We start from the raw sequence: 70,150 nt of genomic DNA, 5'->3' as shown, positions 1-70,150 counted from the left end.
TGAATTATTTCACTGATGTCCTTTCCAGGGTGAACCCCCCTCCCCCCGGCGATTCCAGGATAGACTCCGAACCGCCCCGACCCTGACCAAAAGAAGAGGCTCACGAAAGTGAGTTGGTGAGTGAGTGACGGGGACAAATTGTACTGCAGGGTGCAAAGCTGTGAAACTTGGGCTTTTAACAATTGTCATTCTTCTCACTACCCAGGTTATCAAATTTAAACAGACTGCACAAGTGGAGGCGCCAGAGTGTGAAAATCACACAAATCCTGCAAGGGTGTGATGATATTTTGGAGTGGAGTTTGCATGTCTGCGTGGGTTTCCTCCAGGTGCTCTGGTTTCCTCGCACACTCCAAAGACATGCTGTTCAGGTTCCCCCATAGTGTGCGAGTCACAGGGAGAGTGTGTGTGTTCCACTGATGTATGGATGAGTGACCCAGTGTAAGTTGTGTATCTAGCAGTGTAAGTCACCGTGGTGAATAAGGTGTGTGGGCTGATAAACACTACATAGAGTTCATTGGAAGTCGTTTTGGAGAAAAGCATCTGCTAAATAAATTAATGTAAATGTAATATTTAACCAAAAACATTTTTTCTCCCACTTTCTTGGCTCCAGTTCAATGATTTACTATGTTTATTTTAGCTTTTACTGTGTTGGATTTGTAGGGGGCGCGGTGGCGCAGTGGGTTGGACCGTAGTCCTGCTCTCTGGTGGGTCTGCGGTTCGAGTCCCGCTTGGGGTGCCTTGCGGCGGACTGGCGTCCCATCCTGGGTGTGTCCCCTCCCCCTCCAGCCTTATGCCCTGAGTTGCCGGGTTAGGCTCCGGTTCCCCGTGACCCCGTATGGGACAAGCGGTTCCGAAAATGTGTGTGTGTGTGTGTGTGTGTGTGTTGGATTTTCTCCCATCTGGACCGATTTAGCTAAGCAGCAGGAGTTGGAACGGCCTTTATTGAAAAACTTCAACCTCTCGACACTTTATTCCCACGTACGCACGTGTTGCTTTACCTCCAGGTTCCAGGATTACACTGCAAAGTGTTCACCTCCATCTAATTTTGTCGCTCTTTATCATAATGCTCCCGACATCTTGATGCCTGTTTGGTTCAGCCAAGTTTGCACACCATTTTTGGAAGTGCCAAACAGTGTAAGCGTGGGGGAAAAGATTGCTTTACAAACACGGCCACAATTGCGCCTGTAAATATGTGTAACAACACCCACTAGGCAGAAATTTCCAGCGGCTTCGCTCTGTAGGTGGTATAACAAGGTAATGGCTGGAACTGTCAGCAGCTCCTCAATGGAATTTCTCCAAATAGAGGAAAAACCTTTATACTCATTGCAACAGAGTCAACAAGTTTCTATGACATTATTGCTGCATTTTCTGTTTGTGCGATGATGATGATGATGATGAAAATTATTTTGTTTGTGTGTTTAGCGGAGGCCATTGTCCAAGGTGACTGACAGCGATCGAGCAACTTCAACAGTTACGGGTAGTGATGAAAATGGTGTTGATTTAATATCTGAGGGAAAAAAATGCTTTGGCTCTTTGTGCAAGCACACAAAACACATCCACACACACACACACACTATACACAAATAGAGGGGGTGAACTCTTAAAGGTTAGGCTATTTATTTATACACACACACACACACACACACATTTTCTGTATAACAAAATAAATTAAGATACTTGTAGGCAAAATGGACATTTGGCCTGAAACTCTATGTAACAAATTTAGAAAACAGATACATTTACTTTGATTTATTTGGCAGACAGTATCTGTAATAGTATTATTTGGTATCCAAAAATTACTTAATTGCAGTGAAAATGATAATATTTTAAACATGCTACTTTGTAATGTGTTGCACCCAACATTGAAAATAATTGTTTAGAAATTTCTGAATTGTTTTCTGTTTAACGGCTTAATAACCGTTATGTACAACTGACCTTTTGAAATCCATTTTTAATTACTGCAAATTTCTTTTGCTTTGGTAACTGTTTTTTTTGCGTGCATTTGTACTTTTTGGTGTTGTGCAAAACTCAGTTTGAAGGTTGTCTTTTTTGGTTCCCCAGCCCACGACTCAAATTGCAGGCTACTGTACTGGTCCACTGCACTAATGTACATTGTTGGAAAAATCTGAATATTAAAAATGGTAATAAATGAAGTGAGTAAAAGTGGAGTCATGTACATTTACTCGTACATTTCATTTAGAATGAATAAAAATTGTAGATTGTGATTACCAGTTTAATAAACAGAATATTTCATCCCATTCTTGGTCCCTATTTTAATCAATGATTTTATTTATTTTAAAGAATTTGATACTATAAGTCTCTGAATTTTGATTTTTGTCTCCTTTGTTAAAATGTATGGAATTGCAGAACATCAGACAAGTAGGTAGAAAAAAAGGAAGAATGACAACACAGAGTTTGAAGGTTGTCTTTTTTCTTTGCATTAACAAACCATGTTAAAATGAATTAATGCATTATAATATAGATATGCATTTGGTATTCTTTACTAAATACTTTACTAAATACCACACTTTTCCAGTGAGTGCTGATCGTGGTGCCACGACAACAATCTCTCGCTCAATGTCAACAAAACAAAGGAGTTGATAATAGATCCACGGAGAAGGAGGGAGCAACACTCATCACTGCATATTGGTGAGACAGCGGTGGAGAAGGTGAGCAGCTTCAGATCCCTGGGGGTTCACATTACTGAAGATCTCACCTGGACTCACAATACAACACATCTGGTCAAGAAATCACGTCAGCGTCTGCATTTCTTGAGAAGGCTGAGGAAATTTGGCATGCCGAGCCGAATCCTCAGAAGCTTCTATAGGCGTGCGATCGAGAGCGTCCTCACCAGCTCTATCACGGTGCGGTTTGGAAGCAGCACGGTACAGGATCGTAAGGCGCTACGGCGAGTGGTGAAAGCTGCTCGAACCATCTCTGGAACGTCCTTACCATCACTGGAGAGCCTATACCAGGCCAGAACCATTAGGAGAGCCACTAACATCATCAAGGACAACAGTCATCCCCAGCACAGCCTTTTCACACCCTTACCATCAGGCAGACACTACAGGAGAGTAAGAGCCAGAACCTCAAGGTTGAAGAATAGTTTTTACCCACAGGCCATCAGGCTTGTGAACAACACCCATCCACTGCCTCTCCACCCATCACACCAGACATAGTTCACCCTCTGAGCCTGGAAGGTGTCAACTACCCCCATCCCTCCACACACACACACACATCCACAACGCCAATATCATCAGAGACCAGAGACTACCTCCGCATACCTTGCGTACGCAAAGACACCCCCCAAACTGCGAATAGACCAAATCTACCTCTGCAGGACATTGCACATGTACAACTTCCATGTTTACATTGCGCACTGCAGACTTTATACACATATAAGGCTTGTTTCTTGGATTTCTGCACTAGTAATAGTAATTTTAGTAATTTTTGTAATTTGTGACCTTGCGCTAATAGTAATTTTTGTAAATTTGTGATTTACGCCCTCTGTTCTCCTTGTGTTTTTTTTCTCGTGTTTTTCTTTCCTTACGTCCTTATAATTTATGTCGTAGGCTGCTGAGAGAGGATTCACAGAGTAAGAATCTCATTCATTGTGACAATGTAGGGTGTAACAAACTATTTACTGCACACATGACAATAAACTCTTGAATCTCTACAGAGAATTGCAAGACATCAGGTAATTAAGAGAAATATACAACAAAAATGTGAAAAATTACATCACAATAAATAAATATGATAGACTCAGACTCGCTGGCACTATACTAAATATTATACCATGTGTTTCCTTTGAGTGCTGGGGGGTGGTGGGGTGAGGGGGTGGGCTGTGACGTCACACAATCGCCTGTTTAACCAGGAAGCGGCGGCGCGCGCGGAGTGTGGAAGGCAGGCTAGAAGGGAGGGGGGGGAATGACCGACAGTGACCTCATCGGAGCCTCCTCGCTGCCTTGTTTCCGTCTTTTTCTTTAAACTGACTTATTGAGGGGAAGAAAATATATTATAACATATATATATATATATATATATATATCACACTTTCTCCGGAAACACAGAGACACGCGTCACGGCCGAAGTCTCCCGTCGTCGTCTCGCGCTCACAGGCGCAGAGCAGCAAACGCAGAAAGCGGCCGGTTCCCGCTTCTTTCTCCTCTCGCGACGCCTCGGTTGGTTCGCCGGGTCCGCGCGGTGCGGTAATGGATAAAGGGAAATGTGCGCTCGAGCCGAAATCGGCGGCGGTCCATTACGCCAACGGGCTGCAGAACGGCTTCTGTTCGCCGCAGCGGAGCAGCGGGAGCTCCGGCGGCAGCGCCGCCGCCGGCCCCTCCGTCGCCGGCCTCGGCTGCTCAAGCCCCGGCTCGTCCTGCTCCTGCTCGGGCTCCTCCGGTGGCGGTGGCCATGGTTGCTTCGAAAGCCTCCACCACCATGTTCTTCAGGAGCAGCAGCACAACGGCTCTCCGGCCAAGAGGAGCAGGCTCCGGCGGAGGACCGAGTCGGTCCGGAAGAACAGACCCCGTGAGTATAATAATACATATGGTGGTGGAGAAACATGGTTTCTTCCCCTATGAACCGTCCGTGAAGGCAGCACAGCAACCCGGTCGGTCCCGTCGTCGGTGAGAGTACAGTACAGTACTGTACAGTAGTACACTACACTGTACACTACTACACACTAGACTAGTACTAACTAGTACTCAGTCTTACACACTGTCACTGTGTGTGTGTCCCACAGTTTCCTCAAGTCACCTTAAATCATTAATGCACTGACACCGTAATTTAAAGACCTTTAAGGGAAAATATTAACATACGTGTAAAATGATACTAGTGCCGATTTTATTTACATTTCAAATTCCCATTTGGTGTGAATAACAAAAAAAAATTATCCGTCCCACATCCGAGGTTTTACTTAGGCTCAGTCCATTAATTATATGAATTGGTTCGTGCTACGAAATTGTGAATGTGGTGGGTTTTTTATTTTCCTTTTTTCCCCGTCCCTGGGTGTTTGACTTATGACATTGTGATGAATGTTAAAGGCCCACTCGCGCGAGCTCCGCCCCCCGTTCCAGGTGGGAAGTGTGGCGCGCGGGACTGTATTGGTGTCCTCTGCGCTTCGTGAGCGGGGCGAGCCGAAGGCGCCTCCTCCCGCGCCAGTGTTGTGACGAGACGCGCGAGGCCATTGGGCAGCGCCGAGTCAGGAGGTGCGCGCGGATCGCTCCTCGCGCGCGGCCCCGCGAGCGCGCAGCCAACGAGGGCTCGCGCCCTGGCGAATGGGGGGGGCTCGCCTTAAAGAACCCGCAGCCTGAGACCAAAGAGGAGGCGGCGGCGGCGGCCCGCGATGCACCCGCAACACTCTGATTCGCACCGCCGGGGCACAGAGGCAGAAACTTCCCACAAAGAGAAAAAAAGGGTGTGAGGTTCAGTACAGGTGCTGGATGCTGCTCCTGCAGTTGCACAACACACAGAGACCCAGGAATAAATAGTGCGACTGCCTGGCACTTGTGTCTTTGGCAGCCAGTTTGTGGTGTGTTTGCATGCGTCTGGACCTCACAACTATGAAGCTGAAAGATGTTAAAAAGCCAGGTAAGGGGTGGCAACAATTATTTTAAAGTATGAATGGCGCTGCATGTTTGTTACCATGACCTGCTTTAAGGAAATCTCTCAAAGCAGGTTATCAAAAAGCTGTAGTGGCAGATGCAGCGTAGGCATTTTTCTGCCCTGTGTTGTTGCATCCTGGTATACAGGGTACATTAGTGCTGTTCTACTTGTGCCACTGTTACATTATTAGTGTCCCAATTGATGTTTGAAAGGGTGTTTCAATCTTTGCGGTTAAAAAAAAAAAAAAAAAAAAAACTATTTTTGTAATCTGTTTTAGTCCAGTTTTCCATTGTGCCCTAAGCTTATTTACCCACTACTTAAATATGTTGAGAAATAGGTTACTTGTTTCCCATATTCCTTTGTTGTGGAGCATTTCATTTTAGTTGGGAGGGATAAATAACTAATTCTTAATTATTGCATGTAATTCATGAATAAGACCTGCAGTCCAGCAAGTACACTTGCACTGCCCAAACCAAAGTAATACAGCCTTTAAATGGGACACAGGTCAGATATTGTTTCTTGACCTCTAGCCTGCAAAAGGTACAAAAATCTAAAGATGCTTATCTGATGAGGGATTGTTTTATTTTTTTTTTAATTAAAAAAAACCACACCCAAGCACAATATTTTTATCGGGAGTTATCTGGGATACTGCATCTTCAACTGGTAGTTCATGATTTTTGATTTATAATAAAAGTTCACAGAGCAATTAGTTTACCTTTCTGTTGTTCATATTTTCCACCTTTTTTCCAAGAAAACATACTTTTAGTTCCTCTTGATACTCAAACTACTCTTACATTATTACGCCCTGCTGTTCCTTGGCTTGGGGGGTGCGGTGTCACAGCAGGTCAGGTCTTGCTCTCTGGTGGGTCTGGGGTTTGAGTCCTGCTTGGGGTGCCTTGCAGTAGACTGACATCCCGTCCTGGGTGTGTCTCCTCCCCCTCCAGCCTTGCACCCTGTGTTGCTGGGTTAGGCTCCGGCTCACCGTAACCGTGCTTGGGGCGAGTGGTTTCAGACTGTGTGTGTGCTATTCCTTAGGTCCTGTGGCCTCTTGCACTGCAACTGTGGTAAGTCGGGGGTTAATACTAGAGGCCTGTGTGTTGGTGGGGGGTTGGGGGGTGGCGGAGGGCGGTGGGATGGCTCACCCACTCCCCTTGTGGCCATAGTACTTTGCTCGCTAAACACCATGGTGGAGGAATTAAAGACCTTTCACCTACATGTGGTGTGTGTCACTGTGACTCCGGCAGGACAGCGCAAGGCCTTATTCACACCGGGACAATTTGCTGCCGGTGTTGCTTATCAGCGAGATTAATTTTGTCCTCCCCATTTTCACTTAGTCCTTAACACGTAATAGAGGGATTTTACTCCAGAGACTATGAACATGAATGTAGAGTAATAACAAATGATAAATACATTTATACACTTATGTTAATGTTTTACCGCTGTGTGCTGGCTGTCACCACACAGATTAAAGGTGAATGCTGGGTTCAAAGGCCAGGCAAATTTCTTCAAGCTTGTTGTTTGAGCTGTAAAGAGGTTGAGCTGTATGTCTGGAATTGGTCAAGGTTGGAAAAATTTCATGTAGAATTATGCTCTTCTTACAGTTTTGCACAGCAGTGTCTCCTTTATGTTCCATCTTTTTTTGTTTCTTGTGGATTTGTGCAAATCTGGACTGTTCTCACTATATTGTGCTTTATTGTAATACAAGCTGAATGGCTAATACAAAGGAAATTGACACCACATCTAGTTCCCTTTAGAATAGAAGAAAGATATATTTTAGACTTACCTATAGACTGCAGGGCTGTATAATTTTGTACTTGTGGGTAAATGACTGCTTAGTGGCCCCCCCCATATTGACAGCAGGTGTCAACACACAGCCTAGTTGCCGAATGACTACGTTTGTATGTGTACAGAATGGAGGCCTCTTGCAGCCCTAGAGTAGAGGGCAGCTAGGTTCATTCACTCTGCCTCAGTTCATTCAGTCTGTTTGCCAGCTCTTCTGTGACACACGTTGACAAGCGAGGCTGTTGCATTTCCATCCTGGATATGAAGGACCTCAACCTGTCAGGAGTGTTTCTGGTCATTGGGGAAGCTGAGTCCAAAGCACGTGTCTACTGCGTTGTCAGAGGCTTGAAGTTCTGATCCGCTGGTGCTCGAGTTGTTCTCGGTAGCAAGGGTGTGTGTGGGTATGAATTTCCTGGAATGCCTTCGCTTCCAGGTGTAGATAATTTTTTTTTTTTTTTTTTTTTTTGGTCATATGAACTTCTAAATGTGACATGCTTTTCTGCATGTGTGCATCGTAAAACAAGGATTGCCCTGTTCCAGTGCATTCTGAGTCATCTCTTATGGTACCCAGAATGCTGTGTGGGTAAAGGGGCCCTGGTTTTGGGAAACAAGGCATCTTTCGCTGTTTTAAGTCAGCAGTCCGCTGTGGGAGGACAGGCCTGCAGGACGCGCTTATTTAGCGGCAGGCTGAGTGACCTGGCCGACTTAATCCCTGGTCGCTCCCTGTGAAATCGGGCCAGTTATATTCCATTGCTTCTAGAACTCTTGGTGGCAGCTGAAGGATAGAGCGTGTCACATCCAGACTGCTTGAATTTGAGGTGATGGTGGTTTAAAAAAGGTGGTAAAAAACTGGCTGACTGACTAAGGAAATTCTGATTTTAAGCTCGTTTGTTTTATTTATAAAATTTGAAACATTAAATCAGAATGAGCGTTTGTGCTCTTCTGCTGTCTCCATGGCAACCTGAGGCATCTGATGCAGCTGAAGTGTCAGTTATGGGAGATGATGCCACACCACCCTCACTGCTTGATCTGCAAATGGAAAAAGTGCTGAGTGTAAAATAATGGTTCACACCATTTCTGTTCTCAAAGAGACAGAGAGCTTTTTCTGCAGGTTAAGATGCCCAGCAGTTTCAGGTGAGGAACACTAACCGTTCATATATTTTCGACACTGTTCTAAAGGGTTACGCTCAACATCTGACTGAGTAAATTATGGTATTTTGAGTCCTTGTACAAAAAATAAATAGGTCATTGCTAAATGATTGCAAAATAAAGTCTTTAGTACAATGTTGTTGAGAGGCGGTGCAGTAGATAGAATTGGTGCTTCACAGGTTCGTCTATGCTTCTAGATGTGAGGTTGACCTCGTCTTACTTTTTGCAGAGTTTGCACGTTCTTAGCATGTTCACATGGGTTTCCTTCAGGTACTCTGGTTTTCTCTCACAGTCCAAAGATGTGTGTTTCTGGTGGATTGGTAACTGAATTGCCCTTACAGTGTGTAAGGGTGAGTAAATGAGTGTGTATGATTGACCAGTGGTGGACTGGTGTCTCATCCAGGGTGTGTGGTGCTCCATGCAATGTTTCCAGAATAGGGTCTAGACCACCACAACCCCGCACTGGACAAGTGTTTATCGGTAATAAATGAATTCTCTAAGAATTTTCTTTACAGTACTTTTGAAAACCATGTGAAAAATTTTATGTATATAAAAAAATTGTGTCTACAAAAGACACCCCTCCCATGTAAAGTGTAAACACTATGCTCAGCATTACTGATGTCTTTCAGCCTTCCCCTGGTTTGGCATGGACATTGGTGGGACTCTGGTGAAGCTAGTCTACTTTGAGCCCAAGGACACCCCAGCAGAGGAGGAACAGGAGGAGGTGGAGAACCTCAAGAGCATCCGCAAGTACCTGACATCCAACGTGGCCTATGGCAACACAGGCGTCCGCGATGTGCACCTGGAACTCAAGGAGCTGAGCATCTGTGGACGCCGCGGCAGCCTGCACTTTATCCGCTTCCCCACGCAAGCCATGCACAGCTTCATCCAGATGGGTCGCGACAAGAATTTCTCGAGCCTGCACACAACGCTCTGTGCCACTGGCGGTGGGGCCTACAAGTTTGAGGAGGACTTCAGAACGGTGCGTGTATCTCAATCTTTGAAGAGCAGTGGTGCCCTGCTTCAGAATCGGGGCTCAGAAACCCCATGCGCGCCATCGTTCCTTCCAGCTTTGGCAAATCAAGCTTTCAAATTAATGTTGTGAACATGTTAATGCAAATTGTATGTCATCTTGATGGCACATAGGGGAAGTTTCACAGCAGCCTGCTGGAGGATCCCCATTGTCTTATGATAGCCATCACTGGTGAGAAGACCCAGGGAAAACACTCTTCTGTAGCGAGAGAGTCATATTCTGGGCCAAAACTGGGGGAAGTTAGGGGTAAAATATTGGGGGGGGGGCCTTAAAAATTCAACTTCAGTGGGCAGGTCTTGCGAATTGTGTTCTTGTATCCCGTGGTTTACAAAGCATTCAGGTTAATGTGCCGCTTGTGTGACTCTAACCCCACTCTCCTCACCCTCTGGTCCTGTGTCTCCAGATGGCCGACCTGCAGCTGCTGAAACTGGATGAGCTGGACTGCCTCATCCAGGGCCTCCTATACGTGGACTCAGTCGGGTTCAACGGCCACCCGGAGTGCTACTTCTTTGAAAACCCCTCAGACCCAGAAAGCTGCGTGAAGTGGCCCTGTTGCCTCGACAACCCCTTCCCCATGCTGCTGGTCAACATCGGCTCTGGAGTCAGCATACTGGCCGTGTACTCCAAGGACGATTACAAACGGGTCACCGGCACCAGGTACATTCAGCATGCATCGTTTTTGATGTCAGATTTCCTTCTTTCTGATTTTTAACATTCCATGCCCCCTTTTTCAGAGCTTTGAGTATAACAGTGTGCATAATAAAGTTACTAATTTTATATTTTCTTCTGTTTGGTTTTTGTGTTTTTATTCCAAAGAATATACCAAATTTAAAAAGTATATTTGAAAGCCCTGCTGCTCATTTAAGTTAGTGTATTGATTTTGTTTATTATTTGACCTCATGTTCAGTATTCATTACGTGACAGATTTGCAGTTGTTCCATCTAAACCAATGTTTCCTGCTTTCACTTGCCGGATCCGGTTTTTCTTCATTAAGATGTGTGTGGGGTTTTTTTTTTTGTCTATGGAATCCTTTTTCTTGTATCCCCAGTGTTTTCTTGCACAACTTGAGACCAAAAGCCCTCCCCGTTCCTTCTCTGTCTGCATGTTGGTCATGTTCCCCATGGTCTCACGTTCTCTTGTCTCCCACCATAGCCTGGGAGGAGGTACCTTCCTCGGTCTGTGCTGCTTGCTGACCGGCTGCGAAACTTTTGAGGAGGCCTTGGAAATGGCTGCCAAGGGAGACAGTACAAATGTGGACAAGCTGGTGAAAGACATCTACGGAGGTGACTACGAGCGCTTTGGTCTGCAGGGATCTGCTGTAGCTTCCAGGTAAAGGCGAGCTTTGGTTTTAGTGCCTGAACAGTTTCCCACCTCCATTAAGTTGACTCTAGCTGCTGTTTTGCCCAGTTAATGTCTGCATCCAGGTGGCTGTAACACTTGTGGCACCAATTTATCTTTTTTTAATACATATTTGAGATTGGTGGCGCAATGAGTATTAGCCACTATTTTTGATTATAGAACAGCTGCATTACCAAAGGGTGGCATAGTGGTGCAGTGGGGAATGCTGGTGCCTTATTGCTCCTGGGCTGTTAATTCAGATGTGGATTTGATCCTCGCTCAGTTTCTACATATAGTGTGTTTCCCTGTGTTTTGTGTGGGTTTCCTTCAGGTGTTCTGGTTTCCTCCCACAGTCAAAAGACATGTTTCAGGTGAATTGGTGACTAGATTGCCCATATTATGTGTGTATATGTATCAGTGAATAAGTGTGAGTTTGCCCTTTGATAGGCCGGTGTCCTATCCAGGGTGTATCTTGCATCATGCCTTATGCCTCTGGGATAGGCTTCAGACCACCATGATCTTGCATTGGACAAGCGGTTGATGGTAACGGGTCAGTGATGTATGACCTTAATTTCCCCCAGAATTATTCCTTTTGTTTTTTCTCCCCCATTTTCAAGCTTTGGCCACATGATGAGCAAGGAGAAACGAGACTCTATCAGCAAAGAGGACCTTGCCAGAGCCACGCTGGTCACAATCACCAACAACATCGGCTCCATTGCTCGCATGTGTGCAGTTAACGAGGTAGAAGACCACGGTGCATAATATGATGCTTTATCGGTTTACTGTGGAAGGACTGTCTTTACGCATATTCGCAAGAGTAGACTTTGTTTTCGCTTAAGGAGAAAAAAGTAGAAGACACTTTATATAGCCAGCTTCATCCAGAGCATTGTCTAGATTGCAAACAAAGCTAAATTCAGATTTCACGTTTGTAGCTGTAGTTTGTGAACATTTTTTACGTACAGAGTGCAAACGTTATAGCCATACTTTGGGCGCACTTCAATCAGGGGCTTGTTAATCATCACTGATGATGGAATTTGTGAATTCTGTGCGCTCTGGGCTTCTCTACAGTGTTGCCTTGTGGCATGGGGATCAAGCAGCATTGTACAGGGCTATCACAGCGTGCAGAGCAGCTACGGGTCTCCCTTTATGTGTCGCTTCGCAAATTTATTTATTTTTTTTTTTTTTGGTTTGTGTTCAGTGGAGACAAGAAGACCTTGAACATACAGCTTGCCTCATTGTTTGCCCAAGTACACTTTGGAACTTCAAAATACAGAATGTTTTAGGAATAAGCTTGGCCATAAGTCCGCTTGGATCTTCTTATCTGACACAGAGCTCAGGTTTTTCAGTGATATGTTTTTTACTTTTATGTTACTTTTGCTTGAAGAAAATTCTAAAATTAATTTCTCCCAAGTAAATTATAATGTATTCCTATTTCATTTTTATTTGTCTGAAATATTTCAAAGTTCTTTAAAACTTTGTCCAGTGTAATGGGTAACTTGGCTAATTAGCATACTGTTACTTGTTTCCAATTTGCAAACCTTAGCCCCATCCTAATTTAATTGATGTATTCGCTCCCATCCTAATTTAAGGTTGATATTGTTTGCGTTAAGCAGACAAACATGACTGACTCTGTGCCGTCATGGAGAATTTCACATTTAGGTGGCAGCAAAGCTGCCGAGTGTGTGATGAAGAAATCTGCTGGTAAGGAGTGCTCAGGTGGTGAATGTGCTTTTTCAGAAAATTGACAGGGTGGTGTTTGTCGGGAACTTCTTGCGAATAAACACAATATCAACGAAGCTGCTCGCGTATGCCATGGACTTCTGGTCAAAGGGGCAGCTGAAGGCTCTGTTCTTAGAACATGAGGTACAAACACACGTCTTACACCACTGACTTTTTTTTTTTTCTTTTTTCCTTCCATTGTTAAACCTGATTACTATCGTATTACACTTCCACATATCTTTGATAAAAATGTGAAAACTCTTTAATACCAGTAAATTTCCTTGGGTTATTGGCTGGCTTTGGTCTCTTGATCTTCTCCAGCAGCAGGCTGTCTTTCTAGGCAATTGTTCCAGTGTGCTGATGCTAATGTCTGTGGTCACAACACTGAACTGAGCAGCATATAAGTAAACTTGCATTTGTGAAAGACACCCAATCAGAACCATGCATGTCTCGCTGTTGGCAGGGTTATTTTGGAGCCGTCGGTGCGTTCCTGGAGCTGTTGAAGTCGAGTGACGACCCGCGAGACGACCCATGAATGACCTTCTAGATGGACCTCACGCTGAATTGAGGAGCTGCTGCAGGGCTGCAACGAAGCCAGTATGAGAAATACGGAAAAGCCATTTTAATAATTTAATGACTGTAAATAGCGCTGACCCCCTTTCTCCCGTTTCCTTTGGCCTGTAAGGTTTTTATCGACTAATTTAAACACCCAATGCAGTCAGGAGATAAGGTGGATATTGGGAATCCAAATTTTCCTGGTACTGTGTGTAAATATACATGTATTTTTAGAAGGTGCGCCAAAGCCAAAATCTGACCTTTTTGGTTTTATGCCTTTTTCTGTCGATTTTAAATCATAAGGACCTTTCAAGAAAATGGACCTCAATAATATATTGTTCATCCTGCTCTTCCCCCTAATGTGATGAGACTAACCGCATTGTCTGTCGTTAAAGTACATTGTACATTGTATTTAACGTAGCTTACACAAATAGCAATAATTTCCTGTGCCGTAGGAGCCCAAATTTTCGTAATGCTGTCCTGTATCGTCGTTCTTATGTCCCATATGTGAAGCCATTTTGAACTGGTTAGCAAGTAGGGACCAAATTCAGCTCTTAATGGCCAATGTTGGACCCTTCTCAACATCCATGTTTTTCCCTAAACTGTAATCCCACAAGTGAATGCCAGCAGGGTTAAGACCCTGGTGCAAAGGTCGCGTCCACAGAAAATCTCAGACTTTGCCAAAAAGGGGTCCGTTTTCTTCCTTCTGAGGTGTACTTTTAATCAAAGTAAATTTAAAAAAAAAAAAAAAAAAAAAAAAAAGTGTTATGATGAGTACCCCAGGAGATTTTACTCTTTGACCTTTTGGTTAATTTTCATGACATTTCATGATGGTATGTTGGTTTCAAGTGAAACTACAAAGCTGGCCTGTGAACTGCTATACGTTGCACACTCTCCTGCCTTTTTCAAAGGGTTTTTTGGGTAGTTTGACCTCTCTTGCATCACCTAAACTAGTGACTGATTTCACCTTGTTACGTGCCCATATAAGGCTGCCTTCTTTGCATAGCTCTGTATAGCTTTCCAGCAAGAAAAGTGTGTAGGTGCTTTTAGTGAAATGGCTGTTTAGACAGTTCCCATGAAGAAGAAGAAAAAAAACACTGGGAGGGGTGGACTTCTCATTTGTGAAAAGTGGGAAGCGTGTCGTTTTGTCTGGGCTTTAGTGAAGTTCAGGTTGAAAAATGAGACGAAACGGGTAAGAAAAGTGCAAAATATTGAAATTGCCTAAATTGTCACTGGGATTAACCTATTAGGAAATTTCATTAGCAATTAATGTAAGATTATGTAGAGTTTAAGTGTGACCTTTACTCAGTGCAACTTATTTTTGCCTCTATTGCCTTTCTGTTGACTTCCTACAATTTGCCTCTTTCTTTTTTTTAACCATACCGTTACATTGGGCACAACCTTGCTCATGCCAGTAATGAATGCTGCAGGTTGCCTTTTCCACTTCAAGACAAATTGCATCTTTTTCCAAGACTTGAGATGCACCTTTATAGCATTAGTCAGTGTCATCATAGTGCAATTTACTGTAATAACCTTTTTCGGTGTTTTAGTTTTTTTTTTGTCTACATTTCCATCTTTCGCACCACCATGTTGTCATTTTTCAAGCAGTAGATGTAGGTAATTTTACTTTAGCCCCATTGGTAAGTGTAACATCTGAGATTATTTACATGTTGGTAAACATGATGTTCGTTTCTGAAGGCTAACTTTAATCATTTTGGAAAATGAATTGTACAGCATTAATGGTTTAAAAACACTCTGTAACCTGTTACTAGAGAACTTTCACATGTAAAACTGTAGCAGATGAAAAAACTAGCTTCTTACAAGGACGAATCAGTCATTTTTGAGAACGCTTAAATGTTTTGTGGAAAAATGATTATCTCAAAAATTAAGCCCAGACAAAACAATTTTTAGTATGCATGTACTTGTTAGTTTTTTTTTTAACCTTTATTTGCTGCTTTGTTCTTCTAACTGCTCAAGAAAAGCTGATTTATATTTCAGGTTTAATATTTCTTTCAGCTAGACAAACTCCCAGAATGCATTTGTGAAGCAGGTGGGCTTTACATGCAGCCCAGTACAGTTGTAAAGTCAATTTTGTGAATGTGTGTGAGAGAAACACAAGGAAACGTGTATTCAACAGGGAGGTACGCACTGTGACCTTGCATCTGTGAGATCCTTTGTCATTTGTCCTGCAGTTGAGCACTAGTGAGTCATTTTATGGTTTTTTTTTTTTTTAAAAAAACATTATGGAGCATTTCCTGCTTTAAGATTCTGCGTTTAGTGAAAACCGCATTGGGTGGTGTGTGTGTGTGTGTGTGTGTGTGTGTGTGTGTGTGTGCCTGCACTTTTTCCTTGACAGTGTGTGTGCATGTGGCACTACTTCAAAAAAGGAAACTGTACACTATAAAGCCACAGGAATCCTAAAAGTCGCCTTTCTTTACAGAAACATTATGTTATGGTAACAAGTTGTTTTTCCTGCTCTAACATTTGCAGTCCGTGTGTGTTGTTCCAGGGCAAGAACACGCACTACGGTGCACTCAAACATTGCTTAAGGGACTGGATTGCATCACCACTGTAATTTCATGACTGATTAGCATTTAAACCTTTAAATGTGATTTGTGGGTGGATTAAATCACTCTCAGATTCTGTATTTTTTTTTTTTTGCTGTGCGGGTTTTGTTTTTAATCCTTGGTGTTTTATGGTGATGAGTTTGTTGTGAACGGTTGTTTTTGCTCTTGGGCTTCGTGGAGACTTCTAAAAACAATAGGAGTAGCTTTCGAATTCTGAAACGATGCTAATATATTTTTTGTGGTGATCTCCTTAATAGTTACTTTAGAAACTTTCTTTTCAGGAGGTTTTCTTTTTTTTTTTTTTTATGCCCCCCCGAATTTTTATCCCTTGGTGCTCTAATTCTGCTGTTGGTTATCTGGCCCCTGCCCTTTGCATACAGGATATGAATGTCAGAGCTTCTGTGCTTCATGAATGGGTGTAAGTAAAGCAAAAGAAACTTCTTGTAAAAACACCCCCACTAGCACCTATCTGACATGACTTTACATTTGTCCATGTGGTGTGTAATTAAGCTTTTGAGCTAATGATGGTATGTGCTTCTGATTGTTTTGTGTGGGTTTGCATACCTGTCTTTTTTTTTTTTTTTTAACCCATTCGTCAATTCTCTTATTCTCGTTCCATCTTTTAGACTCATTACCTCTGCAAAAAGCTGTGCATGCGGCCATATTTGATGGTTTGTTCACAAAAGAAGGAATGAAACCACCCAGTAAGTGTTCAGTTGCTGTATTTTAAGGCCTACTTTATGCAATATGCTATCTTATGGATCATTACTGATTTGGGTAGCTAAATACACTGTTGACGCTTTGTCTTTTCCGCGTAGCATTGTAATAACAAGATGTGTTAAATTTAACAAGGGACTTTCTGTATTCATGTAATTATCACGGCTGTACTTTGGAAAATGCCTGGTGGGCTGGCTTCAAGTATTGTTGTGTTGGAGTCTGTTTTTGAGATTTGCCTTCAGATTTTTCCTCTGTGTTCCTGAAACCACTGCTGAATTTAAAGGCAGCCCCCCTTCTGTACTCAGAACTACCGCTGCGATTTCCTCTGTTGTTTCCTGCCTGTCAGGACTTCAGCAGAGTTTTTTGTTGAGGGGACAAACAGGAATGTAATCTAACAACACAACTGAAGCGATTCTTGCTATGCAGATGTTTCTAATGATCCCTTTTCAGTGTTTTCCTATGCTGGAAATGTGCTTTCTTCTGTATCAATTCACTAAACTTTGTAAATATTAAATGTGGAAAAACATGCAACTCTTGAATGCTTGGCGATGTGTGGTTTTTTTTTTTCTTCTTCTCCCAACATCGAACTATTAGAATGTGACACCTATGTTTAAGACTGACTCAGACACCATCCCACTGCTGGATCAGGAAATAAGGGTTTCTGAGCTACTGAAAAATGATTCAGAGAAAAGGATTGCTGGTCTGAACTGCTAGTTTTGGGCCAAGAAATCCAGGTAAAATAAACAAGAACAGTAGATGGAAACAGTAGAGGTTAAATGCGTGGACTTGTGACCGGCTGGTTCCAGTCCCCCCCATAAATGGACACAGCCTGCGATTTCACATGGCTGTCAGGAGAGTGTACTGAAGAGCTACTCAGCAAACAGCTCAGGCATTCAAATATAATAAATAATGTGGCAGCAATCATGTCTATAATACTTTTTCTTAATATATTCCTGCTCCATGACCGATGTAGGTGATGTGAAAGAAAGCAATTTACATTTGTGTTTTTATGGTTTTATAAATCGGACTCTGTTACATGAGGACGAGCTATCATGGACTCAAATGTATCGTACATGTCTATCTAGGTCTCAGTGCACCAAGGTACAAGCCTGGTTTACTCGGCTGGGACAGTAAAACAAAAATATGAGAGCCCTAATTTATGGATCTGATAAATCCTGAAAAAGGACAGATGGACTGGAATGGAATGGAATGGTATGGAGTAAGTGGACATTTAGCGCAGAAAGTTTGACAACACAACTACCTTGACTCAGTACACGGCATCTGTCGTCAGTTTTACCACCTCTAGAAACGGGATACATTAAATGAGTATGATTTTGGTTCACGTTTAAAGAAATTTGAGAGCTGAATTCAGAAAAAGGGACGTTCCATTGGGTGTGAGGCTAAGAGGGGGGCTACACCCTGGATGGGATGCCAGTCCATTGCAGAAAGGGATGAGCCGTTGAGATAATTTAGCTTCCTTTGGTATTAACTATTCTTTCCTTTATGCAGCAAGTGAAATTCTATGAAATTGAGATCTCGAAGGTGCACGAGTGACAGTTGTTGAGAAAGCAGGTTTTTAGCTTTGCTTGGTCGTGTTAATTTTACTCAGTTTGTACGTAATTTGTGAACAGTTTCATTCCTAATGATTGTTAGGGATACGTTCTTGGCTAAGATTCTAGTCCCATTTCTGGTGGTGAAGTTCCAGCCATGAGACTGGGGTCGTTCAGCAGTCGGAGCAGCTGTGACTGCTGGGGACTTAATGCTTCCTTCCTGTGACTGTCGCCTAATCCAGTCGCCACCTAATGAGCGAGGCGAGTTTTTGTCATTTGTCATCATAAAACCAGGATAAGTAGAACTTAATTATTTTCAGATCTTCAGCTGACCTCTCACCCTCCCAAAGCAACTCGTTAACCAGAAGGACAACCACCCTCTTAGGGACATCCACAAGTTAATTACACCGCGTAACACGCGGTCACATGCACTGCACTTCGCACGTCAGATCTCCCATCAATTAGTTACGATGTCCGACGAAAAGTTTAGGGTCCATCTGGACTCTGACCGAAATCCCATCATCTGTTGACATTAATAGATTTTACCTCACTGGTTAAGAGAAGAACCAGTGAAGCAAAGAATTGAGAATCTGCCTTGAAATTTTCATGGCTCTTAATTTGCTCATAGTTTCCACCTTGACGTTTTTAGTCTAAATATGAAGTATTGTGTTCAAGGGTCCTACAAGGGGGGCTCCACCAGACCTTGATCCCAGTGAATTGCTCACACGCACTAATAGGACTCTGGAAGAGAAATGCTTGCAAATCTAGTGGAAATTTCCAGGATTGAGTAGGATTCTTCTTTTTTGCCTCCTAATTGGGACACCAGGGTGCCATCTGATGGTCTTCTTGTTAGTGGCCTTTGCGTGAGTTGGGTAGGAGCGAGATGTTCCTCAGCACTGTCTAGAGTACAGGCTCTGTGCGCAGTGCGTTTCCGGACCACTGAACAGGTCACACGCGCAAGGTTTAAATGTCCTCTCTCTAGATTTTACTGCTGTTGCAGAGCGCCTGGGTGGTGCGAGAGGACGTGGGTTCGATCCCCGCTCAGTCTGTGTGGAGTTTGCATGTTCTCTGGATGCTCTGGTTTCCTCCCACAGTCCGAAGACACGCTGTTCAGGTTCCCCCATAGTGCGTGAGTCACACAGAGAGAGTGTGTTCCACTCATGTATGGATGAGTGGCCCAGTGTAAGTAGTGTATCTAGCAGTGTAAGTCACCATGGTGAATAAGGTGTTCATTGGAAGTCGCTTTGGAGAAAAGCATCTGATAAATAAATGTAAATGTAGATTGTGTGTGATTACTAATGAAAATCTCATTGCTCTAGAAATAAAAGTACATGAAAGGTGGCCTTTCTGGCTGTTACATGAGTCTCAGGCAGGACTCCGTATCGCTGGGGAAACACCCGAAGAACGATGCAAAGTGAATTCAGGGTTTTGCGTAGTTGACAAACGTACTAATTCTGCTGTTTTTCGATATCGAATGAAACCTACAGTTCAGAACGGTTCTCACCATTCCTCTAATATCTACTAAAGCAAGAAAAATGGAATAAATCTGTGCTTTCTCAACTGTGCTGAACAAAAAGTAACTTGCAACCAAGCACCACCCCCCCAAAGTGTATAGCTGTTTTCTTTGTTTTCTACACATTAAGAACCTGTTAGACAAGATTTCGACTGAGCTTTAAACGCTCCGGGCAAAATTGCGTGACACAAATGCATGGTTGACACACCATGAGGAACAAGCCCCCTTAGATCCTCATACCGTTTTCTTAACAACTTCAGTTCGGAGGCTGATCCGCGGCCCGAGCTGCCGACACGGGCAACGTCATGTCATTTTTACACTGCTGGGTGCGGTTCTTACTGCAAAACAGTAGACGCTCAACATCACGAAGAGCTGCGAGAGCCACGTGACCTGGACCTCCTCCTCCTCGTCCTCCTCCTCATCCTGCTTTCATGTACCACTCGTCAGGCCTTAAAGGGACATGTCACATATTTCACTTATGAAAGCCCCAACACACTTATAACAACACTTCTGTAGTCGGGGTGGCAAAGCCATGACTGGAGGTGCCACCTTGAGGTATCCTTCTAGCCACTCTGCTGACCACAGGTAAGTCTGCACCATTTTCTTGAGTATAATTGTTGCTATTGAAGGCGTTTTGCTACAACGTTTCTAAGAATTCACACGTAGGCAACAGTTGTGGTTGTGTTTTCACAAACACAAAGGGCACGGCATGGCGGTTTTTCATTATGCAATCATCACGTCCCAGGGTGAAGTCTGTGGGTTCGGATCCTATCCTGCGGGGTTTTCAGGAGCCTGGACGTTCTTCCGTGGTCCTTTGGGTTCCTCCCACATTCCACCGACATGCTGTTCAGATGAACTGGTGTCTCCAAACTGCCCTTAGTGTGTGTGTGTGTGTGTGTGTGTGTGTGTGTGTGTGTGTGTGCATGTGTGTGTGTGTGTGCGCGTGCGGATTGCCCTGCCATAGACTGGTGTCCCATCCTGAGAGGTCCCAGGGATTGGATCTGCACCCCCACCACCCAGTCAAGGAAACCGGTCAGTAACCATTAAATACTTTGAACAGCAGTGTGTGTTCTGTGCTCCCCGGAGCTCTAGGTTGCTTATGTTCAATGCTGAGGAAGTAAAGAAAAAAAAAAGATTGTATCACAAAAACAATAATTAACTAATTAAGAAAGTTTGTATTTTTACGTTATATTATGCAGGAGATGCTCACACATTTTGTTGCCTTGTCTAATACCTGCGGTGTTTGTCCTGCTTTAGTCGAACACGGTACAAACTTGGTATCTTAGTTCAGATGAAACTGAACAAACACTCATTTGTCTTTCATAACTTTTTTTTTTTTTTTTTTTGCATAATTAAATTACTGACCGTTTCAGCTGATATATCTAGTGTCGTAAGAAGTTTTGCCACTTTTTGCACTTTTTCTTTTAACATTAAAATACAAATCATACTTTTCCCAGTGTTCATAATGGTTCACGTGTCTTCATGCAGAATTTTTCCTTTAAATTTCTTAGGAAGTTTTAACTTTGGCTGAAGTATTAATGGACACTGCAGGAAAAAATGAGCTCGATCATGAAACTTTTACAACAAGCTTAAAAATAAGTGAATTAAGCTCAATAAGCAAAGTCCAAATGGGAAAACAGCAGTTCTCTGCAGCAAAAACAAGATTCCGAATTTCTTCAGGGCGTCGAAGGGCTTTCGGTTCGTATTTGTTGGGACGCGTACCCGAAAAGAGGGATTAATGAGCACGTGCCATTGCTCCTGCACCAAAAACACGAATGAAAAAATCACACTTAATCAGGAGGTGTTGTTTTTTGTGAACGACATCACAGCCCAGCTACCCAAACGTTAACTACAAATCCTCGTGACTTGTGTAATACATCAAAACTAAAACAAAGTTAAATAAAGTACCAAATTTGGGATTTTCTCGCATCTTTGAAAATAAGTCAGTAAATTAACTTGCCTGCCTGCAAATAGTCTAATGTGACACGTTCATGTTACATGGTATTCATGTTTATATTTATACTCAGGATTTCGGATGTCGTATTTGCATGAGCATTAAGTTATGACATTTGTTTGCTTTCGTGTATTTTTCTTTCCTGCGATGACTAACATTCTAGAGCTAAAGAATTAACCCAAATCTGCAATCCTAAGCATGTCATAAATCAGTGGATATAAATCAAAATGCTTATTTTCAAAAAATGAAAAACAAGCAGGTATTATAATAATAACGTATCTATATTTTCGATAATAGCAACTTGCCCCCTTTGGCCGTACCTCTAAGATTGCTCTTCACACTACGGTACTACAGGTGTGGAGAAGACATCATCTGTCATAATCATTTACATTTATTTATTTGGCAGACACTTTTCTCCAAAATAACTTCCACTGAACTCCATGTAGTGTTATCAGCCCACACACCTTATTCACCGTGGTGACTTACACTGCTAGATACACTACTTACACTGGGTCACTCATCCATAAAGCAGTGGAACACACACACTCTCACTGCCACACGCTATGGGGGAACCTGAACAGTATGTCTTTGGAGTGTGGGAGGAAACCAGAGCACCCAGAGGAAACCCACACAGACTCCACATAGACCAAGCAGGGTTCAAACCGATATCCTCTTGGAACGCCCAGGTGCTGTGAGAGAGCAGCACTACTTGCTGTGCCACCCCGTCAGTCACCATTACCTGCTGTTTCCAAATCTGAGTCCAGCTTTCAGTAATAGTGTGCTTGCATTAATGCCACGTAACAATAACGAAAATAGTTCTGTTGTGGGGGCGTGGGGGCAACTGGTTTGGCCAGGTCCCGCTCTCTGGTGGGTCTGGGGTTCGATTCCTGCTTGGGGTGCCTTGTGATGGACTGGTGTCCCGTCCTCCGTGTAACTTACCACATAAATACACATCACGTACAACAAAATGCTTATTTTCTAACCACTCCCCCCCCAAACCCTACAACCTGTTCTGGTTTAGGCTCCAGTTCACCGTGACCTTCTCTGGGACAAGCGGTTCCAGCCAGTGTGTGAGAGTTCTGTTGTGTCCACATTTTTAAGAGCTGAGTGTTCTTATTTAGGGCTTTTTAAAAGCCCGTTAATTATCTGCTACGTGTTTCCACTTGTCAATAATTTCACTGAACGGAATTTTCTGTTTGGAAAAAAAAAAAAAAAAAATCACAGTATGTTCTCAAAGTAAAGTCTAATATTTGTAGTTTCTCCCTAGAAAATAAATTACGTTAACACAATAATTCATATCAGTATCTAAATCACATGCACTTATTTTGAAAACGCCCGAACTGAAATCAGATGCATTTGCAACATTTATAGATGGTGTCTTTTTTTTTTTTTTCTTTTGGAGCTGGAACAGCAGAATTATGTAATTCTGTTTTTTTTTTTTTTAAAAAAAAAAAAGCACAGCATCAAAGGAAATTCTTGTGATCCTCATTTCAAGTACCCAGAGAGCTCCGACAAAACCAGACATCTGGTTGCCAGAGGTGCAACAGCTGGAGCAAAGGAACACAGTAATGCCTTGTAAAGATGACTGAAGTTGACGAACGGCCTTGCGTAGACCAGTTCCATTCGGTAAACCGTGGCAAAGTCTCACTTGTTGTACGTGTACGTGATGTGTATTTACGGGGTAAGTTACCCCGTATGTCACAGATCATCTCGGCACGCGTGTGAGGCACACACCTGGTGGATGGGACTCCGCATGTCCGGGTCAGTCAAGGGTCTTCGAGAGACCCGTCAACAGTGACGCAGAGGGTGTCGTTGGGAAAAGAGCACATAACGTCCATCTACTCCGATTTCCTCCAACGGGAGGTCTGCTGGAAACACAAGTCTGTTTTTTACAAAGTCGTCTGTTCGGCAGTAGGTTCATTTTTGGTTTTTCTGTCCGTCATTCCAGATCTCCCGCTCACTTTCAGTAAGCGCTCATCTTGGTCAGGGTCGTGGCAGTCCAGAGCCTATCCCGGAATCACTGGTCATGAGGCTGGGGGGTTATGTCCTGGACAGGGCACTAGTCCATAGCAGGGTGGCCACACATACTACAGACACGTTATTGTCACCAGTTCTCCTGAGTTGTATCTGTTTGGGGAAGCTGGTGTACTGGTTCAAGCTGCTGCCTTTGGATCCGAAGGTTGCGGGTGCGATCTCCAGCCGTACAACACCTGAGCAAGGTGCTTACCCTAAATTGCTCCGATGAAATTACCCAGCTTCGGCGAAAAGTGTCCGCTAAACGAACAAATGTAAAACAATTGGCCTGCGAGAGGAAACCAGAGCACCTGGAGGAAACAGAGGCAGGGGAACATGTGAGGGGAGGCAGCATTGCTACCTGCTGTGCCTCCTTATCCCAAATCAGTACAATTCATCGCAGAAACCTGCACTTTCAAACATTTGATGGAGCTGGAAGCTTGTTCTTGCTCCACCGGCTTTGGCAATATCGCGCTGACCGCCCGCTCGTCTCGGCGGTTCCCCCCCTCTGAGGACTGATGCTGCCGCACGTGTCTGAACGCACATATACACACGTGACCCGGTTGTCCAGCACAGCTGCAGAAGTCAAAGGTGCAAGTCACCATGACTCAAGTTAAAGTCTAACACTCACCTGACTCAGCTTTGTTACAGTAAACTCCTCCTGTGCAATATTAACTAACCGCTATGTCACCTAATACATCCGTGTATAATAAAGAGGAGAGTGTAAACACAGCAAGCTTCAGGTCGAGAAATGTGCTGCACGTAGATCACGAGAGAAGCTTTTCAGGGTCTGCATGCACGATGTTTTGAATACTCCTCAGCACTGAGCCACGGCGTATTTGTGTTCTGCGCTTGTGTGGAGCACAGTGATTGACAGCACGCGCCCAGCGTAGGGGTCCCACGTCCGGCGAGCGGGTGCGAGAGAGTCGGCGCAGCGGCGGGAGCGGAGCGCTCCCTCAGGGCAGCACACGCCAACCGCCCGACCATGACCCCGGAGAAGAAGAGGAACGAGGCGGGCCTTCCTGATGGTGGCTGGGGCTGGATGATCGTGGCCAGTTGCTTCTTGGTCACCATCTGCACCAGGGCCGTCACCAGGTAAGTCGCACAATTGGCAGCGGCGACGGCAGGAGAAGTTCAGGCGGCGCAGGCTGGATGGGGCTGTGGAGATGCTCTCCAAAACCCCGCATCCCGGTGGCACAGAGAGCAGTGCTGCTGTCTCACAATCCCCCACTCAGCCTGTGTGGTGTTTGCATGTTCTCTCTGGGTGCTCTGGTTTCTTCCCACAGTCCAAAGATGTGCTCTTCAGGTTTCCCCATACTGTATGAGTCTCAGCGAGAGGGTGTGTGCACTCCACCGATGTATCTAGCAGTGTAAGTCACCGCGGTGAATAAGGTGTGTGGGCTGATAACACTGCATAGAGTTCATTGGAAGTCGCTTTGGAGAAAAGCGTCTGATAGATAAATAAATGTAAACTGAACCAGTTCTGGGCTTCTTTGGTCCTATTCCCCAGAGATGATGTTACACTCTGTCTTTCTTTATTTTAATTTAGATAAATAACAGACTTGTACCACTTAGTATTAATGCACCACCTCATTTATATTTAACTTTTTTGCAATGCAGCTATGTTAAGGTTATGATTATTACAGTTATAAGCTCATAGTTACACTATCTACCCATTTATAGAGCTGGGTAATTTTTACTGGAGCAATTTAGGGTAAGTACCTTGCTCAAGTGTACTATAGCCAGAAGGGAGATTTGAACCTCTCACCTTTGGATCCCCAGGCAGCAGCTCTAACCACTATACTCCCCACTGTCCTCACAGGAACTGGCTGTTTCAGCACAGTTTATAGCACTTTGTGTGAACATTCACATTCCCACCCCCTCCCCCATGCTTTTTGTTAAGCCAGCCTACAATTTACCATTTTAACCCAGCTGGGTAATTTTACATTTATTCATTTAGCTGATGCATTTCTCCAAAGTGACTTACACTGTTAAGGTCACAATTATTACATGCTTACAATCATTTACCCATTTATACAGCTGGGTAATTTTAGGGTAAGTACCTTGCTCAAGCGTACTGCAACCAGAGGTGGGGGTTGAATCCACAACCTTTGGGGCTAAAGGCAGTAGCTCCAACCACTAAGCTACCAGCTGTCCCTACTGCCACCTTCTATTGTAAGTATCTTGCTCAAGGACACTAGAGCTGGAGGCGAGAGTCAAAGTCGAACCTCTGACCTTCGGGTCTAAAGGCAGCAGCGCTAACCGCCAGGCTGCCAGCTGTCCCGCATTACTCTTAGGATTTAACGAAAACACAGCGCTTCCTGGAACGATTCTGCTTTTCTACATGCAGCGATGCGCAATGGTCTTGACTGCGTGCGAGGCTCCAATTAGCAGTGACACGTCCCGCTCTTTGAGTTCGAGCGCTTCCGAGTTCAGGATACCGTGGCGGCCCTGGTAAACAGGCCGTGACACCGGATTGGGGCCATTCTCTCCTGTCAATGGACTGAGAGTCAGTAAAAATGTAACTCATCTGAACAGCATTTGGTGACGGTCAGCAGCTCTCGTCACCGACGTCCAGCTAAGGGACCGAGACGACACCTGCGGTCTGGAGGCCTGTGAATAGCGGGACGTTTCCGTTCGGTTCCTCAAGCTGGGAACGTTGACGTTCCTGCAAATTTCCTCCTTCTTCGGTACGGAAACCTCGGTCCTTTCGTCTTTAATAATGCATCTAAAAATGGGAACAATGTTGTGATTTAATCGATCGATCGATCAGTTAATCAAACAATGAATTAATAATCATAAATTTGAATATAATATAATAAATAAATGATTGTAATAATATAGTAGTAAATGTAATATAATATAATAATGTAATAATTTTAATTAATAAAAATGAATAAATTCCACTGTTGGCGGCATCAGAGTGATGCATGTCCGTAGTTCATCGCAGTTTTGTTTTGCCTTTCGGTATCAAGAGGGAACGTCGACGTAATCCGGAGCTCCTGGATGCAAAGGATTTGTGCTGGAATTTCTGCGTTTGGGAAATACGAGACGCGTGAGGAATTACAGACACTAGTAGATGCTAGAGGCTTTTGTGAGCTTGTTGACGGGGCTTCGTTCGTGGACGTTACCGTGAAGAGCAGGTGGGTCTGTCACCAACCCGGGGGGACTTGCCTGCCTCTGCCCGTGGGAATGCGGTGCTTTCCTGCCGGGTTGCGTTTAAGACTCTCGTTACTCTTACGATGAACCTCCTCGGCTTCCAGAAGCTGGTTTCTGCACGTTGTTTCATAGTCGCTATGGCGAAGAAGAAGGTTTACGCTCGCGAGTGTGAGTCGATGAGCTGTAAGAGCGGGAACTCGAGCAGCAGGATGCCGATCGTGTGTGTTTAGGTGGTTGGGAGGCGGAGACCCTCTCTAGTGGTCCGGTGTCCGGCGCGGCCTTTTGTTCTCGGGCCGAGATGTGCGACCGCAGCTCCAGCGGGGGATTCGGGCCTGGCTGTCAAGCCGGGCCAGCTGACTCTCATCTCCCCTCCCAGAGCGTGGTGTGTGTTTGTGCAGGTGCTCCTTGGATCCTTTCAGTGTTCGAGCCCCTCATCCACCCCCCACCCCCCACGCACAGCCCAGGCCAGTGGTCATTCTTTCCATCTGATTGATAGTGTCTTATCCTGAGCAGAGCCCCGCTCCAGCGCCTGCAGCCTGATCGGGGCGGGGCGGGGCGGGGGTCACCCGTTCGCGTACAACGCGGCTCTGCAGCAAGATCCGAAACGCACGTCTTCGTAAGTTTCACCTCCATCCAGCGGGTGCTTGATCTGAACATTTCCAAACTTTCCCCCCCCCCCCACCTCCTTCAGGTGCATCTCCATCTTTTTTGTGGAGTTCCAGATGCACTTTGGTCACGACTACGCGAGGACGGCGTGGATACACTCGCTGGTGGATTGCAACACCATGCTCTTCGGTAAGAGTCCGTACGAGCGACGCTCCTTCTTCGCTTGCATCGTTTCACAGAAGAACGAAACGCAAACGCGCCTTAATCCCAGCATGATCTTCCGAACGCGGAAGGACCGAAGGAAAAGGTGAAGGCTGATTTTGACACCCACCTTTGAAACTCTTTCCTCTGTGAAAGACTTGTTGCGGACAACTAAAGACTGATCTCATCCTGGTCTGTGAATAACTAAATGGTAAATATGACATTTTTCCAGCCTGTCAAGACACCTGGACACCTGTGTAAAAACACGGTAGAAATTTTCAAAAGCTATTTGCCAAGAACCCTCTTAGAAGGTGCAAAATGCTGCGGATATTTTTTCTCATCCATGGATGATGCATTAACCACATTCCCCCGTGTCTAAAAGACAAGCCGAAAAGTGTTCCGTAATCTGTCTCAATGGCCTCCCATATTTTGCACAATATTTGGATGTGCCAAGGGTTACATTTTCAAAATTAGAGTACAAATTTACCCAAATCCAAGTTATTATTATATATATTAATCAGGGTGCAGCGGCGCAGCGGGTTTGGCCAGGTCCTGCTCTCCGGTGGGTCTGGGGTTCAAGTCCCGCTTGGGGTGCCTTGCGATGGAGTGGCGTCCCGTCCTGGGTGTGTCCCCTCCAGCCTTACGCCCTGAGGTGCTGGGTTAGGCTCCGGCTCGCCACAACCGTGCTCAGGACGAGTGGTTTCGGACTGTGTGTGTGTATATTAATCATCTTTGGATTGTAAATGAGGGTATATGTCTGTCACTTTGTGAAGCATGACAAACAGATAGCTTGTGCTCTCAGTGACATGATTTTTAAGGCAAATCTTTAAGATTTTCCAAACACCCTGTGACCGAGCACTTATCGTGCCGCTGCAGCGCACGTCGATTTCATTAATATTCTCAGTAAACGAGCCTCCCTACGAACAAGAGCGCGATCTTGACTTTGCATCCAAGCGGCATCATCGTCTTCTGTTCCGTCATGTTTTTGCCACAGACGATTTGCTCGTTGTAACCGGAATCCAGGGCCACCGCGTTACGCTTTGCTTGTTGTGTTCCGGCCTTCGTGCAAAATTCACGTAACACGCTGAGATCCGTGTGATTTCCTGCGATCGCAGCGCCTCTCGGGAGCCTCGTCGGGAACAAGCTGTCGTGCCGAATTGCCGTGATCTCGGGGGGCTTCTTGGCCTCTGCCGGCCTGGTCACGAGCTCCTTTGCAACCAGTCTGGAGTACCTTTACCTCACCCTCGGGGTCCTGACAGGTAGTACCAACCGCTCCAGCCTCTGCACACCATGAATTACTGGCCATGCTATTCACGTGAGGCTACTTCGTATGTGTTGAGAGGAGCTTCCCCGATGTGCAGGTGTGGGATTTGCCCTCTGCTACACGCCGGCCATCACCATGGTGGGGACGTATTTCTGCAAGAGGAAAGCTCTCGCCTACGGGATCGCCATGTCGGGCAGCGGCATCGGGACCTTCCTCCTGGCCCCCGCAGCACAGCTCTTGATCGAGCGCTACTCGTGGCGTGGCGCGCTCCTGATCGCCGGGGGCTTCGTGGCTAACCTGTGCGTCTGTGGCGCCTTGCTGAGGCCCGTCGCTCCCAACGGCGGCCTGACAACCACAGCCGCGTCGGCGGACTCCGAGGATGCGTCGGAGGTCCGGCAGGGCTGCGACCCCTGCTCCTGGCTCCGAGGAGAGCGCGGCTTCCTGCTGAGACCCCGCTTTGTGGTGCTGGCTGCCTCTTTTGTCCTTCTGGCCACCGGCTGCAGCCTGCCCTTCGTCTACCTGGTCCCCTACGCCCTGGATGTGGGCGTGAGCTACCAGCAGGCCGCCTTACTCATGTCCATCCTCGGGGTGATCGACATCGTGGGTAATCTCACATTTGGATGGCTCACCGACAGAAGGTACGGAATTTATGTTATGTCTTGCTACGAACATTAATCAAAAGTCTGTGTGAATCCCTGAGATTTAATGTATACGCATATGAACGGAAAAAACCCACCTCTGTTCCTCCCTTCACTTGCTTCGAAAAGGACGCGAGCGGTCGTTGTGGGTCAGGTTTGACTCGACACCTTGCGTGCATGCATAAAAACAAAAAAAAAAATCGCTATTTATTATTAATATTATTATAAAAAATGTCACATAAAAATTATGCAACAGAAATATGTATAATAACAATATGTTGTAACATTATTATTATTACTACTACTATATATTATTATTATTATACACATGTTCCGCAAAAGTCTTGTATGTAGCTAGAGTAAATAAATCTTTTGCACGACTTTGGACCATTTCGGTAACTCTGAGCAACATTGCAATGACAGGATAAAATATATTTTTAATGCCAGTGTAAATAATGTAATATATAATAGCTGCACACCATCTGTAAACACCGTACAGCTGTTTTGCTGCCAGTTCACAGCTGGGCAGAGAAACACGGGACACTTTTGCTCCGCAGCTACGAGAGATTTAAATACCATAGGCAACAAGTGTAAAATCCCGCTATATTGATGGATCCCGCAGGAAGGCTGAGATACGTGTTCCTCGCACCCAGGTGTCTGAGGCAGCACCGTGGGATGTGCTACATGTTGGCGGTTGCCCTGGAGGGTCTGTGCTGCCTCGTCGCCCCCCTGCTGCAGAGCTTCGGCCTCCTGGTGCCCTTCGCCGTGCTCTACGGCTACTTCGACGGGGCCTACGTGACTCTCATTCCGGTGGTGACATCGGACGTTGTCGGACCCTCGCACCTCTCCTCGGCCCTGGGGGTCGTGTATTTCCTGCACGCTTTTCCCTACCTCTTCAGCCCACCCGTCGGAGGTGTGTTTGGCTTGTGGTCTTTGGGGTTTCGGATCGGTACGTTCTCGTGGCAAGAGCGGGAGCTGGAGCCGTGGAAGTTCTGTATCTGCAAAGGTAGCTGTGTGCTGCGATCGTGTGGACAGGGGTGCGTGTCAAGTGATATGGTGCAAACAGGCAGCATGTGCAGGGGCAGAGTGTATAAAGGCAGTATGTGGAGTGACAGTGTGTATAAAGGCAGTGTGTGCAGTGGCAGTGTGTGTAAAGGCAGTATGTGGGGTGGCACAGTGTGTATAAAGGCAGTATGTGGGTGGTAGAGTGTATAAAGGCAGTGTGTGCAGTGACAGTGTGTGTAAAGGCAGTATGTGCAGTGGCAGTGTGTATAAAGGCAGTGTGTGGAGTGGCAGAGTGTAAAGGCAGTATGTGGGGTGGCACAGTGTATAAAGGCAGTATGTGGAGTAACAGTGTGTATAAAGGCAGTGTGTGCAGTGGCAGTGTGTGTAAAGGCAGTATGTGGAGTGGCAGAGTGTAAAGGCAGTATGTGGGGTGGCACAGTGTATAAAGGCAGTATGTGGAGTGACAGTGTGTATAAAGGCAGTGTGTGCAGTGGCAGAGTGCATAAAGGCAGTATGTGCAGTGGCAGTGTGTGTAAAGGCAGTATGTGGGGTGGCACAGTGTGTATAAAGGCAGTATGTGGGGTGGCACAGTGTATAAAGGCAGTATGTGCAGTGACAGTGTGTATAAAGGCAGTATGTGCAGCGGCAGTGTGTATAAAGGCAGTACGTGGGTGGCAGAGTGCGTAAAGGCAGTGTGTGCAGTGACAGTGTGTATAAAGGCAGTATGTGGGGTGGCACAGTGTATAAAGGCAGTATGTGCAGTGACAGTGTGTATAAAGGCAGTACGTGGGTGGCAGAGTGTATAAAGGCAGTGTGTGCAGTGGCAGTGTGTATAAAGGCAGTATGTGGGTGGCAGAGTGTATAATGGCAGTGTGTGCAGTGGCAGTGTGTATAAAGGCAGTATGTGCAGTGACTGTGTATAAAGGCACTATGTGGAGTGGCAGTGTGTGTAAAGGCAGTATGTGCAGTGACTGTGTATAAAGGCACTATGTGGAGTGGCAGAGTGCGTAAAGGCAGTGTGTGCAGTGGCAGTGTGTATAAAGGCAGTATGTGGGTGGCAGAGTGTATAAAGGCAGTGTGTGCAGTGGCAGTGTGTATAAAGGCAGTATGTGGGGTGGCACAGTGTGTATAAAGGCAGTATGTGCAGTGACAGTGTGTATAAAGGCAGTATGTGGAGTGGCAGAGTGTGTAAAGGCAGTATGTGGAGTGGCAGAGTGTATAGAGGCAGTATGTGCAGCGGCAGTGTTTATAAAGGCAGTGTGTGCAGTGACAATGTATAAAGGCAGTATGTGCAGTGGCAGAGTGTATAGAGGCAGTATGTGCTATAGTAGCGTGTATAAAGGCAGTACGTTGAGTGAAACCATGTATGAATCTGAAGTGTTTCCTCTCTTCTCAGGTTGGCTGGTGAACAGAACTGAGTCCTACACAGCGACCTTCTTCCTCAGCGGCTTCACACTGCTCTCAAGCTCCCTGCTGCTGGGCACGGCCGCGGCGGTCCGACGGTGTCGGAAGACGAGTATGGTCGTCACAGACAAATATCCCAGATGGGACCTACTTATCAGGAACCAAAAAGCTGAACTAAAAAGCTGAAACTAAGCTTGGTGGAGTCTCACTGCCTTCACCGATGAGGACTTACAGGACTTGTAGTGTATAGCCTTTATGTCACATTGAACTGTTCAAGGAATCCTGATAATGACATTAAGGTCTGGAAATGGTTTTTCATGAGATAATTGAGCAGTACTGTAACTTTGGGAGCCTGTAAAGACTCTCATCTGAAGAACAATCCAGTAGTTCAGCATCCTCAACATGATTTTAAGGTGTGACCACAAGATTCTGTGATTCCATATTTGTGTGTCCCATTCAGGGTCACGGTGGTCTGAAGCCTATCCCAGAAGCATAGATCACGAGGCAGCTATCATAGGCCTCTTTTGCTGAGGACACAACAGAGTTTGTCACAGTCCGACTCCTCTTCACTCACTCCTGTGGCAAATTTGTACATCATAAAACGAGCCGACTTGCCGGCTAATCGCAGAGACTGTAAATACGTGTTACTGTGAACCGAAGAAATCTCCTATTTTGCAAATGATGGGGAGATTTTTTTCTAAAATGAATATGTACTGTTAATTTGTACAAGTAAACAAGGTTAAGAAAAAAGCCGAGCAAAAATAAACATTTGCGTACGACTGGAAACTATGAATTTAATTTAATGAATTAATTGATAAATTAATAAATTAATTTGATAAAACTCGGGGCCTTTGATAAAGGAGCCTCATTTCATTTCCCCACAAACAATCTCCAGGACCGACGGGTGTCCCCTTCCTATTCCTTACCAGCTTTTACACTCCAAAATGGTTTAGCTTAAGGATGACTTTAACATGCAGCTTGTGCTGTTCAGCTTCCGTTTCGGTCGACTCAGCTCTCCGGGTTCTTTGTAGGTTTCCCTGACTTTTGCAGTCACTGTTATTCTTGTATTTTTTATTTATACTGGATGTCGTGGTCTATAATCTGTCTTAATGCCAGGGGTTTGAGAAACGCCATGAAGTGTAATGGGTTTTTTTTTGTTAAAAAAAAAAAAAAAGAATTGATTTTTACTTTTTTTGCGGGGGAGGGAGTCTCATTCGACTGTGAATGCTGTTCATTTCCGGGGCTCTCAGCGCGGTAATGATTTACATTGACGTTCATTAGTTGAGCAGATGCTTTTGTCCAAAGCGATGTACATCTCAAAGACCCCACTTTGTGCATTACACCAATAGAAGGAGAGATGGAGACACGTGGCTCTTGAAGTTGTCAGTTTGTCTCATCCCACTGTATAAACCCCAGAATACATTACAGGAGCAGCTGCAAGTTTTTTTTTTTTTTTTTTTTGTAATAAACAGACACTACATAGTGCACGTTAATGATGTTCAGCTGTTCAGATGCTCAGTTTTGGAAGTCTCAGCGGGCTGGTGATCTATGGATGGCTCATGGGCCAGAACGAGCTGCAGGTGTCACTGTGTGACTAATAATTCACTGGTCAACAAAATTTTACCTTCTTTTGTCCCATGCACTAAAACATGTGTACTTGATAGTACTTTTTATGCTGAATTCAGATCTGTTTTCGGAATTTTTCTATCAGGTATGGTTTAAAGGCTGCAAAGCAATTAAGTTTTGAGAAAATGTATATTACTTATTCATAAATAAGGCTGTTATCGCACCTAAAATACGTACAAACTTTCTTGGAAAACGTACGAGTGGATGCTTTTCGGCTGTATTTGGCCTCGGGAACATCAGCAATAGTCTGCCAACATACTGGGATTCGACTTGCCTTGGTACCGTTTTTCCGTCTCCAAAATGTCTTGGTGATCTCTTTCGCCGTGCTCATCCCTGACTCGCCTCTCTAGGTTTGTGCTTCCAAAAATAAGCGATCGTACTTCACAACCAAAGAAAACAGCTGGGTTTTGCAAACTTTTTCTTTCAAATTCCCCATATAGTACCGGTACCAATATATTATACAGTATGATACGTAAATATACCGGCACATAAAAACTATGGGTGATTCTGGAAACATATTTGAAATCAGCGCAAAAATACCTAGAAAATGGACATTTTTCCCATGGGACAAAAAACCCATTCACCGGCATATAATACTTTGTTCCGTTACTCAGCCCTGCAACCCAAAGGATTTTAAGTAACTCTGAGTTTCTGTCTACATAGAACTTTGCTCTTACTCCCAGACAACTTACTATTGTCACGAATGCCATTTCCTCAGGGAGTCACTATGTGCCAAATAAGGTTAAGGATGTTTTGTATAAACATTCACAGATTTTTCCCAGCTGCAAGCGAACTTAGGGAAAAAATGACACCGAGACGATGCGCTCTTTTGGCGATACTTGCTCTGAAGCTTCTCTACATTTGTTTCGGATTCTGCTCATACACCCGATCGCTCTGGGAAAAACCTGCGCAGATGCACGAATGAGGCTTTATTATTTCAAGATGCGCTACTTGGTTTCTGACATCTATAGGAAGGGAAAATTTCACATCCGTGAAAGTAAATTTAATGGCAAATAAACGTTCATCGTGATGTCGAGCAGTATGTCAGTACTGTATTGACCTCTGTTTGTAAAGACTGTGGGGTGCTATTATTTCCTTCTGTTTTGCGTTTGCCGTGTTGAGAGTTTCATTAATAAACCGTCCTTTTATGAAACTCAAGGACAATATATCATCGAAAGATTATACGTCATAGAGCCTTTATTACGTGGTTTGTACAATACATATGCAAGGTTGCTTTCATTTTCAATACACACTTCACTCTTGTGCAAAACAATTTCCAAAACGGTGCAATGTATTCATAACAACAGCAGTCACTATCTGGAAATGAGTAACGTTGATATAATACGTAATATAAAATGGGAGGCAATGTCATTGTAGTGTGGAATCAAGTCTAAAGTGTCCCCCTCAATATCTGTTCATAACTCCTTTTGATTCATATTTTCATTCCCCCGATACATTCTATCAGTCAAGGTACTAAATGTTCTATTGCACATTTAATCGATCAGGAGAATATAATATACACAGGATGCTTTGCAAATGAACGACACACGTGAAGATCGCCTGACATTACAAATAATTACTCAGCTTGTGTCTTTGTCCAAGGTGACTTGACAGGTAGTTGACTTTACAATGTTGACTCATTTATGCGGCAGGATGTTTTGCTAGGGAAATGTAGGGTAAATGAAGGACACTATAGCAGGAGTGGCATTCGCACCTTAAGGTGGAAACTCTGAAGACCAGAGAACCTGCTGACGCACTGCAGGTTAGACCAGAGAAAGCCGAAGGTCACAGAGGGCGCTGAGATACTCTTCGTTCTCCAGATCAAGTAAAAGTGCCTTCTCATAGCACTCTATAGCTTCACGTTTCTCGTCCTTCGTTCGATGAACGTATCCCAGAATCCCAAAGGCTTCGCCATCCTCGGGGTTCCTGTAAATGCGTTTCCTTGCTAAGTTGTGTAGTCTAGAAATGCATTTCTTCCCCTCTCTTGTGTCCGCCTGCATCTTAGACCCTTCCATGTACTGCTTTATGGCCAGGGATTCCGATTTTTTTTGGTACTGGAGGAAGTCTCCGTAATATCGGTAGACGGTCTGCAAATTGTCATTTTTAGCTCTGGCAAGTTCAGCTGTATTCTGAAACATCTCTTCTGCTCTGCTGAGATCTCCACACTCAGCAAAGGAAGCAGCCAGTCCTGTCAGGGCGAAAATGAAAGATGGCCTGAGATTGACGGCCGTCTCCAAGTGATAGACACTGAGATGAACTAGTTCTGTTTCTGCGCTGTTTCTTGCTTGACCTCCACTAGTGGACAAATTATACTTCATGATCTTGTAGCAGATGGCAATTTGATGGTGTAAAAATGCAGAGCTTGGTGCTTTTTCTAGGGCTTTCTTCAGGAGAGCCACAGACTTTTCCAGAGATCCACTCTGGCGGTAAAATTTTGCCACATATCGGGTCACATGCGGGTCGTCAGGCGAGATCTCCAAAGCCTTTTCCACCAGATCTTCTGCCTCCCTCATTTTCTTGAAAACACAAAGCCTCAGACCCAAAAGGACCATGATTAGAGCATCTTCTGGGTTCAACTCCAGTGCACGCCTTAGCTGTTTCACAGCTTGCGACTCTTCGGCACTTGTGGCGTCCCATTCGGTGCGGTAGAGCGCGATAGCATAGCCAGCGTTCCACTCACCGTCATCCGGCTCCTCCTCGAGAGCCTTCCGGAAACATTCTTTAGCTTTCTCATAATTTTTACAAGAACACCTGAGGAAAGTCCATCCTTTCTCCCCATTGACAGCTGCTTGAAGGACAGATGGAGGAAATTGCTTCTTAATGTCTTCCAGCTTCGCAAGGTAGGTCTGGGATGTTGAGTAGTCACCCATGTGGTAGTACAACCAGGCAAAGTCGCCATAAGTGGCAACGAGCATCTTCTGATAGCCTTCCTTTTTGTGTTTATAAACGTCTTCTTCAGCCTTCTTCAAGTCCTCCAGTGCTTCCTCAGGCAAGTCCTGGAGGTACTTTGTGAAAGCCAAGAAGCTGAACAAGTACTTGAGTTCTGCTTTCTTCTCTGAAGAGTACTTTATGTCATCTTCAATCCTCTGCTGGAGGTCACCGATATCGATGTCATTTTTACTCAGACCCCACGTAAAGTGGCAGTCGGTCCTCAGCAGCTTGGTTTTTAAGGAAATGTCTCCTTTCCCACTGCAACAAAAACCCAGACAGCTTCAGCAACAACCGATAAACACACACACACACACACACACACACACACACTGGCTGAAACCACTTATCCCGAGCAGGGTCGCAGCGAACTGGAGCCTAACCCAGCAACACAGGGTGCAGGGGACACACCCAGGACGGGATGCCAGTCCATCGCAAGGAACCCCTAGCGGGACTCGAACCCCAGACCCGGCTCACAGCAGGCACCCCACCCCACCATTTCTACAACTTAGAAGATTCACACATTTTCAGCAGCACTTACTGTACGTAATGTGTAAATATTGTGGCGCCATAATACATAAAACTCTTTAAGTCAAAGCCCCGGCGGGACGCAGTTCACCTCATTTCGGAAGAAGAGAGAAACGCTCCGGTTGCCGGCGATATATTGCAGCTGGGAGCCCCGAGCCACCCCTCGTCGCGCTCGCGCCCTTTAAAGAGCGCGGAAGGGTCGGTTTCGGTTCTCCGAAAGCGAAAGCGAAAGCGAGAAACTTCCTTTAGCGGGTGCGTTTGTGTGTGTGTGTGTGTGTGTGTGTGTGTGTGCGCGCGCGCGCGCGAAACGCGTCGTAATATGTTTACTACATCATGTCATATGGTGGGTCCAGCCATAACGCGGTAACATTAAACATTCACTCGTTATATGAGTTAATTATTACTGTAGGTGATGATTACTGTATCTTTTTGTTTTTTGCGTTCCTTATATTACGTGAATCCGTCCATATAACGCGTTAATGTTTATGTTACCGCGTTACGGCCCAACCGACCATATGTAAGCACATTATTGTATGTGTGCATTTATAATGCATGTACTGTTCTCCCTCCCTGCGTGTTGTTGTGCACACCCACCCAGTACGTTAACTTAACGCAGTTTAACAGCAAGCCAAACTCGATTCTCACGAGCCAGGATTATTTATGAGCGTCTTGCTCCTTTATTCTTGTCTCCAAATGTGAAAATGCGAGTGAAACTATAATAAGCAGAAACAGTAAAAGAAACTTAGTCTAATTACAACGATCGTTATAATAACCAGTTAAATCGTTTGCCGATAGCACACTTAGCATGACACAGCGCGAACTCAGTTATTGCTTCCACGGGCGTAGGAAAAGCACACAGAACTCAAGACGCTTCCACTATGCCTGTATCCTGACAGTAGCGCATCATGAAAATAGCGCACGTGCACAAATTGCGTATAAGTTACGCAAATAAAGGTTCCGCTCAACAAAGGCAATTAATCATATGAACTAAACAAATCTGCGGGCAGAACAATGCACGTTATATAATAATATTTTTATTAATATATAGAATTACAGCGCGCTGGGCTGTGTTCATGATGACCGTTTATTGGAACAGCGGCCGCAGTAAAATAATGCTGTCGGTCCGAGGACCCTGTTTCTCCAAGGAGAGTTGCTTCAAATGAACTTTCCTAGTCTACTTAGCATCCCCACATTTTTTCCTCTTTTTCCACTCTCAAATACGGTCATCCCATCATTTTCCCCAGAAGTGCCCCCAGTGGTTGAACACTTTCTGTACAATTTACCCATAATCCAACTATTTACATGAAACGCATTTCCCATTAGAGGGGGTGCGGTGGTGCAGTGGGTTGGACCATGGTCCTGCTCTCCGGTGGGTCTGGGGTTCGAGTCCCGCTTGGGGTGCCTTGCGACGGACTGGCGTCCTGTCCTGGGTGTGTCCCCTCCACCTCCGGCCTTACGCCCTGTGTTGCCGGGTAGGCTCTGGTTCCCTGCAACCCCGTGTGGGACAAGTGGTTCTGAAAATGCGCGTGTGCATTTCCTGCTCAAACTTAAGGTAACGTGGCTCCAATATTATAATACAAGCACTGTCTACGGCTGCTTGTCCCAAGGCAAACCAGAGCCTGGCGGAGGGCCGAGTGGGGGCACGCTCCGGCCAGGGTGCCGGTCCGCCGCAGGGCACCCCAAGCAGGGCTCGAATCCCAGACCCGCCACACAGCAGGCCCTGGCCAAGCCTGCTGTGCCTCTGCAACCCCTGTGTTATTATTATAATAATAAAAAAGCTAACTGCACAGCCGGTGGAGCAGTGGGTTGGTCCACGGTCCTGCTCTCCGGTGGGTCTGGGGTTCAAGTCCCGCTTGGGGTGCCTTGTGATGGACTGGTGTCCTGTCCTGGGTGTGTCCCCTCCAGCCTTACGCCCTGTGTTACCGGGTTGGCTCCGGTTCCCCGTGACCCTGTATGGGACAAGTGGTTCTGAAAATGTGTGTGTGTGTGTAATTGCACATCCAAAATGAAAATATAAAATGTAGACCGTAGCAGAAATATTTTGTATCGCAAAGAAATGAGAAAGCTCGGGAAAATACTGAGAGAATAACGAAGCTCATTCCCAAAATCCTGCGGACTCGCGGCCCTGGTGTGCGCAGTGCTAAGATCAGCAAACGCAGCAGCTACATGTTACGACTCTCACTTTAAATTATGATAGTTGTTTGTTCAAGTCCCACTCGGTGCTCGAATCGATGTGCAGTTGATCATCTAAAAGTCTAAGTCTCCTGGCACAAAGATGTGAGCTAAATTAATGTTAATAAATATATGACTGACTGTAAATGATGTACTGCTTAGAGGAACTGCTCCTACAAAGTTACAGCAATAATGCAGTGTTACATTACCAGCGACTATTACTTACCACGGTGATGGAGTTTTTATGATTATTTCATAAAATACTGTAGCAAATTTGGAAATTCATAAAGATGTATGCAATCCATTCTATGTCTGGTTTTACTTATATATAGCTGAGTGACTTGCTGGAGCAATTTAGATGAATTACTACACTCAACAGAAGGTAAAGGTCCCTGTACCTTGGTAAAGGCTCCCAGGAAGCTGAAGAACAAATATGCATCTGTTATGTTTGTTTATTAAACCAGAAGGCTCCCAGCAGCCTGGTTTTTCTATGAAAAAAGCCTAAATATCAAGAAGCTTGGAAGAGCGACACACAAACAGGGGTTGTTTGTTGTCAGCTTTTCTCACTTCTAGAGAGAACTTTTCAGCATAATGTGGAATATTTTACAGTAACATCACTGTATAGTTATTGTTTTATAGTACAGAAAATATTGAAAATTTTTTCCCGTTGATACTCAGCAATAAAATACCGCTACTGCTGTCTTATTTATGTGATTTATTTATTGAGCTGATTCGTATTTGGGGAATCCTGTTACTTACAGCTCCGAAAGGGCTGAAATATTAAAAAACCGCTTCATCTGATCTTGACATTTCTGTGGTTCCTCGAAGTCTTGGCAATAACAAGTAGCTTCAGTAGAGGAAAGCCATACGCGTGTTTTTATTATACCCTTCCGGACCGCTCCTTTTCCCTCCTTGTTTGGTAAATGATCGTAAATAATGCAGCCATCACACAGTCTTTTCTCATATCTATCTCTCTTTGTTCGGAAATTCCTCCAAAGCGCTCGTTGGCTTCCTGTTGTTGGCAGTACTTGCCGTTGTCTAATCTGTTGCGGATGAGCCAATAAATTTCCTGCCAGTTACCAACAAGTCATCGTTCTCTTCCGCGACAGTAATCATCGGCTTTGTCTTGTGCGTACGCTGCTTTTCACCATGTTTTCTGAAGTTTTATGGTTCTCAGATGCAACATACAGATGGACTGTGGTTCCGGTGATGGTTTTCTTCGCACTCAGATGTGTGTCGGAACGACAGTGCCCCTCCCTTGTGCGAAATGAGAGTCAACCTACGGGGCGTCAAGAGTCTTCCCTTGGTTCTTTTGGTGAACAGTTATCCGCATGTTGATGCACTGGCTGTCGTGACCTCGGCGGTGGCCCCAAGTAGTCCTTGCCAAAAACGAGGCTCAAGGAGTCACACCAAGAATGCATGACGCTCCATAAAAGGACACACATGTAGATGTGCCCACACACACACCAAGATGCGCTCCACCACACCCACGCATACGCACATTCGCCCTAACAAACACTCCTACGCAACAGCATATACACACGAACATCCATGCTGTGCGCAACCAAACTGGCATCGGGTCAAGGAGATCTGCCCCATAACTTTGCTGCGATCTGCTTTCACGGGTGATTTTATTAAAAGTTGGGTTCGTGTTTAAAACGGTTAACATGGGAGTACATATGTGAACTTTGTAGAAAGACTCAGCACAAACACTGGAATGTGTACATTTTTGGCGCTGTACTGTCACATCACACACAGTAAACTCTATAAGAAGGTAAATGCCACAAGCGCTGTAAAAATCACTCTAGTTAGCTATTCGCGATGGTTTTCTGCCTATAATAAAAAGCAAATACAAAAAAAAATAGGATGAGATAAAAAAATGCAAAAGGCAAAAAACACGTGAAAGATAAAAAAGCGTTTCTCTGAACCATAACGATAAGCACAATACGTTTTCAACATGTTTGTCACTTCTGAGTTATTTCAGCTCAAACACTTTAGCGATATATTTAAGACTTTCTGACTGTCATGCAATGCACATGATGTATGAACTTATTTTCAACAACTTTAAATCACCATTCCAGCGTAGATAATCACATTAAAAAAAGAATCTTCTTGCCAACTTTTCCCCTGGTTTTCTCCCCTTTCTCCTAATTCCTGTCAATGTAGAGAAATGACCGATCGCACTCCTTTTACTCACCGACATAAACTGCTTGTCCAAGTCAGGGTCGTGGTGGTCTGGAGCCCATCCTGGAAGATCAGGCTATTCAGGCTACGCTTTGGATGGGACATTAGCTACTTACAGCACTTTGTAAATGAATGCAGTTAGTAGATATTTCTGAAAAGATAATATTTTTTTCATTACATGAAACCATAAACCCATTGATAGTATGCTATACATAAAGTAACAGGTAATGCAAACAGCTGCACTCAGGATACTTTTTGTGTGCTTACTGTGTTAGAAAAAAGACATAATTATTCTATAAACACTGAAACTGCATAAAGAAGAATAAATGAAATGGTTATATTGGTGGTTCATGTACTTTTAACCACTGGAGAGCACAGGACACGAAGGGAAGAGTTATTTCTTGTTGTCACGATCGCTTGAAAGAGCTGTCTTCTTCTCCTCCGTGGCTTCATGCTTCTCCCCTTTGTCTTGAACGCCGGATGTTAAAGAAAGCCGAAGGTCCCACAGAGCTGCGAGGTACTCTGTGTTGCCCCGATCGAATTTAAGAGCCTGCTCATAGTATGCTTTAGCCTGGCGTGCATCGCCTCTTGTGTGATGAACGTATCCCAAAATGCCAAAGGCTTCACCATCTTTGTGATTTCTTCTCTTTCGCCTGTTTGCTATGGTCTCCAGTTTTTCAGTACATTTCCACTTCTCTGGTGTATCGTTCTGAATTTTCGATCCTTTCATGTACTGTTTGATGGCCGAAGATTCACATTTCTTCTGATACAACTGGAAGTCCCCATAACATAAATATACAGCCTGCAAGTTGTCTTTTAGATCTTCTGCAACCTTAAATATTTTCTCAAAGAGCTCCTCAGCTTTCCTGAAGGCTTTAGCTTCTCCATAGGCCTTGGCCAGATCCATCATGATTTTAACTTTCGAAGGTCTCAGTGAGATGGCCTTCTCCAGGTGATCGATTTGCCAGGCGAGAAGCCTTTGAGCACTACTGTCTGAGGCATCTCTTGTCTTGAGCAAAGACTGTCTTTGCTTCTTGTAGCACATGGAAATTTTATTATGCAGAGCAGCATTATTTGGTCTTTCTTTGATTGCCTCTTTCAAGAGATCCACAGCCTTTTCCACAGAGCCATACTGTTGATAGAAATCTGCCAAATATGATTTCACTTCAGGGTCATCTGTTGAGATCTTTTCTACCAGTTCTTTTCCTTCAGTTGGTTTCCCATAAGAAACAAGTTTGATGGCCAGAAGAGCCATGATGAGAGGATTTCCTGGGTTCACCTCTAAGGCACGTCTCAGTTCTTTGGTGGCTACTGAGTCTTCAATGCTTTTGCACTGTAATTCTGTCCGAAAGAGCACAATAGCATAGCCAGCTCTCCAGTCACTCTCATCTGGATCTTGCTCCAGAGCTTTCTGGAAACATTCCTTAGCTCTCTCAGAATATTTAGGTGAGTACTTGAGCAAGGTCCATGCCTTCTCCCCATCGACTTTTGCCTGGAGGACAGAGGACGATTCTCCTGAGAATTGCTTCTTAATGTCTTCCAGCTTCTCTAGATAGCTCATAGACTTTGTTTTTTCGCTCATGTGGTAGTACAACCAGGCAAGATCTCCATAGGTGAGAAGGAGCAGTTTCTCACAGTCTTCCTCACTGTGTTTACGAATGTCTTCTTCAGCCTTCTGCAAGTTCTCCAGCGCTTCCTCAAGCAAGCCTTCCTGATACTTTGTAAAAGCCAAAAAGGTAAGGAAGTTACTGATTCCTTTTTGCTTCAAGAGTAGCTTCTTCATTTCATAGTCAATCCTGTTTTGAAGATCACTGAGGACAGTGTAATTTTTCCTAAGATCCCACGTAAAGTGGCACTCCAGGTCATTTAGTCTGCCTTTCAGTGTTTCGTCTTGATCCAAACTGTAAAAAATAATAACAATAACATTAGCAATAACAACAATAAACTACAGTATTGTACCATGCTTACACCGTCTAAATACATCAAGGAACGTATAGTCATTGCAATTAAAGAACATATAATTCATTATCGTTTCCATATTTTGAAATGGACATTTTCGTGTTGCTTATGTGCTCCAATGCTCAGACAGGTTCGGTTTTGTGAGAATTGCACACCATCTCACTTACGCCATTTCAAGGAGTCACACAGCACCAGCCGGTCTCTGCGAAGCTCCACTTCACAACACCGCAGATGTGGGTGCCTGGAACAATGTTCTCAGATGAGAAGGAGTTTGCAACAGGGTGTTGCGTCGTGGTTAAAGCTTTCCTCTTGACACACCCAGGTTCGAATCCCACCTCTGGCCGTAGTCTTTTTTGGACAGAACACTGAACCTATAATTGCTCTAGGAATAATTGCTCTGCTGTAGAAATGGGTAAATAGTTGTAAGCAGCTTAACGTTCCAAGTTGCTTTGGTGACTTTGGTTACCAATGTTTGCCTGTAACAATTTAAGAAGCCGGAAACCCAGCCCATTAGTTTAGATTCCAAGAAACGGAAATGTAAGAGTTCAGATTAACAAACTATATGTCCAAGTGCAGGAAAAGTTAGACAACGCTTTCCTTTTGGGTTCTCGCTGTCATTTTTTTCTGCATTCAGGAAGAAAACAGTTGAGAGAACCAGTCATGTTTTCTTTAGGGTTTAATATTTCTGTTGCAGTCCTGTAGTTTGAAATATAGCATGGTGCATAGCACTGGGTTTGGGGAAGAAGGACACACAGGCAATGTTCATTGGAGCATTTACTTGAACACCAGCACACAGAGAAATAGTGCTCTCAGTTTGAGGACCCTGTTTCCTCAAGGGGCTGTATCACAAGCCATCCTTCCCACCCTATTTAGTGTCCCCAGACCCTCCTTCTCCCCAGTGGGGAACACGGACACCCCTTTATTTTGCCCGTAAGTCCCCTCAGTGGTTGCACACTTTACTCATTTTTCCCATAATGCAATGATTTACAATAGACCCATTTCCTGCTCAAACTTACAGTAACACAGGTTGTTACAATAGTATAAATGAACTTAACGTAGATTCATATAGTAACACACTGCACTCAGATGGGGGGAAAAAAGACACACAGACAGCATTAATTAGTCTACAAATGTTTATTGGAACACCGGCACACAGGGAAATAATGCTCCCGACCCAAAAACCCCTTTTCCTCAACAACCTGCACCGCAAACCAGCCCTCCCAGCCTGCTTAGCGGCCAGGAGGAAGAGAGAAAGCCTAGGCAGCCGCCCCAAGCAGGACTCAAACCCAGACCCACCCCAGAACAGGCCCCAGCCAAACCCACTGCACCGTCACATCCACTCTATTATTACAATGTTTAAAGTAAAAATTATGAGAAGCCTTCATTATCTCACCAGTAACAATTAAATGCTTCCATATGATATTATCTTTGTAAAAAGAATAATATTAATGAATACTGCATTAACATTGGTTTAATAAAAGCAAAAATGTATGCATTTTGCTATATAGATGCATTTTAGAGCGATAGTTATGTTAACAGAATACTGTGTTGAAGAGACATTCTATCCATAATGGGATATTCTGTACATGAGTCAGTAAGGAGATTTGTAACATGGTAATTCATACACGTTTCATGATCTATGTCAAGTCTTCATATTTGTGCAGAAAATCGGTGTCGTGTTCCACTCCCGAGTCAGAGATTGTTCCCATCTTCTCAGTGAGGAAGGGAATACAAATCGAAGACTGTCCGCTCCTTGTGATGTCTCCAATAGCAGGCCAGTTGATGGGTTATGAGGAGAAAAGGGTGTGGCATGTGCTTCAGATGGGTGATAGAGCTTTAGTCTGATCTATGTTATATTTGAAAATTCAACAAAGTTATTTTACACTTTCACATTTTGAATAACACAAATTAATGGGTTTAAAAAGATGCATAACAATTGTTTACGACGTGATGAACTACAAGACGTATGCGCTAAGAACCAAGTAGTAACAAAAATAGAACAATTTTAAGAGTAAGTCTGTACACTAGGTGCTCAGCATGAAGAAAGTCAAAGTTTTGGGTCTTAGTGTGAAGGTTTTGTAATTCAGTGGCTCATTAAAAATTGTATGTTACTGCAAACAAGTGATACATCTGAGCTATGGATTTTAGCGCAGAGAAAGCCGAAGGTCACAGAGGGCACTGAGATACTCTTCGTTCTCCAGATCAAGTAAAAGTGCCTTCTCATAGCACTCTATAGCTTCACGTTTCTCGTCCCTCGTTTGATGAACGTATCCCAGAATCCCAAAGGCTTCGCCATCCCCGGGGTTCCTGGAAATGCGCCTCCTTGCTAAGTTTTCTAGTTTAAAAATGCATTTCTTCCCCTCTCTTGTGTCCTCCTGCATCTTAGACCCTTCCATGTAATGCTTCATGGCCAAGGATTCCGATTTTTTGTGGTACAGGAGGAAGTCTCCGTAACATCTGTGGACCTCCTGCAGATGTTCATTTTTAGTTCTGGCAAGCTGCAGTGTTTCCTGAAGCAACTGCTCTCCTTCTTCTATGCTTTTCTTTTCTCCATAAAGCAGCCCTAGATCCATCTGAGCATAAATGAAAGATGGCTTGAGCCTGATGGCCTGTTCCAAGTGAAAAATGCTCAAATTAAGCAGCTCTTCTACTTCTGCTCTGTTTGCATCATGATTTCTCATTTTACATAAATGGATTTTTTTCATCTTGTAGCTGGTGGCGATTTGATGATGCAGGAAAGCTGAATTTGGCGTTTGTTTGAGAGCCTTCTTCAGGAGAGCCACAGACTTTTCCAGAGATCCACTCTGGCGGTAAAATTTTGCCACATATCGGGTCACATAGGGGTTGTCAGGCGAGATCTCCAAAGCCTTTTCCACCAGATCTTCTGCCTCCCTCATTTCCTTGAAGACACAAAGCCTCAGACCCAAAAGGACCATGATTAGAGCATCTCCTGGGTTCAACTCCAGTGCACGCCTCAGTTGTTTCACAGCTTGCGACTCTTCAGCACTTGTGACGTCCCATTCGATGCGGTAGAGCGCGATAGCATAGCCAGCGTTCCACTCACTGTCATCCGGCTCCTCCTCGAGAGCCTTCCGGAAACATTCTTTAGCTTTCTCATAGCATTTCCGAGAATACTTGAGGAAGGTCCATCCTTTCTCCGCATTGACCACTGCTTGAAGGACAGATGGAGGAAATTGCTCCTTAAGCTCTTCCAGCTTCTCAATGTAGATCCAGGATGTTGAGTAGTCACCCATGTAGTAGTACAACCAGGCAAAGTCTCCGTAAGTGACAACAAGCAGCTTCTCGCAGTCTTTCTTATTGTCTTTCTGAACAAGATCTTCAGCCTTCTTCAAGTCCTCCAGTGCTTCCTCGGGCAAGTTTTGTCGGTACTTTGTGAATGCCAAGAAGCTCAATAAACGACCGGTACCTGTTTCCTCCCCGACATAGAAGATACAATCATCTTCAAGCCTATTCTGCAGATCAGTAAGATCAGCATCGCATTCCTTAAGGCTCCAGGTGAAGTGACACTCAAGCTGGAGAAGTTTGGTTTGCAAGGACATGTCTGGATTCAACCTGTTAAAAGTTGAGTTCAGCATTAACATATCGGTCCTGACTTTTTACCACTGCATCATGTGTGACTAACTCACATAAATACTGTAGATTGGAGTCCTTTCTGACCTGAAAACAACTTTATATCTAAACTAAAGTAACTTTATAACTCCTACATTGCAGCTCTGATTTCTTGCTCCACACAGGTCCTCAAACAGCACCTTTCAACTATCATTTCTGGCAATTTGTTGTAGTTTATTTCAGTGTTAAAATGATTCTGATGTAATGTTTCATTCAATTTATGTTCTGCCCTCTTCTTTATGTGCATGTTAAAATACTGATATCAAGCCATAAGAGGTAGCACTTACGTCATTTCGAAGAACAAAGGTAGATGCTGTCGTCTTCCTTTCGATGTGTCTCTAATTTTAATGCAGCGAGCAGTGATTTAAGTACAAGGAAGAATAACATTCTCCTCCCACTTGTGATGCTGTGACTTGGAATGAAAACTGGAATGTTGGAGAACCTGAGAATTACTTTCACTTTCTGAAAACAGAAAGTTAGTTTCAGCTGTGTTTGTCAACTCTGTTTTAAAGAGCAGAATCTTTCTCTCCCCCCACTGATCTTTTCCTCCCTATTACTATATGTCAGGAGTGTCCAACCCTGCTGCACACTGACCCTTGTTCCTGTTTCACTGACTCCCATGTACAGTGTTTTACTGAGTTCAAAAGCACATGGACACATCACACGCTTTGCACATGTTCTGACACTTTCCCCTTCCAAGCACCTTGCAATTGTTTACATGGTTGGATAGTTTCGCTGGGGCAATTTTTGGACAGGGACCCTGCTCAAGGGTACTACAGCTGGAGTGGGGATTTAAACCTATGACCTTCAGGACCCAAAGCAGCAGCTCTTACCACTGCACTACCAGCTTTCCCCCCCTCCACACCCCTTTCTGCACTGTTAACTATGTGTTGGGTTCAATGTCATTTTTCAACTGTCCGCATCTGAACTTATGCTACTCCAGAAGTACCTGTACCGGTGATGACCGGCAAAGGTTTCTGATGTTTTCCAGAAGCAGAGTCCATTGCTTCACTTAGGCACTTAGGAATGATGGTGACTGAACTCTTAAAACACAAATGTTTTATATAGATGTGAACAAAGGGTTGCCTAAAAGAAGAGAATGGAAGTATTATTATTATTATTATTATTATTATTATTATTGATAGCCAATCGAAACTGGACATGCTTCCCATAACTTGCACCTTCTGTTTGAGCACAGAAATATCGGTCAGCAGCTGAAGATTAATAACGCTGTAATTTAACGGCGAAAGACACATCGAGATTCATAAAATGCAATCAGTTTTCGTTTTGAATATTTGTGTGGGTGTCAATTTATGTGAGCGTGTTATGCGTTACTTTGTAATCCCTGCTGAATTTAAGAAGTGCCTGAACTTTGCGGCGTTTAAAACAGTATCCATGAATTATGTTATAGTCTTTTAAGACATATATTTGTTTTTTTCAGGAGAGTGTATTATTTTTTTCATAGGGGTTTATAGGACTGCACAAACACCAGAAATACAATTCAGGGGATAATCAACAAAAGACACTGACACAATTGAAAGGGTTGAGGTTTTATTGTTGTTCTTTTAGACTATGATGTCCTTCTAAGGAAACTACAGTATTAATTCTGAGTTTTTAGCCATATTTTGGAATGCAGCCCTTCTAATTCATGCACTTTATGTGTATTTTACCAAACACCTCAATTGTTAATATAGCCACACTGATACAATGTTATTGATCCCCCTGTAACCTGTACTGTTATATGATACCATAGTGGCTGTACAAACCACACTCAACCCCCCCTCTTCCCACAGCTGAGCTCCACCTATGTTTATTTGTTTACCTGAAGCTTTTCTCCAAAGCAACTTACAACATTAAGTTATATACAGTTATTTACCCAATTACACAGTTGGGTAATTTTTACTGGAGCAACTCAGGGTAAGTATGTTGCTCAAGGCTACTGCAGCTAGAGGTGAGACTCAAACCAACAACCTTCACGTCCAAAAGCAGCAGCTCCAACCGCCACGCTGTCAGCTGCTGAAGGCGGCTCAGAAGAGATCAGATTCAGGATGGAACTCTCCAGATGTCCTCACGTCCTCCGACGGCAGCCTCTCCTGCCTGTCCTCGGCACTCAGGAAGTCCAGAATCTCATAGGCCTCGCGAACCCTCTGCCCGGCACTGATCCACTTCTCTGCTATCTTCCTGAGCTTCCTACCAGCCTGTTCCCAGTTGTGGCCCTGTGCCAGCAGCTTGTACGCGCTTTTGAGCTGAGCCACGGCCTCGATGTCGTCCTTCTTCCTGTAGAAGAGGAACGTGCCGTAGGAGGTGTGACAGCGCTGCCTCTCCAAGTCCGAGAGAGACTCATCCTTCAGAAGTTCCCGGAAGATCTCCTCGGCCTCGGCCAGCCGTCTATTCTGCCCGTAGGCCTCAGCCAGGTCAATTCTGGCGTACAAGTTGGACGGCTTGATTTCCACCGCTTTCCTGAAGTGGCGGATGCATTCTGCAGCTTTGGCCCTCTTCTGGGCCGCAGGGACTCGATTCGCCGCGTTCTGCGCCTGGAACATCTGCAAGAGCTGATGCTTGTGGCATAGGCCGATCTGGTGGTGCAGGAAAGAGGAATTCGGGGACAGAGCCACTGCCCTGCCGAGAATCTCCAGAGACTCGTCGATTGACCCCTCCAGCCGCAGATACTTCGCCACGTACCTAGTTACCTTAGGTACATCAGGTGCCAACCTCAGCGCGTCTTCGACAAGCTTCAAGGACTCGCCTTTGCAGCTATTCTGGAGTTTCAGGGCCAGGAGCACCATGAGCTCAGCATTGTCGGCTTCCAGCTGTAGCGCTCTGCGAAGCTGAACTACCGCTTCGCTGGCGGCAGGCACTACGCTCGTATCCCACGCTATTCCTTCAAGCCGGTACAAGACCACTGCATATCCTGCGTTGTAGGACACGCTGTCCGGCTCCCCCTCGACGGCCTTCCGGAAACTCAACTTTGCCCTCTCGTAAAACGTTGCCCCGAGCCATAAGAAGGTCCATCCTTTCTCGCCTTCGACTGCAGGCGAGCTGCAGGAATACTGCGAGGACCCTTTAATGCCCTTGCAGATTTCCTCTAGCTTGCCAAGGTAGGCCTTCGTGTCGACCAGGTTACCGAGGCGATAGTGAACCCAAGCAAAGCTAGCGTAGTTCACCAGGAACATGGTGTCCGCCTCTTTGTCTTCCTCTAGCACCGTCTCTGCCTTCTGGAGAAACTCGAGCGCCTTTTCACTGTTCCCATCCAGGTCGTTCAGAAAAGCTAACAAGTTGAGATACGTGGCATGGCACCGGCGGGGTCCCGATTCCACCCGCTGCTGGAGCTTCGCCGGTATGTTGGCAATATCTTTGATGTCACTTTTCCTGACGCCCCATGTGAAGGGACACTCCAGTTTTTGCAGCGTCTCCTCCAGATCTTTGTCGGCGACACTAAAAAAATCCCAAAAAAGGACATCAGATCAAACAAAAAAGAAACAAATGAAAAAAATTCATTAAACTGCATTGCATCCGGTGTTTATGTAATTATTAACTGTATAAGTGAAAAGGAAGTATTTTTACATAAACATAGAGGGAAACTCACACACACACACACACACACACTGTCTGAACCGCTTGTCCCATACGGGGTCGCGGGGAGCCGGAGCCTAACCCGGCAACACAGGGCGTAGGGGACACACCCAGGACGGGACGCCAGTCTGTCACAAGGCAGCCCAAGCGGGACTCGAACCCCAGACCCACCGGAGAGCAGGACCCGGTCCAACCCACTGCGCCACCCCCCCGTATAATAATTATGTTCAGACAATATAAGACACGAGGTTGAATTTATGTGCACTACAGAGGAATATTATTCGGTAATATTGATGGTAAAAACCGCCCTACCTCATCGTGCGAGCGCGGGTCCGAATTCGCGTTCACAGATGAAACGGACCGGTGCGAACCTGTCGGAGAGAAGGAATGGAAATGGAAACAGAAACTTAAGGCAGAAAATTAACGCCGAATGGGGGGCGGCCAGCAGGGGGCGTGTTTGTGGCGCGGCGTTTCTGAGGAAACGGAGAAGAGTCGCTGGAAGGGAAACCGAAACTTAACGGGGACCGTAATCCCCCGCACTGCCAGCAGGGGGCGCCGTGGCACAAGTGCGCCGTCACCGCCGTTGTCGGTTTCCGCAGGTTGAATTAACGTGAACTGTGTCTTCTGTGTAATAAACATATCTTGGGGAAATATTTATGTTATCAGTTTTATCTATATTAACATTGTATTACTCAGTCTTAGTTGTGAAGTATTATTTTTCTGCTTTAGATTATTTATGCAGGCACATTAATAAGTTCATTTATAAGTTTATTATCTGTACTGATGAGCCAGTCCAAACGTTGATTATTGTTTTGTTAACTTTGTGTTATTGAAATAAAAAAGCAGGATTTAAATGCACAGCTGTTTTAAGTTGCATCTTAAAGGGGCGGCACAGCAGGTAGCGCTGGTGCTTCACAGACACGGGTCGTCGCCCGATGGGTTTGGATGTTGGTTCGAGTCAAGGCACTGTGTGTTTGTGTCAAGTTCACATGTTTTCCAAGAGCTCACGAGGGTTTCCTCCTACGGTTCAAAGACACGTCTGTGGGGTGTGTGTACATGTGGTGTGTCGGGTGCTTCCAGGATCGGCTCCGAACCACCGCGACTCGGCACTGGGTGAAGACATTTCGGAAATGAAAAAAACTGTATGAATTTCCTTTAATTTTTTTGAATGAGTTATTTTTATAGTCAGGTTACTATAACAGCCACACAGGACAGAACTGTTGTGTTTTTCTATGATGTTTTAATACCTGCTGGTTTTGGAGGCACCACCAAGTTACGTTTTATTTTTATTTTTTCTACATTTTATTTCTAGCCTGGCAGTGCTCATTATCCTGCATTTATATGTTTTCCAGCCCAATTCAGCACTAGTTACTGTAAGTGTTTTCCATTTTTCATAACAGTGATATTGCGCCTCGAAAACTGAACGGTACTTAGTTTGACCACGAGGCGGCGCTCTTCTCAAGCGCAAAATCACTCAATGGACGCGAGACCGCGCGCTTGCGAGCGCTGTAGTAGTTTAACATGTTTAAGCTCGCATACAGTTTTGAAGCCGACTTTGTCTGCAGATTTTTTTTTTTTGTCTCTCTTTATGAGTTTGACGCCTTCCGTCATTTTCAGCACGAGCGCCACGAGCCTCAGCACGTGAAAAGTGTTCATAGATAATAATTCATCGTAAGAGAATGATAGTACGAAATGGCTTATTATCATGGGACGGAGGGACTTTTCGTTTTCCTTCTGCCCTTTAACTTAGGACACATTTGAATCGTGAGTGTAGCGTAGCGAAATATTTAGAGCAAAAGCTGCTTTTTAATTTTTTTTTTTTATACGATTTCAATAGCCGCTTATGGAAGGAAGGGTCGCGGTGCACCGGAGCCTATCCGGCAATCGTTGGGCGCCAGTGTGTCTCGCAATGTAGCCACACATACACACATTCATACAGACACAGTCTCTCTCTCTCCCTTTGTGTCTTTTTTTTTGTCCAGAATAATAAGAGCTGTTTTGAACAGAAAGACTTCAAAGACCCAAAAGCCCGGCAGCGGAAAAATTCTCACATGGCGCCAAGCGCTGCTCACCACAGTAGAGTGGAGCACAAAGACGCCTGGTGGAAAACCCAGCGTGACGTGCGTGTGGGTGGGACCAGCAGATTTAAAAGGCTCAGCGGAGCTCCGGAGCACTCAGATCTACAGGAGAGCTCACAGCGATGGCAGGAGTCACACAAGGCCTCTGGGACCTGCTTCTGGAGTACAAGGGGTGGCTCAGGTCGCCCTTCTTCCCCGTGTTCTTCTCGCTCACGGCGTACCTCGCCTTCTGCCTGCCCTTCGTGCTGCTCGACGCCATCGCCCCCAGGGTGGCCCTGGTGCGCCGCTTCAGGATCCAGCAGCGCAGCCACGTGTCCTGGGCCATGATGTGGAACTGCCTGGCTCAGGCGCTCTACAACCACGTCGTCTTCATCTTCCCGCTCACCGTGATGCACTGGTACTGGCGCCCCGTCCGCTTCCCCGGCGAGGCCCCCGGGCTGCTGCGGGCGGCGGGGGAGATGGTCGCCTGCCTCCTGCTCTTCGACTTCCAGTACTTTGTGTGGCACCTGCTCCATCACAAGGTGCCCTGGCTGTACCGCACCTTCCACAAGGTGCACCACAAGTACACGTCCACGTTCGCCCTGACCACCGAGTACTCGGGCGCCTGGGAGACGCTGTCGCTGGGCTTCTTCGCTGCGGTGAACCCCATGCTGCTGGGCTGCCACCCCCTGACGGAGATGCTCTTCTTCGTGCTCAACATCTGGCTCTCGGTGGAGGACCACTCGGGCTACGACTTCCCCTGGTCCACCCACAGGCTCGTCCCCTTCGGCCTGTACGGCGGCGCCCCGCACCACGACCTCCACCACCTCAAGTTCAAATCCAACTACGCGCCCTACTTCACGCACTGGGACAGACTCTTTGGCACCTTGCACACCAGCTGAACTTGTGCGCCCTGGACATTTGCGCCCAGGATGGACTAACGCCAGCGACTGGATTACCTTTCTTTTATATTAAAAGACAGAAGAAAAATGTGCTGAACACTGTTGTCATGAAGGATACTATTGTTATTATTTTTATTATTAATGTGGTGTTGTTGTTGCTACTACTAACTTATTGAAAATTCCATATTGCAATGAAGTCTTTATTAAATTTATTATATTTATTTACCATGAATTTGACTTGTCTATTCCTTATACGTCCTGCAATGTCTCTAAAGCAATTTATCCTCGGTGAAATAATTAAAAGAACACTGTTATAATGAGACAACAACTGTTATCTAATTTTCAAATTTCAAAGCTTTTTTAATAAAATATTTCAATTTTGCCCATGAAAGGGAAGTTGTGCTCCCACGAGATGCAGTACATTTGGAGAATGACGGAAAACACCTGGAAAGGATACGTTACATTTAGCTGGTACTTTGCTCCAAGGTAACTTATAATTGCTTACCCAGTTATACATTTACAGTTATTCACTTAGCAGATGCTTTTCTCCAAAGCAGCATACAATGGATACTATGTAGCGTTATCAGCCCGCACACCTTACTCACCACGGTGATTTACACTGCTAGAGACACTACTTACAATGGGTCTCACACGCTCTATGGGGGAAACCTCAACAGCATGTCTTTGGACTGTGGGAGGAAACCCATACAGACATGGGGAGAACATGCAAACTCTACACAGACTGAGCGGGGATCAAACCCATGTCCTCTTGCACTACCCAGGCACTGTGAGACGGCAGCGCTACTCACTGTGCCCCCGTGCTTGCCCATTTAGGGGCGGCTGAGTAATTTCACTGGAGCACTTTTACAGTAAGTACCTTGCTCAAGGGTACTACAGCTGGAGGTGGGATATGAAACTACAACCTGTGGTTTAAAGACAGCAGCTCAGAACACTACTCTACCAGCTGTACATTAGGTTGTGCAGAATATACTGTATATGTAATAAACAGCGATCAGCCAAATCATTAAAACCACTGAGAGGTGAAGTGAATAACGTTGATTATCTCGGTACAATGACACCTGTCAACAGTTGGGCTGTATTAGGCAACAAGCGAACAGTCGGTTCTTGAATTTGATGTGTTGGAAGCAGGAAAAACGGGAAAGCGTAAGGATCCGGGCGACTTTAACAAGGGCCAGATTGCGATGCTAGACGATTGGGTCGGAGGATCTCCAAAACGGCAGGTCTTGTGGGGTCTTCCCGGTATGCAGCGTTTAGTAGCTACCAAAAGCGCTCCAAGGAAGGACGACCGGTGAAGCGGCGAAGGGTCATGGGCGCCCAAGGCTCACTGATGCGCGTGGGGAGCGAAGGCTAGTCCTTCTTCTCCGATCCCACAGAAGAGCTGCTGTAGCACAAATTGCCGTACCACCTACCTGAAGACTGATGCGGACCACGTACACCCCTTCATGGTAACGGTATTCCCTGACGGCAGTGGCCTCTTTAGGCAAGATAATGAGCCCTGTGACACTGCAAAAATTGTTCAGAAATGGTTTGAGAAACATGACAAAGAGTTCAAGGTGTTCACTTGTCCTCCAAATTCCCCAGATCGCAAGCCCATCGAGCATCTGTGGGACGTGCTGGAAAAACAAGTCTGATCCATGGAGGTCCACCTCATGACTTACGGGACGTGAAAGAACTGCTGCTAAGATCTTGGTGCCAGAAAACACAGGACACCTTCAGAGGTCTTGCAGAGTTCACACCTCGACGGGTCAGAGCTGTTTTGGCGGCACGATGGGGACCTGCGCAATACGAGGCAGATGGTTTTAATGTTGTGGCTGATCGGTGTATATTATATTATATTATATTCCATTTCTCGCACTGGTGTAGCAGCCGGTTATTGAGAGCCACGTGCACTACAAACAGTGTAAACTCTTCCACATTTCCCACGTTTCCTCCTAAGATCCACAATCAGCGACAAGAAACGGCCTGTTAGACGTGTGCAAAACCCAGATCACATCACAAGTAGAAAGCGAAAAAAAAGAAAGTGTTTGGAACCTCAGACGAATTCTCATTTTTCTGAAGGTCTCTTAGGCCTTGGGCTTGTTCAGACTTAAAGAGTCACATGGTGTGGTAAGAAGGTCATTAGCGTGTGTACCCTGCAATTACTCGTAATCGGGCCCCCTCCCCAAAAATCTCGTCTGTAGCTGCGATTGATGCCAGTGAAGATTTTTCGTTCTGCTACAACTTGCCTTCATTTCAGAAAAAGGCTGTCAGATCTAATTGGAATGCAGTTTACCTTGATTTGTTTAAAGCATCTTACCACGAATTTATTGTGTACTGAACATGGAACATGTGCTGAAGGCAGCAAAAAAAAAAAAAAAAAAAATGAAAAAGGCTTCACATATATACTCTCCCCATGTGCAGGTATCATAAAATGAGTGTGGGGGTGGGGGAGCTGCAGGTAGTTGGCTTTTAATGGAATCCTGGAAATCCCCCAAGCAGGTCCACCCTAACCTCCCCTGGTCAACAGTCGGCAGGACATGTGGCACAAGGAGGCCTTGATAAACACAGAGCCCGACTTCCTTTATGTTTCACACAATGAGCTGGACTTTTCCCGTCAAAGTGAAATAAAATATCAGCCTGTTTTTTTTTTTTTCTTTTTGTCCCCTTTATTCCCAGGGCGGCTTCAGTGGAGGTGCGTGAGGATATTCCACAGCCATGAATGTCCTGCCCTTTGTCGGTGAACTTTTTCTGTAGACTTGCAAGAAAACACATGCACTGAGCAAATATTTTTTTATTTTCCCTCCTGCTCTACGACGGGCGGTAAGTTCCTAGATGCCTGGATTCCCAAGACACAACATTTCCCTCATGTGAGGAAAAGAAAGACCTGTTGGTTGCAAAGGAATAAAAAGATGTGATTCCGTCTGTCAGGGTTTAGCTCGAGGGCAGAGACCTGTACGCTCGTTCGGTCAGAGTTGCGTAACCATCAGGTCACACACTTCATGTTTTGTCACAGTCTCCTCGCTTTCCTTTCTTTCCTCCATCAATCACATTGTCCTACTCTGGACTCTCTTCTTTTTAGGAGGAAGTGGTTACCTCTTAACCATGTGGGTAACAGTGAGAGGTCTTTTATTTCTTTAGCGACTGATGTTTTCCTCCATCTGTCCAACCATCTGTCCATCCATCCGTCAATCTACCTTTCCATCCATTCATCCATCCATTCAATTGTCAATCCGTCCATCCATCCATCCATCCATCCATCCATCCAATTGTCAATCCATCCATCCATCCATCCATCCATCCATCCATCCATCCATCCAACCATTCAATTGTCAATCCATCCATCCATCCATCCATCCATCCATCAATCTATCTTTCCATCCGTTCATCCATCCATTCAATTGTCCATCCATCCATCCATCCATCCATCCATCCATCCATCCATTCAATTGTCCATCCATCCATCCATCCATCCATCCATCCATCCATCCATTCAATTGTCAATCTGTCTGTCCATCCATACGTCCGTCCATCCATATGTCCTTCCATCCATCCATCCATCCATCCATCCATCCATCCATCCATCCATCCATCCGTCAATCTATCTTTCCATCCGTTCATCCATCCATTCAATTGTCAATCCATCCATCCATCCATCCATCCATCCATCCATCCATTCAATTGTCAATCCATCCATCTGTCAATCTATCTTTCCATCCATTCATCCATGCATTCAATTGTCAATCTGTCTGTCAATCCATCCATCCATCCATCCGTCCATCCGTCCATCTGTCCACCCATCCATCCATGGTGGTCTTAAGCCCATTCTGGAAGCTGGGCTGCAGTAGGAAACCCACAAAAGCATGCAAATAGCACACAAACTCCACACAGACTGAGCTGGATTCAAATCTATGTCCAAACCAACAGCCCAGGAGCTGTGAGGCACCAGCCTCACCTGTCAGTTCTTTATCTATTTTTTTCTCTTATTTCACAAACATATTTTAAAGATAACATTCTAGTAAGAAAGCATGTGGACAAAGAACAGTCACACAGCAAGAGAAGCCAAACGCTCCGTTCAGATGAGATAAGCGCTGACTTGTAGACGAGAGCGTTTCAAACCCTGACTCCCACCCACAGCTTTCCCACTCACCTTGTCTTTTAGCATCAGTTTTCCAGCGTTACTGTTCACTGCCAAACAAAAAAGTTTACAGTACGCAGCTCATCATTTCATACAGTCGTCATTATTTTGATTCAAAAATTGCATATTATGTGCACGGCACAAATGATTTTTCCCTCTCTGTAAGATGAAAGACTTGCACAAGATCATATGTTTGATCTTCATCTCGAAATATCTTAGTGAATGGAACTGCGGAACTTTGGGTTTAGGTTTCCTGACCTTTTCGCTTTATGGCCACAAAATGTGTCATTAAGGTAGTTTCCAGTCTATTAATAAAACCATTTTGACCCAAATAGTCTCATCAGGTTTCTGTGTGGCTTCTATGCTTTTGTTTTCTGTATTTAAATGAAACAGCCTAACACTATAAAATGCCCTTTTCTGGTTTTTTTTTTTTAAATTGTGGTGCCATTCTGACAACCGCCTCACAACACGCACGTACAGATTTAACATGGTATTTTCTGTGCTCTCTTCCTCAAATCATTTTAGCTGAATGCAGGAGTGTGCAGTAAATCCGAAAAAGCCGCCTGTCAAAGTCTTTTGTCTTGACACAAAAAGTGGATTTACATTTGAATTGGAAGAGGTTTAAACGTTGGTTATTTACCTGTGTTCGCAGGGCGCTTCGTACAACGTGTCTCGGCAATGTTCATCTTAGAGCAAAATACCTTTAATACTCTTATTTACCTCCATCCATCCATTACTGAACATCCCCCAGGGTATCAATAAAGTATTTATCTATCTATCATCAATAGCTGACATGCCTGTGGTCTGGAACCTATTCCAGAGGCACATGGTAAGAGGAAGGGTACACGACTTATCTCAGTGCAATAGCGCACACACACACACACACACACATTGTCAGAAACCGCTTGTCCCAAGCGGGGTCGCAGCGAGCCAGAGTCTAACCCGGCAACACAGGGCACAGGGCCGGAGGGGGAGGGGACGCACCCAAGACGGGACGCCGCTCCATCGCAGGGCACCCCAAGCAGGACTTGCAGCAGGACAAACCCCGGACCGACCAGAGCGTGGGACCCGGCCAAACCCGCCGCGCCACTGCGCTCCCCCAGTTTTGAAAACATTAACACGCAATTGTTGATCGGTCTCCCTGAAACACTTGGGAAGAAACACACACGGACACCAGGAGAACACGCAAACTGCACGTAAACGGAGGCGCGTTCAAACCCAGAGCGCGGGAGGCAACGGCTCTTCTCGCGCCTAGTCCCGAGTCAATTTCTTCATCCTGTTAGTCAGTTGCCGCATGTCCTAGTGGCACATTCAGTTTAAAAGAAAGGGAGCAGATTACTGGTTAATGACTCAAGATCAGAAGGTTGCTGGTTTGTATCGCAGGAGGATCTTGTGTCAGGAACCGCGAGGAAAAACACGTAACCTGAATTGCGTCGGCAATTTTTGGCTTTGAGAGTAGGTAGCATCGGCACGTGCCGCCCCCGCAAAGGGACAGCTGCTAGCGTAGAGGTCAGAATGGCTGCTTTTGTAACCAGAAGGTTGTAGGTTCGAATCCCACTCGCTGCTGCTGCACCCTTGAGCAATGTACTTCCTGTAAAATTTCCCTAAGGCATTATAAGTTGCCTAACTGTATAAATTGTAATGTTGACTAAGGGAACAAATGGAGATGCTGGCCAAGAAGAAGCACAACGGTAAAGAGCGTCCACGATGGCCCAGTGCATCCTGTCTCCTTTCAGGACGGCGGCACCGTGCGGTTTTCCGCCTCTGCTGGAATGACTAACGACTTCAGTGACGAAAGAAACTGCTGAAATATGTGAAGAAAACAAGTTCGGTCAAGTGCTCCGGTGCGAATTCCCAATAACGCTGGAGCCCATCCAAGAGATGAAGCGCTGAGGTGCAAGTGAATTGGTCTGGTTCAAATAGCAGCTGGTAACCGTGGCAACGGTGGAGGAAGACATGTCGCAGTTATTATAGTTCAGGCATCGTTAATATTATTATAGCCAGGTCCACCCGACATTATGAAGGCCACTATCCATCCAAATTTCTTTTATTTCATATTTTGCAAACAAGCAGTTTTAATGAACCCCATTAAAATTCTTATGTTAAATTATTGCAATGCTCGCATACCACCCGACAATGGAAAATGGTAAAGTATAAATGTCGTGTCTCTTCAAGTGACTGAAAAGGGATGCGCACTTCCTTCAGTCAGTCAGTGTTCGTTCAGCTTTGTGCTCCTTCAACCTTCGCTGACTGCAATCTCATCGTGAGCGCTTCGAGGTTCCGAACCGCAAATTCGTTTCCCCAGAATTTTTCTCATCGTTTTTCAGATAAAATCTCATCTGATAACAAAACGGATTGTCTCGCGCAGTCGCATCACCACATCCAGCAGAAGCGCAAACGTTGTTATTGTTATGGGGCTCGTTTCATTTTAGAGGAATTTCCCAGATCAGGTCTTAATGAGGCTCTGACCTCACCTCCTGTGGAAATGTGACTGCGTTAAATAAATCCTCACGCTGAGCCGTTCGGGAAGTGAAAGCTCGGTCTCTGCAGCTGCTGTCCAACATGTACATTTCAAAGATAGAAAATCAGCTGCAGCATATTTCATACCAATGGCTGAAATCTATTTGTGGATTTCAATCAATATTTACCCTTTTATAACAGGTAGTTTTACTCAGAAAGTTTGGAGTCTCAGTGAAGGACCTCCATAAGGTCCTTCAAGTTTTTTGTTCAAAAAGATTATCAAAAACGTGTGTTAAAGGACACCAAAGGCCTTCTGTGGATGTGTAGAAATGCAAATGAGTCTGCGACAAATGTCCGGGTTTACGGGGCAAGAGGATGGGATAAGAACAGTCTGGGTCTCAGGTCTTTGCCAAGCACTTCTGTCTTAAATAGGGGAGCTATGGCAACTAGGTGTCAACTGTCAGTAGGGGCGTGTGTGTGTCACGGTGGCACGATTGCCAGCATGATACACAGATGTAAGTTTTGTTGTGCTTGTGTGATGGTCCATGCGTGCTATAAAGGCAATGCTCCACAGTGGGATGATCACGTGTTCTGCATATGTGCTCATGCGCCGTCTTCCTGCATTTTATTGGACCCTAGAGTGTGAATTGTGTGTCCCCTCCCCGTCCGGCCCCGTGCCCTGCGTTGTCGGGTTAGGTTCCGGCTCGCCACGATCCCCGCTCGGGACGAGCGGTTTCGGTCAACGTGTGCGACTTAGCCGGCCTCGGCTTCTGTAGCGTTATCGGGACATCGGCAGCTATAAACAGCCCACGAACTTCTCCGAAATTTATGTGGAGCGCAGATGTTTCCTGGCTTAAATGGACAGGACAGGTTAAAGAAAGAAAGGCTTACAGTAATCAAAGAGGTAACAGATCACCTGGAAGCTGCTGGAAAGAAACATAGAGGAAAAGGAAATTAGTCAGAGGGAAATTGTCGTCCGTCAGAAACACTGCCGTGTGTTTGTTTCTGTTAATAAAACAGTTGTTTTCATCCGTTACAGGCAGAAGGTTCATACCGTACCTCCTTTTCTACGTCTATTGTTAGTTACCTGGATTACACTCGGGAGAGAAGCGTTTGCGGCCACTTTTTAATGAGTGATTTATCGGGAAACTTGGATGACAAACACGTTCATTGTTCAGAATTTTTATGGCGATTACTCATCTGCTCTCTCGCCCTTATCTCAAGCAAATAAGAGGTCCGCTGCAAGGGCTTTGGATCCAGGGTTGACGGCCAACCGACGACAGTAAATAGCTGCACCGATCGTGGCCCTTTTTCCCACGTTTTACTATTTTCCCACGTCGCCAGGTCGCAGGACATCGGCCACAAGCGCCGAGACTACATTTGCAGACCGTCAGCGGTCACCTCACCTTGTTGCATGCAATGTGTTTTTTGATACGCTCGATCCTCCTTTTAAAATAACTATAATAAGCCTAAGTATAAATGTAATCCAGGGGCCGGAAGCTCGATCGAAAAATTCACGAGTACCAGTCTGGCCCCCATCTGAACTCTGAACAAATAAACAACGACAGTTGGAAATTGAACTTTAACATTGTTGCTTGCAGAAGAAGACCTGAAATGATGAAAATATAAATGTACTTCCTTTTTAAATGTTAATCTAAATGACACAAAGGACATGTATTCTTTTTTTTTTTAGTCTTGCTTCTTGCCAAAGACATGTTAGTATAAGGAGGTGACTCATTTTACTGGGTAATTTTTCTTTCCTTTTTTTAAAAGGTGTAAGTTAATATCGAAGCTGGTTCCTCACAGCGAGGCACCAAGCAGGAAATCCCTCCTGTAGACACATGTACCACGGTGCAGATTGTTGCTTTCAGATTAGGGTTTTAAAGGCTGCTCGAGGTTGGGGTCAGAGCAACGCTTGAGTTACGTCTTTACTGATCCTCTACGGCGACAGAGAAGAAAAAGATGCCGTCAAAACGCATTGTCTTTGCACGAGAGACAGGAACGGAAGCAGAGAAAAACTGCAGAATTTTTTACTTTCTCCATTCTAAAAACATCCAAAAAAAAAAAAAGATATCGACGGTCCCCAGATTTTTTTCTCCAAGATCAGCTCCCTTGTTTTTCCCAGAGTTGCATTGAGACACTATTACGTATAACACGATTTAGTAGATAGACAGGTATTTAGGGCTGACGGATTGTCTGCTGATAAAATCAGCGTTTCATATCAGTGTGATGCTTACTGCCCACAGTTTGTATTTTTTTTTCATGACTTCTGCGCTGTATGTCTCCTCATGACTTCACGCTCTTTCCACTGCTCGCTAGCTGTCCGTCTAGGACCTTTTCTTAGCCTACAGTACGCGTGCCGAAAATATCGTGCAGGTTTTCTGACTTGCGGACAACTGAAACGTGTCACTGTCATTGTTTCACAAATCTGAGCTCCAAGCTGTTCTCTGGTTTTTCGGGAAAAAAAGAGTTGTTTAGAAATGTTTAAATTTGTTTACTGTATATATACCCGAAATATTAAATGTTATTAAATATTACCCTAATTACCCAGTGGGGTCATTTGAAATGGATCTGACTGACACAAACAGCTCACAGACAGCGGTTTCCACTCGACTGGGTTGCAACAGCTTCCACAGGAAAGCTTTCGCAACCCCATGACTCCACCTCGCCGGTATGCCCAGACAAAACCCAAGCAGAACCATTCAAGCGCATGCTTGACTCTTCTGGACATCATTACTTATCAGGACGGTTCTATCTTTTCTGACTCATTCCAGAGGGTACTTTTTACTTCTGCTAAATTCAAAGCGTGCTGAGATAATATTTATCAGTAACTGATCGAAACTCTGGAGCAAGGTACATATGGCAGCCGATTGGGGAGCGAACCTAGATCTGGACCTGAAGGCTGTTGGCTCCAGACCCACAAGAGCACACGCGCACACACACACGCACACACGCACACACACACACACACACACACAGCCTGAACCACTTGTCCCATTCGGGGTCACGGAGCCAAACCCAACAACACAGGACATAAGGCTGGAGGGGGAGGGGACACGCCTGGGATGCGACGCCAGTCTGTCGCAAGGCGCCCCAAGTGGGACTCGAACCCCAGACCCACCGGAGAGCAGGACCCGGTCCAACCCACTGCACCACTGCGCCCCCCTCCCCACAAGAGCTGAGCAAGGCTATTAATCTGCGTTTCCACAGTGTCCAGTGAAATCCAGGTGTGTGGGGTTAAACTATAAAACCATGAATTGTAATAAATGATCCACCCTGATCATCTCATCAGTCAGGAATACCACTGTCCATATAACTGCGGGCAGCTGGTAGCGTTGTGGTCAGAGCTGCTGCCTTTGGACCTGAGGGTTGCAGGTTTGACCCTTATCTCAGGCTGTAGTACCCTTAAGCAAGGTACTTACCCTAAATTGCTCCAGTAAAAATTACCCCATTGTATAAATGGATAAATAATTGTTAATAGATTAACATATAAAGTTGCTTTGGAGACAACTGTCAGATAAATGTAACCCAAGAATGAAATAGATCTGCCCCCTTTGTAAACTATTTTGGCTAGCTTCTTATCAGCAGTCACTGCATGTGCTTTAAATATCTGTCTATCCTCAGTCATATTGTGGCTTCAGGTCAGCTGCAGACTTGGCCGCTTTTGGAGCCCAGTCAACGAAAGGCAGGGCGTTCACTTTTACGCTGGGGCGATTTGGGTGGAGGGTTCACCTGGGTGGCAGGACAGTAGAGTTGAGCTTTCACACACAGCTGGGGCTAAAAGTCTGAGACACCACATCGCCCCAGAAAAGGCGATAGTTTAGCGGATATATTTACATCGCACTATATACAGTAGAGTGTCACATGCAGCTTTGAATAAAAACAAGGTAAGTAACCTTGCAAGAAGTTTGGGGACTGTTGATATGATTGTATTTGTCACATTGGGGTTTCACATATTACTGTGTATCTACCTGCTGTATACTGCCACGGTACAAATGGGTGGCAGGGAGTATCTTCTCAGGGTCATCGAACGGTATCTGAAAGTTCCAACTTGATCCTGCTGCTGGACTTATGAAGAAGGTACTTTACCGCAATGGCTTAACCGCGAGTACTCTGCTGTGTAAAAATGGGGTGGGTACACACACACACACACATTCTAGCCCAGCAACACAGGGCGCAGGGCTGGAGGGGGAGGGGACACACCCAGGGCAGGACGCCAGCCCATTGCAAGGCACTCCAAGCAGGATTCAAACCCCCGACCCACCAGAGAGCAGGACCCGGCTAAATCCGCTGCGCTGCCACACTCCCCTAAGTAAAGAGTAATAAAATATATTTTACCTTTATCCTAGTAAATGCAAATCCAACCTTAAATGTACCTTAAATTCAATTTAATCACCAGAGAAAATCTTACTGGCAAAAAAAAACTGTAAGTGAAAAATTACTCTCCTTCATGACATGGAAGAATACACAAGTGTGACAATATCAGCACCACATGAGAATGTTGCTCAGTTGTCCCCTAAGTGAAATGTGTTCCATATAGTTTCCTTGTTACTCATTTGATTTTTTTGGAACATTTTACAACATGTACTATATCAGACACACACATATTTTCTAAACTGCTTGTGCCATTTGGGGTCACAAGGAGCCAGAGCCTAACCTGGCAACACAGGGCATAAGGCTGGAGGGGGAGGGGACACACCCAGGACAGGAAACCAGTCTGTCACAAGGCACCCCAAGTGGGACTCGAACCTCAAACCCACTGAAGAGCAGGACCTAGTCCAACCCACTGCGCCACCACACCCCCCTATATTGTACTATATAATTTTTTGTTATAATAGCAGCAGTATGGGGATCACTGAATCACTTCCTGCACTTTGTTAACATGAATTTTGATAAAATCTTGGCTATTTTTTTGATAACAATTCAAAGCATAAACAACAGTTGTGTCTGAACTTAATTCGCCGAACTGTGCCAGCGCATGTTTTCTTTACTTTCAACATGCCAGATTTCACAACCTTTCCGATGATGCCTGAATTTTAAAAAGAAACCTTATGTCAATCTTTCAACATTTTCCGTAAAAGAAATTCACATGATATATAGAATGAAACAAGAGCAAGAAAAGCAGAACAAGAAAGGCCAGACAGAAACATCCGCCACTTTGCAAAAAAAGAAAAAAAAAACGAGGTGAGAAAGAGAAAGCTGCCACCATGGTTAAAAATAATAAAAGGAAATTCTTTTGGACCAAAACATAATGTAACTCTGCAGTTCCATCAGGTCCAAATATAACCACATTTCTACATTAAAGCTTTTCTGACCTCATGCCACTTAAGTATAATACCATATATTTTCCTTGTTACTTATTTGTAAGAGAAGTACTTTTCTTCTGGACCATGCAGTATGGTCTCTCCAGTATGGTCAGTCATTTAGGATCTCATGCATACGAATTACATCCAGGAAATGTGTTTTAATTCACTGGCCACACATGTGACACATGACAATGTTATTAATTAACATTTCTGTACTCATAAAGAAATCTTTATTTTAATGTCATTACTAGGTTTAATTGTTATTAAAACATATGGACTAATTTTAAAAGAAACATTTTCATTATTAATTAGAGACTTGTGGTATCACCGAGGGCCTTGCGGCATTAAAAATGGTTCCCTTTATGCTTCTCATCTCCATGCTCAGATGTAATGTGTGGTCAACTATCTGTTGCCTTTATTACATAAGCAAAGCCTTTCTCAAGAACATGCTTTTTCCTCGCATCAGTTCCTTGAAACCCCCTGTACGCAGCCATGTATAATTATTTTTATTTCTTATTTTTTATTTAGCATTATGAACAGCACATGGTCGCGGCCACATAATCAGAGCGAGAAATTCAAAATATTTTCATATACATACAGAGCGAGGACTCAGGGTCAAAAGTTTACAATATATCACAGGTACGATCATGTAGCACTTTCTAATAACTTCCTGATGGGTGTCCAGGCATTCCGGAATTAATTTGAATTATTACGAAGATCAAATGTCAAGTTTTCAAGTGGGGCAAAATATTAACTCTTCAGCCGTCCACAACTTACCGAGGGAACTTCTGGCATAGAACACAACATGAAAAGACATTTCTTTGACAAGTATGTAAGAGCCTATGAGCCATAACATCACAAAGGGCTCTTTTATGCATTAACTGATCACTCCTGGTGGTTTCGTTTGACTGACTTTCTGATGTCTAAAACTGGTAAGTTTGCATTTTCTTCCACAAAAAAGGTACATCAGGTGAACTGCCATAAATATATAAGAACACATGTGTACACCGGGTAGGGCCCCCTCCACCTCCCATCGACTCCTGTAGCTCTAGTATTAGGATATAATGCCTGCAGGCTCATTATTGAAGATCCAGCTGGAATGTTCCGGTATTTTCACACAGGCAGCTTCGACCCAGAAGAACGGATGTGTTGTCACACCAGAATTTTCAGTGCGGGTTGAGTCAACGTGCTTCGCTTCAGGGACCGCACGTTCGACAACTGACACTTGACATCTGACACCTCGGGGCAAAAACCTGGGTGTGAAACAGAATTACGAAGATTCATCCGAGGATGTGTAACATACAGGAAGTTGAGAGTCGCAATGTAAAACGCAACAAAATGATTTTAATTCATTTATTTCTTTTTTTGCAGCCCCAACTGAAGAGGACCCAGAAATTTTCTAGATCCCGGTCCAATAAATCTAAATGTGGGCCGAACTCAGGACCGGGCTATTTTCAGATATGGCCGTTATGGCCATATTTGGGTTCCTCTTCCGGCCGAGGCGCTAAACCACACATCCGATGCAGAGGCGCAGTGGTCCATAGCCCCTCCTGGGAAGAACGCGGTGAGGAACAGGGTACTCTGGAAGGCACACCGGACCATCACAAGACACCCATTAATGACACCTAAGATCTACATGTCCTTAGATTCTTTCGTTCAATCATTCATTATAAGTAAGCGATGAAATGCACTCGTTCTACTTTTCTCTGTGATGTACGTTTGGAGAAACGCGAGAAAAGTGAATAAATGCAAATGTAACCGCTTATCCAGAGCAGGACCATGGTGGCACGGAGCCTATCGGGGCGTGAGGCAAGATTCGACGTGGACGCCAGTCCATCGCACAGCAATCGCACACGCTCATTCACACAGCACGTGACAGCTTAGCCGCCACAATTTCGAGTCGCCTGAAACACATCTATGGACTGTGGGAGAAAACCAGAGCACCCCGAGGAAAGCCACACAGACGCAGGGCGAACGGGTAAACGCCACGCGGGCCGAGCTCGATTCGAACGCGTCTGAAGGCAAAGTCCCGGACACGACGTCCCTACGCGTCCAGGATGGGAGGAAATCAACGCACGGAAGAAAAGCCGCACGAATGAGGAGAACGTGGGAACGCCACGCAGATAGAGGTGGACTACAGAGTCGGGCCGAAACCTACAACCCGGGACTTCTTCTGAGGCACCAACAAGACCACCTGCTCGGCCATCGTGCCGCTCAAGACGCCGAATAACACTAAGAGATCTCAGCTCTGCAAACCGAGCGCCAGGAAAACAGACGTTTCAGTAAAATTACCAGGACTGAAACAGAATCTTTTTTTGTACATGGTGAAAATGGTGCTATCTATTCAAAGAAAGAAGCTACGCTTTGCGACACTCGTGTCTCGTGTGAAATAAAGCGTTATTTTGTACTCTGGGCGCTTTGGGGAAGGCGTATTCATTGTGTACTGTGAACGTACTGCAATGTTTAATTGTTATTCCACTGTGAAACTGACATTGACATTGACTTTGCGAACAAAAAGTGGTGCCGCGCGAGGCCGAAGAACATGGAGAACGACCACGGTCTCGCGCGCCCCGTTACGGCCATATTTGGGTTCCTCTTCCGGTCGAGGCGCTAATATCCTGTGGCCAAATATGGGTCCGGAGAGCAAATAGGGGATTTCTACGCAGGAGCCACGTGACCCTCCAGTAAAAGTGTTCAATTTACTTTTCAGCCCTGGTTAACTACCAAAGATATTTAAAAAAAAAAAAAGGCAGGAAAGTGCTGAATAAACAGCGCAATTCCTCTGGCGCTGACTGAGGTGGTGTTTGGACCTGCTGCCAGAGCAGAGAGAGCATACACACACGCATGCTTTGTTCTTTTTTTTTTTTTTTTTTTTTTTTTTTTAAAAAAAAATAAAAGGAAGGAAAGAGCGTTTTTTTTTTTTATCAGCTTAGTCTAGGCAGGAAAAGCACGAGGAAAAGCGAATGGAAATACCGCGGTGACGAAGCGAAAGTTACCGCATGATGGGGAAACGCCACTTGCTTACAAAATCTCAAACATTTATCCCGAAGATAAATTTATATGTTATACTGGATATTATAGAATGTACAAGTGAAGTGTATATAAGCAAAAGCATTCAAAGTTTTAAAGCAGTGCGAAATCCATCAAAGAGGGTCCTCTCTGGGACTCGAACTCAAAACCTTCAGTGTCGGTCCATATCCTTAATCACAAATCCGGCCCGTAAATAAACATTTATTAGGCCACAATTTATTTACGGCAAATTATACTGCTGCTACACGTTTAAAATCACACCACCACAGTCAAATATTTGGAAAACTGTTTGAAACCCGTATCTGAAAGATTTGCAATGTTTCAGCACCGGACTTACATGTTATATTTTCATTTGAATTTATTTATGATACTTGTATCAGGCGAACTAAATGCAATAATTTACATACTAGTAATAACGCACATACACCGGCGGCTGCCTGAACACGCACGTTTCGTGTTGTCATACGTATATTCAAAGGAGACGCCAGTTCCGTATCGATACTTCGATAAATTTAATGTGTCGTGTCGACAAATCCATTATTGCATGTGATACTTTTTAAAATAAATGAATAAATGTTACACTTGTAAGGTTCTAAGTACTGTACTGTACAACCTGTCATTGAATGGAGGGAAATGAGGTTGCCCCCTAGTGTCCGCCTTGCGAATTGCTCCGACAGTTACTGTACTATTACTGCAGTTACTGTACATCCCCACTTATATTAACATTTATTTATTTATCAGACACTTTTCTCCAAATCAACTTCCAATGAACTCTATGTAGTGTTGTCAGCCACACACCTTATTCACCGCAGTGATTTACACTGCTAGATGCACTACTTACACTGGGTCACTCCTCCATACATCAGTGGAACACACACTCTCTCTGTCACTCACACACTATGGGTGAACCTGAACAGCATGCCTTTGGAGTGTGGGGGGAAACCAGAGCACCTGGAGGAAACCCACGCAGACACGGGGAGACCATGCAAACTCCACACAGACTGAGCGAATCTACATCCTCTCGCACCATCCAGGCGTTGCGAGACAGCGTGTCTCAGCGACATTGGCTTGGTTTTCAAATGCAAGTGACATGGAGAAATTCACATGTTCCTCATTCTCACTCTCTACTGTCCACTCTAAACATATCGAAATTTTTCGATTAATGGGATTATATATCAAGTCACTCCTAGGGGGGGCAGCTGAAAGTATAGTAGTTAGAGCTGCTGTTTTTGGATGCAAAAGTCAAAGTAAAAAACATACACACTAGTAGTGGAGTTTTCTGGTCTTCACAGCTGTTATCATACCGTACAATAATTTTTAGTGTCTGATTACTAGCAAGTCACATGATTATAGTGAATAATAAAGGAGTGGACTGATATGACACTTCCTCACTGAGAAAGGTCAGCGGATTCACACTTACATCTTGCTTCCGGGGTATCAGTGTCATAACCCCAGGAATGTCACTGACCACAAAAGCAAAAAACAGGGGTCACTCATAAGTGATGCTTGCTTTTCATACCCAGCATGAGTGTACTAGTGAAAAGCAAAGATCATTGGCAGGTACCCACCACACTCTACAGTTGTAAATGATCAGAGACGGATAGAGTAACGAAACACGGTACGCAAGAAAAAGAACCGTTCCCTTCAACAATGTAATTAATTAAGTAAAAGTAAACACTCGTCCAAAAATTTATAACAATTTACTTATTGCAGCTGGACTGAGGATTCCGAGGAGGAGACCTTGGAGAGAAACAGCAGGGAAGTGGGAGAGCTCCCTAGAACAAACAGTTTGTTAATGCTGCAGGGGCCGTTTTCCCGTAATTTTGGCTGTTTTTGTGCCTGGTTTGATTTGTGTTTGGTGTTTTCTCTGAAGAACTTACGTTCTC

The 70,150-nt window shown here is 44.8% G+C and overlaps 7 protein-coding genes across 9 annotated transcripts; 3 read left to right on the top strand and 4 right to left on the bottom strand.

Annotated features, from left to right (window-relative positions):
• Positions 1 to 3,889: 3,889 nt before the first annotated feature.
• Positions 3,890 to 15,504, top strand: pank1b (pantothenate kinase 1b). 2 transcript variants are annotated; one of them, XM_029248895.1, is made up of 7 exons: positions 3,890 to 4,530; positions 9,168 to 9,520; positions 9,975 to 10,228; positions 10,724 to 10,900; positions 11,527 to 11,650; positions 12,647 to 12,772; positions 13,092 to 15,504. In XM_029248895.1, the coding sequence occupies exons 1-7, from the start codon at positions 4,212 to 4,214 to the stop codon at positions 13,161 to 13,163; spliced, it is 1,425 nt and encodes a 474-aa protein (XP_029104728.1). In that variant the 5' UTR covers positions 3,890 to 4,211; the 3' UTR covers positions 13,164 to 15,504. The 2 variants fall into 2 exon arrangements, with proteins under 2 accessions (XP_029104728.1, XP_018616330.1); XM_018760814.2 differs by lacking the exon at positions 3,890 to 4,530 and adding an exon at positions 5,395 to 5,592.
• Positions 15,505 to 20,457: 4,953 nt separating this feature from the next.
• Positions 20,458 to 31,960, top strand: slc16a12b (solute carrier family 16 member 12b). Its single transcript, XM_029248579.1, has 7 exons — positions 20,458 to 20,562; positions 24,365 to 24,592; positions 27,348 to 27,451; positions 28,579 to 28,722; positions 28,825 to 29,365; positions 30,019 to 30,278; positions 31,767 to 31,960. The coding sequence occupies exons 2-7, from the start codon at positions 24,483 to 24,485 to the stop codon at positions 31,958 to 31,960; spliced, it is 1,353 nt and encodes a 450-aa protein (XP_029104412.1). The 5' UTR covers positions 20,458 to 20,562; positions 24,365 to 24,482.
• Positions 31,961 to 34,601: 2,641 nt separating this feature from the next.
• Positions 34,602 to 37,055, bottom strand: LOC108939469 (interferon-induced protein with tetratricopeptide repeats 5-like). Its single transcript, XM_018760837.2, has 2 exons — positions 36,948 to 37,055; positions 34,602 to 36,589 (listed from the first exon to the last, which is right to left on the bottom strand). Exons 1-2 carry the CDS (start codon positions 36,950 to 36,952, stop codon positions 35,164 to 35,166), a joined length of 1,431 nt encoding a protein of 476 aa, XP_018616353.2. The 5' UTR covers positions 36,953 to 37,055; the 3' UTR covers positions 34,602 to 35,163.
• Positions 37,056 to 40,640: 3,585 nt separating this feature from the next.
• LOC108939467 (interferon-induced protein with tetratricopeptide repeats 1-like) lies at positions 40,641 to 43,615 on the bottom strand. Of its 2 annotated transcripts, XM_018760835.2 has the most exons (3): positions 43,339 to 43,615; positions 41,569 to 43,113; positions 40,641 to 41,363 (listed from the first exon to the last, which is right to left on the bottom strand). In XM_018760835.2, exons 1-2 carry the CDS (start codon positions 43,341 to 43,343, stop codon positions 41,607 to 41,609), a joined length of 1,512 nt encoding a protein of 503 aa, XP_018616351.2. In that variant the 5' UTR covers positions 43,344 to 43,615; the 3' UTR covers positions 40,641 to 41,363; positions 41,569 to 41,606. The 2 variants fall into 2 exon arrangements, with proteins under 2 accessions (XP_018616351.2, XP_018616350.2); XM_018760834.2 differs by having other exon boundaries at positions 40,641 to 43,113.
• A 1,230-nt stretch (positions 43,616 to 44,845) lies between these two features.
• LOC108939468 (interferon-induced protein with tetratricopeptide repeats 5-like) lies at positions 44,846 to 47,132 on the bottom strand. Its single transcript, XM_018760836.2, has 2 exons — positions 47,089 to 47,132; positions 44,846 to 46,744 (listed from the first exon to the last, which is right to left on the bottom strand). Exons 1-2 carry the CDS (start codon positions 47,091 to 47,093, stop codon positions 45,316 to 45,318), a joined length of 1,434 nt encoding a protein of 477 aa, XP_018616352.2. The 5' UTR covers positions 47,094 to 47,132; the 3' UTR covers positions 44,846 to 45,315.
• A 1,651-nt stretch (positions 47,133 to 48,783) lies between these two features.
• On the bottom strand, positions 48,784 to 50,759 carry ifit9 (interferon-induced protein with tetratricopeptide repeats 9). Its single transcript, XM_018761026.2, has 2 exons — positions 50,687 to 50,759; positions 48,784 to 50,236 (listed from the first exon to the last, which is right to left on the bottom strand). Exons 1-2 carry the CDS (start codon positions 50,689 to 50,691, stop codon positions 48,829 to 48,831), a joined length of 1,413 nt encoding a protein of 470 aa, XP_018616542.2. The 5' UTR covers positions 50,692 to 50,759; the 3' UTR covers positions 48,784 to 48,828.
• Positions 50,760 to 52,560: 1,801 nt separating this feature from the next.
• Positions 52,561 to 53,587, top strand: ch25h (cholesterol 25-hydroxylase). Its single transcript, XM_018761018.1, has one exon. The coding sequence runs from the start codon at positions 52,575 to 52,577 to the stop codon at positions 53,331 to 53,333; it is 759 nt and encodes a 252-aa protein (XP_018616534.1). The 5' UTR covers positions 52,561 to 52,574; the 3' UTR covers positions 53,334 to 53,587.
• Positions 53,588 to 70,150: the final 16,563 nt, after the last annotated feature.

The sequence above is a fragment of the Scleropages formosus genome, chromosome 24 (genome assembly GCF_900964775.1).
Source record: "Scleropages formosus chromosome 24, fSclFor1.1, whole genome shotgun sequence".
NCBI lineage: Eukaryota > Metazoa > Chordata > Actinopteri > Osteoglossiformes > Osteoglossidae > Scleropages > Scleropages formosus.
Note: the sequence above shows the minus strand (reverse complement) of the source record. Positions and strands in the feature narration are given on the sequence as shown.

Bases quoted from the DNA above. Each gene is read 5' to 3' on its own strand.
- slc16a12b (XM_029248579.1), top strand. From the start codon at position 24,483: ATGACCCCGGAGAAGAAGAGGAACGAGGCGGGCCTTCCTGATGGTGGC. The intron at 24,593-27,347 runs GTAAGTCGCACA...CACCTCCTTCAG, and splicing joins TGCACCAGGGCCGTCACCAG to GTGCATCTCCATCTTTTTTG. The intron at 27,452-28,578 runs GTAAGAGTCCGT...CTGCGATCGCAG, and splicing joins TTGCAACACCATGCTCTTCG to CGCCTCTCGGGAGCCTCGTC.
- ch25h (XM_018761018.1), top strand. From the start codon at position 52,575: ATGGCAGGAGTCACACAAGGCCTCTGGGACCTGCTTCTGGAGTACAAG.
- pank1b (XM_029248895.1), top strand. From the start codon at position 4,212: ATGGATAAAGGGAAATGTGCGCTCGAGCCGAAATCGGCGGCGGTCCAT. The intron at 9,521-9,974 runs GTGCGTGTATCT...CTGTGTCTCCAG, and splicing joins TTGAGGAGGACTTCAGAACG to ATGGCCGACCTGCAGCTGCT. The intron at 11,651-12,646 runs GTAGAAGACCAC...GTGCTTTTTCAG, and splicing joins GCATGTGTGCAGTTAACGAG to AAAATTGACAGGGTGGTGTT.